Source organism: Globicephala melas, chromosome 3 (genome assembly GCF_963455315.2).
Source record: "Globicephala melas chromosome 3, mGloMel1.2, whole genome shotgun sequence".
Taxonomy (NCBI): Eukaryota; Metazoa; Chordata; class Mammalia; order Artiodactyla; family Delphinidae; genus Globicephala; species Globicephala melas.
Genome location: NC_083316.1, coordinates 112,436,411 through 112,508,238, shown reverse-complemented (window position 1 = coordinate 112,508,238; position 71,828 = coordinate 112,436,411). Strand labels below are relative to the sequence as shown.

At 49.6% G+C, this 71,828-nt stretch overlaps 1 protein-coding gene across 1 annotated transcript; it reads left to right on the top strand.

Moving 5' to 3' along the window:
• The first annotated feature begins 41,801 nt into the window (after positions 1-41,801).
• Positions 41,802-49,110, top strand: CXCL14 (C-X-C motif chemokine ligand 14). Its single transcript, XM_030869559.3, has 4 exons — positions 41,802-42,070; positions 42,245-42,350; positions 46,117-46,230; positions 48,795-49,110. Exons 1-4 carry the CDS (start codon positions 42,007-42,009, stop codon positions 48,808-48,810), a joined length of 300 nt encoding a protein of 99 aa, XP_030725419.1. The 5' UTR covers positions 41,802-42,006; the 3' UTR covers positions 48,811-49,110.
• The last annotated feature ends 22,718 nt before the right edge of the window (positions 49,111-71,828 follow it).

Here is a 71,828-nt window from a genome sequence, read left to right as displayed (position 1 = left end):
ATATGGAAAGCAAACTAAATCCCAGGTAGGGTTCTCCACCAGAGGATATCCCAGCCCCAAACAGGAGCCTTCAGGAATTCTGCACTTGACTAAAACCTCTTAAGGATTACCCCTAGGTTCCTCGGGGGTATGGGTTGACCTTTCCTGTGGTTGTAATACCTCCATGGAAAGGGTTTGAGAGTCTTCACTAAGGCACAGATGGGCAATTGGGGGATGTGCAGTTATTCAGAGGAATTGGAAGCCTTAGACTCCATCTCTAACCTCTGAATGTATTTCACGAGTAACACCCCTATGATCATCTCCCCACACACTACTCATCCTTCCAAACCCAGCCAACTGCCACCTTCTCTAGAAAGCCCTCCCTGATTCCCTGTGCCAAAGGAGGGCTCTCGTCCTCCACAATTCTCTGTGTTTCCCTCATTGGGTGGTGCCTCGTGTCACCCTCACGTGTGTGCATGCCCAAGCATTCTCAGTGTGCAGTGGGCTCGGGGCTGGCAGGGCCCATCTCCTCTTCTCAGGCCCTAGTCCCCACTCCCACCATTGATATAGGGTCATCTTGCTGCAAAGAGGTGCTCACTAAATGTTCAAGGAGGAACATGGGTAAAGGAATAACTTTTCAGGTCCCACCATGACAGGAGTGGCAATAAGAGGGCATTTCATGATGCTCCCATCCCCCAACACAAACACCAAAATATACTATATATAGCCAATATAGTAATAATAGAACTGCCTATACCACAACCAGCTCACTTCTTCAGATGTTGACCCCTCTGCACAATGGAGATGGGAGGAGAAAGGAAGGAAGAGTGATGAGGAAGGAGGGAGTGTCCTTGATCAACCAGGGCCCAGTCCAAAAAACAAAACAAAACACATGAAGTACTTTAATAGAAGGGTTTCAGTATAAGGAACAAGTTACAAAGGAATCACAAAAGCAGAAAGAAGGAAAGATGAAGCAACCTAGAGATTGGCAGTAGCAGGAATCTGCTACCATCCCTAGGCTGGAAGATCAAAGCAAAGAGGTGGCATTGCCAGAGCTCTGGAGCCAAGGTCACTAGTCAAGAACTGGGACCACAGAGAGTGAGACTGTCTGGGAAAAATGGAACCATGGCGGGGATGCAGCCTTTGCCCTAGGTACTGCCCTAAACAGAGAGGGGCAGACACACCCTGGCTTCTTCCTGCTTCTCACCCTCTAGTCTCCCACTGGCGCCTCCCATTGGCTGAACACAGCCAGAAGCCAGAAGGCAAGAGAGCCTGAGAAAGTAGTCTGAGCAGTCAGCTACCCTATGATGCCAACTGGGGCAGAGGGTGTAACAGACCTGAAAGCAACAGTCTAAGCACCAGCGCTCACTTTTGTCTCTCCCACAACAAGTATCTGCCCTCCTCTGCTGTGGTCCTGGGTTCTCCCACCCACCACGCCCACAACATGCCAAGCCAGGCCATGAGTGGGGGCTACTTCTGGAAGTCTTTTCTAAGAGGACCACCAGCCAAGCCAAGGAAGGTGGCTGGCTGGACCTTGGATGATCAGACGTTGATCAAGCAGGGCAGGTCTGGTCTGGCCAGTCTGGGAATGAAGACAACGCAGGTGAAGGGAATCACCCAAGCCAGGAGAACTCAGAACTGTCCAGCTCCCTCACCCTTACCCCCAGGCAGTGCCCACCCCACACACTCCAATGCGTCCATAACATCAACTCTCTCAGGGTCATGTGGTCAACCCCCATCTCTTAGGGCTTGTTAGGATATTTCTAACATACAGATCTGGACACCATCCTCTAATTCACTCTGATGAGAGTGGTTTGGTCCACAAGAAGGAGGAATTAGGAAGCCTGCTCTGCAGAAACACACGCATACATAAACATGGGTACACGGGTGTGCACACACAAATATATACACACACATGCTGGAATTCTCTGGACATTTTCCCAACATTCTCCTTAAAACTGATTCTTTTTTTCCCTTTGATAAGTCAAGGCTTTGGCTTGAGGGCCCAATGTTCTAACATTAAAAAGCCACTGTTCAGCAGAAACACATATCAAAATCTGGAAGCCAGTAGTGCTGAGAACAACCAACTCTGACATTTAAGCAAAGCTCATGCACCCATGAATGTTTATAGGAAGATATGGAAGAAATCCCACTATGCAGAGAAACAGCTGGGTGTTTAAAAGCTTTGTTTATACTTTAGCATCTGCCTCAGGAATTTGACATGTTAAATAAACTCATTGCCACCCACCTTGTCCAAACTTTCATCAGAGAAATGTAAAAGGATTGACGATGGCAGGTAGACTCTGGCTCTTGAAGCCTCAGCCTCATACCCCAAGGAGTCTTGTCCCCAACCCACCCCAGCTTTTTTGAGGTTTTCTGCATCAAGGTTCAGTCTTGGTGTTAGGATCTGCTGTTGATCTTTGGGGAGCCCATGGCTGGGTCCAAACCCACAGGAGATGGGGCAGTTAGAAACTCACAGATGGGTGGTGGCAGCTCAGATCATATCAAGGAAGTCATTCTTGGGGCTGGCTAGATCCATCCTCTCTGTGGCCAAGAGAGTGGTTTACTGTCCTGGACACACACCCAGCCAGAGTTTGCCAACCCTTGCCCCTCACCAGGATGTGAAGGCTGACGCTGTGAGACTCTGAGGTTCCCCTACCAGGCAGTTGTCACAGCCAGCATGGGGGGGACAGGGAGTCTGGTTTGTCTCCCACTTTCCTTCCTCCCCATCAATGATCTTTTCCCCCCATTCTACCTGGGAGCACCCCAAAAGTCCTTAAAATGCCCTAAACCATCAAATCCCATCAAGCCTATGCCAGGCATCTTGGATCAGATGCACATTGAAGGGAACTAAATCTTAAGCCCCAGAGCAGAATTCCCCAGCTGAGACTGCAGGGGTGGGTGGTGCTGTTAGGACCCCATTCTGCCTAGAGGGCCTCATCACATCCCAGAGACTGAGCAGTGATCTAAGGGTGGGAGAGAAGGACGCTGACCACCCAGAGCCTAGGGAACTGCTCTAGAAATAAGTTCACCTCTCAGAGAGGAATCGTAGCCTCCTCGATTCAATCCCAACAGCCCTGCCAGGCTCATCTGCTGTCCCCACTACAAGCCCCTCATTTGGCTCTCAGAGCCCCTCAACCTTCATGACACACAGCTTGGGGTTTCTTGTGCTGGCAGCCTCTGTGCCCTTGCCCATGCCTTTCCTCCTCCTGGAAGGCTCTTCTCTACCTGGAAAACACCTTCCAAGACCAGTCAACCATCACTTCTGATCTCTCCCTCACCTGCCTGAGTCCCTTCCTTGCCAAACTGAGGCGGCCCTTCCTTTCTCTGTTGCCTTATGGCTGCAATAGCCCTTGCCTTGAATAAAAAATAGTGAGGATCTGTGAGCACATGGACCATCTGCCCTGGAGGACAGAGAGCCTCACGGGCACAAGGGTGAGGGCTGTGTCACCAGCCTGGGGCCAGGCACACTTCGATGGCAGAATTCAGTTCACATAAAGAGAAGCTGGGCCACTTCATCACATCAGCGACGCTTCACCTGATACGGGAGAACAATTCTCTTCCACGCATCTGACTTGTTGGCCACAGCTATAAAAAGGGCAGAAATCTCCTCCGTCATCTGATCCAGCCAAGAAAATGCCAAGTCAGCCATAACAGCCAAAATCTCATCCTGTCTTTTCCATGTATCTACAGTCAAACAAGCTTCAAACAAGCTCTGAACAAGCACCAAGTTGGAAACTTTTGATAAAGCCTCCTCTAGGTTTGCACCAATTTAAAGGATCCCCTACCTTGTCACTACTCATTTAAGAAAACCCATAGGAACAGATAAATTAGAAAGGCTTATTCACTTCTCAAAAGGCAGCTTAGGATTCCAGTCCCCCTGGAGTAGCATTTCCGGAGCAGGCATCACCAATTTCTGCCACCATCTATTTACTGTCTGCGCCATTATTAATTTTATACTTTTCTTCATATTAACATTAAAATGGCTCTCCTTCATTTAAACTTAGCTTTGCTCTTTCAGTGCATTGTATTTTTCCTTATATCCACTAAACCAAACAAAAATAATTGACTTGTCTAAAAGTCTGTGTACAACCCAATATGTTTTTGTCTCCCGCTCATAGCTCGCTCGGAGTGGCCCCAGTTTGCTCCACCTGCCTTCCAACATTGTGGACCAAAATGTCAACATTTCTGCTCCACTTGATCTGGGACTGGGCACAGCCGTGACAGTGGCTGGCTTCCAGGCTCTCTGGATGACTCATCGACCTTGCCCAGCAGCTCCTGAGGGCCTGGCTAAGGAGGTTACTGTGAGCAGAGTTTGCAAACACTGGAAGGCAAACGACAGCAGGGTAAAGCCAGGCTTTGTGCTCACTTCAGGGAATAACCACACCTGCCCCAGGCTCCCGCCTACTTGCTTTCCATTCTCTGAGCCACTCATGCAGGCAAGAGAATCAGCACAGGAAGCCTTTTCTCACAAATATCCAAGAGCTGCAGGCCCTGTTAAAGGTGGGGCTGGAGAGCCTTGCCATCTCCTCATGGGATGCCCAGGGACAGAGGCCATAATAACAACAGCAGTAGTACCAGTAATAATGACAACCTACAGCTTCTGAAGTCTTGCTGCCTGGGTGCCAGGCACATTTTATCAGAACCTGGCACCACACACCGCAAGGCTGGGGAGGAATAGAAAGTCCGCAATAATTATAACTGTGATTTACTGAGCGCCTCCCCTGTATCCGGCTGGGATAAATGTTTTGCATACATTCACTTATTTAAGCCTCACATGACCTCTCAAGGTACTTACTACCGATGAGAATTTGTTTACAGAAGGGGAGCCCGAGGCTGACTGCTGAAGTGAAGGGACAAACCCAAGGTCATATGGCTCCTGTTCCAACAGCCGGAAGAGCCCACACCCAGTCTATAGGGCTCCAGCAGCCATGTGGCTTCTGCTGCTCCTTGAAACCCACCTGAGACCAGCTTTCCCTAGCCACACTGCTGTCCTCAGGCAGACACTCTTGTCCATTTCGCAGTGGCCAACAGAGACTGCACTCTCCCTGGCCATGAGCACCAGGCTGATGCTTCAGAGTTCCCCACCCACTGTGCCAGCAAGCTGCCAGGATCCTGCGGTTAGACTGGGTACTGAGATGGGAGTAAGAGGAGAGAAAGCTTGGCCGGGGAATTGTATTGGCAACCTCAGGGCTTCCCAAGAGCACACTCTTTATACAGGAGTCTTTTCCTTTCAAAGCAGCAGAATCAAGGGGGGTTGGCCAAGCACTATACGCCTTTGCCCAAGTGGCATGTTTGGATGCAGCTAATATCTTGCAGCAGGTGCCTCGGGGGCTCAGGCCGTGTATGTGCCTGGTCAGGGGAGTCTGCAGTGTGGGGTTATTCAGAAAGGGATTTGGCCTCTCTGAGAAACCTGGGTGCCCTGCAAGGCCCCACACACTCTGCCCCCCGCCTCCGTCTGCTTGTCCATCCTCATGCCCCACTGCTCCTCTGCACGATCAGATTCTGACGCATCTAGTCTGCTTTGTTGATCTTTCTATTAAATCCAGGACCACAGGATTCTTATTATGACCATCTTAAAATACAACTCATTTTCAAAATCTCTTGGCCAGTCTCACCTGTTTCATTATTTTTCAACTAACATTTTTCTCATTCTAAATACAATACGTGTACATCGTACAAAAATTGGAAAATCTGAAAAGTATAAAGAACATATAAAATTGCTCAAATCCAACCACCCAGACATAAGCATATTAACATGTTAGTATATTTCCTTTCCTTCCTTCCATTTTTTTCTATGTCTCTGATTATTTTTTATTTTTTTATTTTTTTGCAGTACACGGGCCTCTCACTGTTGTGGCCTCTCCCGTTGCGGAGCACAGGCTCCGGACATGCAGGCTCAGCGGCCATGGCTCACGGGCCTAGCTGCTCCGCGGCATATGGGGTCTTCCCAGACCAGGGCACGAACCCGTGTCCCCTGCATTGGCAGGCAGACTCTCAACCACTGCGCCACCAGGGAAGCCCTCTGATTATTTTTAATAAAAAAAATAAGTAATCATGCTATTTATATAGCTTGTAACCTGGTGTTTTCATTTAATACATTGTAAGCATTTTCTCATGTCATTTAATGATAGGAATCTTCAAAACCATGAGTTCTAATGACCAAAGAGTATTCATCATATGGATGGGCCATGATTTAGTTAACTGTTACCATATTGTTGGACATTTTGGCTGTTTCCAATTTTTTCCGTTAAATAATGCTACAACAAATACCTGAATATATAAGTCCGTATATGAACCTCTGATTCTTCCACAGGATAAATTCATAGAAGGTGAATAGCTTGGCCCACAGGGATGGATATTTTCTGGCTTTCGATACAAAGCATTTCAGAAACCCGGTTCAGCGTACCAGTCCCTCACCTGCGTATCAAAGTGCCCATCTTACTGTATCCTCAACATCACTGGATCCTGTCATTTTAAAAACTGCTTTCCCTCTTGAAATATGAAAAATGATATATACTGTTTTAATGTACATTTTTTGAGTGTTAGTTAAGTTTGGCATTTTTCCATATGCTTACTGGCTTTCTCCTTTCTTCTTTGGTGGTTTGGTTATTCATGTCCTTTGCCCTTGTTACTTTTTTTTTTTTTTTTTTTTTTTGCGGTACGCGGGCCTCTCACTGTTGAGGTCTCTCCCGTTGCGGAGCACAGGCTCCGGACACGCAGGCTCAGCGGCCTTGGCTCACGGGCCCAGCCGCTCCATGGCATATGGGATCCTCCCAGACTGGGGGACGAACCCGTGTCCCCTGCATCGGCAGGCGGACTCTCAACCACTGCGCCACCAGGGAAGCCCCCCTTTTTACTATTGTGCATTCATATTTTTCTTATTGAACTGTAAAAAAATCTTACATTGGAAACATAGAAGATAATGTAAATATTCCTTCATATCGTCTTCTGGCTTTAAGATGGCAGTTTTGACGTTTATCCCTTTAATTCATCTGGAATGTATTTCGTTGTATGGTCCATGACAGCGATTCCCATAGTTTAATGTGAATTAGGTACCCTCACCCCACATAGGGTGGAGCTTAGGAACCTTCATTTTAAGCAGTGCTCCAAGGAATTCTGAAGCCTGTGGCCACACTTTGATAAACACTGACTCAGAGTAAGAAGCTAACTTTTTTTGGCAATAGATGAATTGTGCCAGCATATTTATTGAATAATCCTTCCTTACCAAATGCTGTGAAATACTAAATGAGAAACTGCATTCCTACATCCACTTGGGTCTATTCTTAAGCTTTGTTTTATTCTGTTGATTTGTCTTTTTATTCTTGTGTCAGAGCCATCATCTTATGACTATTAAGATCTTGGAACACACATATATATCTAGACATATAACTCCCCCTACAACTCTTATTTTTCAAAATTTCCTTGACCATTCTTGCCAACTTCTTAATTACCAGATAACCTTTGTAAAGTTTCTCCAAAAAATCCATCTAGAATTTTGTTTAATATTCCCATAAACTGAGAACTTAATTTAGAGAAGTTAGTATAAAATAACAGCTAATATTTATTGAGCCATTTCTATGTAGCAGGTTCTGCTTTAAGCACTTTCCTCATATCAACTCACACCAATCTTATGAGGCAATTACTATTATAGATGAGAAAATTGAGGCCCAGAGATATCTGGCAACTTGACCAGGATTACACATTAGCAAGTAGTAAAGCTGGAACTTGGATCTAGGTAACGTAACTATAGCACTCTTTCTCAATCTTCACACAGCACTTTCTCACATACCTTCAAAATACACACACTTCCAATTCATGAACATGGCATACTTTTCCACTGATTTAAATCATCTTTAATAACTTACATTAATGTTTTGTAGCTTTCAATACATAATTAATAAGTGTTCAACATATTTCTTATTCAGTTTATTCCTAGGTATTTTATATGTTTAGACAACTAAAATGAGCTTTTTTGTGTGTGTGTGTGTGGTACCCGGGTCTCTCACTGCCGCGGCCTCTCCCGTTGTGGAGCGCAGCCTCCGGACACGCAGGCTCAGCGGCCATGGCTCACGGACCTAGCTGCTCCGTGGCATGTGGGATCCTCCCGGACCGGGGCACTAACCCGTGTCCCCTGCATCGGCAGGCGGACTCTCAACCACTGCGCCACCAGGGAAGCCCTAAAATGAGCTTTTTGTATTAAGTCTTTTCCAACTGGCTAGTGTTAATACATAGGAAAGCTACAGCATATAAAGTATTTATGTAGCCTGGTCACCTTACTGAACACCCTTATTAATGCTAATAATATTTCTATTGGCGCTTTTAAATTTTCTCATAAGATAATTATACAATTTAAAAATAATTACAGTTTTGATTTCTATTTTTCAATAGCTATACCTTTCGTTTTATGATTTCATGCCTTATTGTGTGGAGTGATATTAAATAGAAGAGGTGAGAGAGAAACATTCTTATCATATTGCTTGTTTTAATGGGCATGTCTCTATTGTTTCTCTGTTTCGTACAATGTTGACTGTTGTCTAGACGGTTTAGACAGATAATCCACATCATGTTATAGAAACATTCTTTGCACCACAGCACTTTAAAATTTTAACTATTTCTGATAAGAATCTTTCTAAAATGTATTGACTTCTGTCTTCTTTAAATGGAAGATTTAGGACATACTTTTCCTTGAGGATTCATAATTACTGACTGCACGTCCATTACTGTAATATTTTAAGACACATGGAATTCTCTTGCCCCCATATTAATTACAGCCACCAACACTATGTTTCTTGAAACCAGATCTCTGCTTTTTTATGTTTCTTTTCTGTGCTATTAGGTTGTCACTTCTTGCTTTTGTCAAAGTATCAGTCTCTACTATTCCTCTTTATCCTGATTTTTTGTAGACATACAAATTAGAAAACTCTACTTTTTAAAGTTATGTATAAAGTGAAAGTAAACTCTGAGAAAGCAATTTCTTTATGAGAAAGAGTGAAAGTATTATTAGATAATAAATCTTGAGCCATTTTGACTGCTAATTAAACTTCTCCTGTATTCAATGGCTGTCAGCTCTGCTCTGGAGAGGAGAGGATTCCAGGTAGCTGAAGCATTATTATATCCGTAGGCAGGAAAGTAAACATAAACATGCTTTAAGAACTTCAACAACAAAACAGGAGTAAAGCAGACAGTTATTAAATAAAGACCTCATTCTACAATCATTCAGTGGTCTTTCTATAAACTCGTTGGAAGTTTTCGTCCTAATATATGATGAAAGTTACTGTAATCAATGTGCCCACTACCTGGGCAAGGGCACAGAAGGGGAATGATAACCTATTGGGGCAAGCGAATCATCTTTGTAATATATACTCCACACATTAAAATATCGATGCAGCATCAGGCTCTACGCTGGGAACTCTAGGGATATATAATCCTATAAGAGAATTTAACCTGCACACAAATAATTATAATAAAAGTCAGCACATGAGCAGGGCTTGGGGCTGCAATTTTCAGGCCCAAAGAAACCCATTTAGTCAGCTTAGGAAGGAATGTCAGAGAGGGGAAGGGGCACCCCTGTCACATGCAGTGAGAAGAAAGGCCATGGACATGTCTGGGCCTGTGTGAGTGGATGCTCAGGTCATCATGCTCCCCTTTCCTGGGCTGTGGAGGCTGGCGCTGGCCCCAGGCCCATCCTCAGTTCCAGCCCTGGCTTGTTTTCTTGGCACCTGGAAGATTCTACGTATCCCTCCTCATACACCAGTCTTACTTTGGTTACCAAATGGCCTACAGATATTTACTTTAAATAACTATCCATACTTTTAAATAACTGAGTTTTTCATTGAAAAGTAGTAGATGCACATGGTAAAAAAAAAAAAAAAATCAAACAGTACAAATAGATATGCAGTTAAAAGCAAGTCTCTTGCTTACCCCAGCCCCCCAGCCTCACTTCTCAGGTACAAGCACCAGCTTCTGGTGTCTCCTAGAGATGTCTGCCTATGTGTGGGCATATGAATATATACACATCCCTTTTAAACAGATGATAAATTAGACACCTTGTTCTGCGCCTTGCTGTTTCCACCTAATAATCTCTCTTGGAGACGAGGTTAATCCTTAACCCGATGGACTCAGACTACCTCCCGTGATCCTTGTAAACAAAGGTGATCTGTAAACCACGTGCCAGGCATGGCGAGGGGACTTATCGTATGTCCCTCTGCCTGGAACGTGATTCTGCAACTGCATAGCTGTCTCCTACGCTCAGGTCTCAGTGCAAATGTTACCCTAAAGATGAGTCTTCTTGGATCCCTTATTTAAGAAATACCTGCTTCTCCTACCCAGGTATATTCTCTCTCTCAGAACCATGCATGTTTTCTTTACAACACTTACAGCATATCTAACCACTTTATTTGCCTATTTATTGCTTCACCATCGGTCTCTTTCCATGAAACAGCAGCTCCGTGAGGGCAGAGGCTACCATTGTTTCAGTCACTGTTGTGTTCCTGGCACCTACCATGCACTGCCACATGACAGGTGCTCAGCACATACTTGGTGAGTAAATAAAGTAATGTTATGACTTTTCAAAGCTCCTTTGCTTCCCATGTGAGGGACAGATGATGTGCTATGAGATCATCGGGGTAAGGATTAACCCCAATTTACTGACAGAAAAACAGGTTTGGGGAAGAAGCACAACTTGTCCAAGGTTTCACTGGGTCAGTGGTGGAGCTAGAACTTGAGTCAGACATTGTGACTCAAGACCCAGGCCCCGGGGGCTTCCCTGGTGGCTGAGAATCTGCCTGCCAACCAGGGGACACAGGGGGTTGAGCCCTGGTCTGGGAAGATCCCACATACCGTGGAGCAACTAGGCCCGTGAGCCACAACTACTGAGTCTGCGCGTTTGGAGCCTGTGCTCCGCAACGGGAGAGGCTGCGACAGTGAGAGGCCGCCGCACCGTGATGAACAGTGGCCCCTGCTCACCGCAACTAGAGAAAGCCCTCGCACAGAAACAAAGAGCCAACGCGGTCAAAAATTAATTAATTTTTTAAAAAGACCCAGGCCCCTTCCACCTCCAGGAAACGCCAAGTTGCATTGACTGAATCTCAGCTTCTAAAACGCCAGGACTTGACTTCAAATAGGATCCCAACTCTATAAATATCCACAGATAAGGGGCCCAAAACCACTCATACTCCTTCCTCTAATTAGGATCTAAGGATGTGTCCCAGGGAGCAGCAAGTCCCTTGAGGGACACGAACTGTCCTATGCACACACGCTAGATGTCAGGGACCTTGACATCAGGGAGAATTCAGGAATTTCCTCTCACACCTGCTTGTCCAGCCTGGGGAGAAGAAGACACCTTCCACGTCCCACCCAGTCTGCCCACATCCACCAATCAGTCTGTTGGCCACCGTGGAGCAACCCCACCATGTTACTGCACTCCTGGCCTTTATGGACCTGCTTCAGCACATGCCCTGTAACTGCAAGGCCAAGGCTGCAGTGGGGAGAAGAGGGGTGTGGGCCCAATGGAAATCTGCTCTTCCTCACATCTTTCTGGGGACCACCTCATTAGCTGGCCCACTTGGAGACATTCCACGGCAACTGCAGAGGCCTCCCTCATGGTGAGAAAAGGCCTTGATCCTTGACAGCAGCTGCTCACCTCTGACTTGAGCTACGCAGATTCAAGCCTTGATCTTCACAGCTGGTCCTGATCAGCCTCTGACCACCACCATGAGATGAACCTAAGACATAATGGCAGAACTCACTGCCACTCAGGCAGAGGGTAGTGTTCTGCTTGGCTCACATCTTTTATAGATAAGGGGGCCATATGATTTATCTTCCAAACCAAACAGTCTTGAGCATAAAAATGGACACTCTTAATACTTATACCAGGATTTCAGGCATGAATCGGGACTGTCCAGGCAAACCAGGAGCATGTCACCTGAAGGCAACAAGCTTGGATGGGACTTGAACTCAAGTTTCCTGAGCACATCCAGTAAATAAACCAACTCAGGCTTCCTTGGTGGCACAGTGGTTAAGAGTCTGCCTGCCAATGCAGGGGACACGGGTTCGAGCCCCTGTCTGGGAAGATCCCACATGCCGCGAAGCAACTAAGCCCGTGTGCCACAAATACTGATCCCGTGTGCCACAATTATTGAACCTTGCGTGCCACAACAAGAGAAGTCACTGCAATGAGAAGCCCACGCACTGCAACGAAGAGTAGCCCCTGCTTGCCGCAACTAGAGAAAGCCCAGGAGCAGCAAGGAAGACTTAATGCAGCCAAAAATAAATAAATTTTAAATAAATAAAATAACCCAACTCCACCTCCTTCCTCCACTGTGGGCCAATGCATAACTACCAAAGTAGAAACGGGCCCCTTCGGAAGTCACAGATGAACTTCTACTAGGAACTAACAAATCAATATTCAGTTAGAAATACTGAGCTAAAGAATTTCTCACTCTGTACCTAATACAATATCCAGTGCGTGTAACTTATTTCATATAGAAGCAGAAAAATATACACTCGACAGATGCATGCATACTCCTCTTCCAAAGCTATCACCAATAGAATGTGTACTGTACTCTTCTCTGATCATAGCATGTCTCATTCTGTAGTGTGGCTTTTGGGGGTCTCTCCTCCTAGAGGTGAGAATCGGTGCTGTCTTCATCACTATTATACTTCACCTCTTCAGAGTGCCTGGCATGAGCAAGTGTTCAAATTCCATGAATGGATGGATGATGGACAGATGGGTGCCTGGATGGCTGAATGCTTGGTTGGAAGGGTACATACATGGATAGGAGCATGCATGAACACATGCATAGTTGCATGGAAATGAGCTGATCTCCTTTGATGGAGGATTAGACATATTTACAAATCTATTTAGAACTTAATAAGTGGGTCATGATTAAGCTTGGCCTTTTACACCTAATTTTTCCCCATTGATAATTCAAGTGTTACAGTACAAAAAAAAAAAAAAAATCGGAGAAAGAAAGGAGCTGGAGAACATGTTAACCCAAGCCAGTGAATATGGTGAATGCAGGAACCTAAGCTTCTGAGAAGCAGTCCCTTTGAAGGCAGCCCCAGGCATGAGAAGGAGAAGGAGACAAGCCAACTTGGTGGACACCTAGAAGTCCTGGGGTCCAGGCCAAGTCCAGGAGTCGTCAAGCCAGGACACACGGTGCAGAGAGGAGTTGAGGGGAACGCAGAGGGAACAGAAGAGAATTGCGGGTTTTGCCAGCAAGGAATTCTAATTCACTTCTTTCACGAGCCACAGTGGTAATTTCATCCATTTTATAGTGCCTCTGAACTATAAAAGCAAACCAAGTACATGTTAAAGGCAACTTTTCCAGGCCTGGAAAACCTCTCCTTTATGGTTAGGGAGGTTTGTTCAGAGGCTACAAAAAAAAGGCACCTTGGGTAGTGACGCTATTTTTCCAAAGACATCCCTTGCTGATCTTTTGTTGAGCACACACCCCAGCAAATTTCTCTTGCCCTGGGAGACAGCATGACCTGTGTACCAGGGAAGGCAATGGAATCCTGGGTGTTTAAGAGTCAAAAGAGCTGGGTTCTAGTTCAGAGCTTGTCACTCATAGGATAGGGACCCCCAGCCAAGCCACTCAACTTCTCTGAGTCTTGGATTCTTACCTCCTAAACAAACCCGACAGTGTTGCTGGCCCACAGGTAGTGCTGAGGATGACTAGAGCCTGCCTTGGAGCCCAGATGGCCACTGGGTGACCTTGAAGTACTCTTACTCCGCAGATATACAGTGGTGTCATGTGTCTATTTACAGGATTAAAAATCAGATATGGTTTGTCTGCAGATAAACGCTTCTCAGATATTTTAAATGAAAAGTTGAAAAACAGTCAGATCCTACCAAATTATTACAATTTCTGAGGGCTCACATTAATTTTGAGTTTAACCCAAATTAACATATTCCACTGCTTTGTGAAGGCAGACCTACAGCTCAGACAACAGCCCTCAGTCCTGAAAACGTGGACATTTTCTGTGGAAGAAAAATGTAAGACTGATAGAGTATGAACCATGGCAAACAACCAGGTCTCTGCCAAGACACAGGCCCAGGCCTGACTTAATTGCATGTGAACACAATTCCAGGTGAAAGATCTTTGAGCCAGTCCACCCCGGCTAAAGGGTCAGATTTTCTTCTTTCCCCTGGGGCTGAAATTGTTCTCACAGCCCTCTGCAGTGGATTGCTTAGGAGAGAACCTAGCCCACTGTGGGTACTCAACACACATTTCTTGAGCTGGATCTTAAACCTGAAAATAATATGTATTTTATGAAACACTGGCTTCAACCAGCAAACTTCTCTTTGATAATACCCCCCCCCCCAAGCCAGGTGTCTATCTCCCCAAATGTGCATTTTTTCTGGCAACACAGATATTTCTCTGCTCATTTCTGGTGCTGTGGTAAAATCAGCATCTTTGCCAAGGAGCAGTCAAGACAGCAGAATAGTCGCACCCAGTCCGAGACTTTCCATTGGCTTCAAACTCAGCACAATTTTCAAGTTTAAGTTCACTACCAATTTCAAAGATGTGTTTCAGGATGGTCAAACTCCAAGCAAGAAAGTCAGGCAATGACAGTAAAGATATTAAGTGCTCATGTTTCTGGAAAGCAAGTACCAAGGTAATCTCAACCAAGAGTATCCACTGTTTACATGGACACCTGCAGCCTTTTTGCAGGGGATGGGGGCCATCCGGGAGGATGAGACCCTAGAAAAGGTACCTCCTAGCCACAGACAAGGATGTCAACCAGGCAGTTCCCAAACCTTCCCACCTTTTTATCAGAAGATAAAAAGCCTTTGGATGTTTCCAAACAAGAACTCCCAACCTTTCAGAGACTCACACTACTCTTACTACTTAGAACTGATCTTATAATGGGAGGGGGGCTGTGAGGAGAGAGCCTGGCACGGGGGCGCAGCCTTTGATTTGTAGTTTTAATAGGATTTGTTAAAATTACGAAGTAATCGATGTTCATTGCACAAAATAGAGAAAAGAGAGAATGCTATAAATGAAAATAAAAACCATCCACATTTCCATAACATAGAGATAATTATTACTAACATTTACATAAAAGCATAAATATATAAATCAAATTAGTGGCATAATGTATATAATTTTGCATCCCACAGTTCTCACCTAAAATTACTCAAGAGCATTTTCCAATGGCATTGGATGTTTGTATGTCATGAACACCCACATAGCACTTACTGTGTACCAGAAACTGTTCTAAGTGCTTCACAAGCATTAACTCCTCACAGCAGGCCTTAAGGTAAGAATTATTATTATCGCATCTGCAGCTGGGGGCACTGAGGGATCACAGAGCAAGCAAGTGGCAGAGCTGGAGTTCACACCCAGCTGTCTCACTCCAAAGGCCAAGCCCTTGACCATCATGCTGGCTGCCTCTGCAGTCTCTTGAAACCTGACTTTTGGACTCCATAATATTCTGGTTTGGTCTCCCATGACTGCGGCAGTGCCACCTCAAAGTCCCTTCCCTTCAGAAGTTTGAGTTATTCTTTTACCGATTGTAGGTAAAGGCAAGGATCCTGAATATCAGGTGCCTCAATGGTTGACTTCAAGGTTGGGGTGGGACCCACTGGGACAGGCTATTTATAGAGAACGGGGGAAACACTGCCAAAGAAATACCCCTTGTAAGAGCATTAGCTGTGTGACCCCTGGCCTCCGGCGCCTCGGTGCCCCAGGGAATGGCTGCTTCTCTACCTACTTGCTCCGGCAAGTCACTTGATTTGCCTGAGCCTCATTTCTCATCGCTGAAACAGGGGCACTCATACCTGCCTGACAGGATGTCTGTGAGGCATAAGGAGACAGAGAGATAAACCTGAAGTACCCGGCCCTGGGCCAAGTACAAGGCTGTTTTGTTTTTATTTTTAATTTATCTGTTGATTCAGGTCAATATCCACTCATGCCTTGTTCACTGGGATGGGAAGGACAGACTCTACAGTCAGACAGGCTAGGATGGACTTTCGTCCCTGCCACTTCCTATAGCTGTGGGACTTTGGTCAAGTTTCTTACCTACTCTGGGGCTTCCCTGGTGGCGCAGTGGTTGAGAGTCTGCCTGCCAATGCAGGGGACACGGGTTCGAGCCCTGGTCTGGAAAGACCCCACATGCCGCGGAGCAACTAGGCCCGTGAGCCACAACTACTGAGCCTGCGTGTCTGGAGCCTGTGCTCCACAGCAAGAGAGGTCGCCACAGTGAGAGGCCCGCACACCGCGATGAAGAGTGGCCCCCGCTCGCCGTAACTAGAGAAAGCCCTTGCATGGAAACGAAGACCCAACACAGCCAAAAATCAATAAATAAAATAAATTTTAAAAAAAAGTTTCTTACCTACTCTGAACCTCTGTTTCCTCTTCTGTGTGATAGGCATAATAATGAAAGCCACCACACAGGGTTACTGTGAGGATTCAATGAGATAATGCACATCAAAGAACTTAGCCTCTAGCAAGGACTCCATAAGTCACAGCCGTGTATCATTTCTTGTCTCATTTTCCACAGTCTCTGCTTTCCTCCCTACTCATTTCATTTGCCTCTCCATTGAGGTGGAGGCAGGAAGGGACCAGAGGAATGGCCAACCAGGCCTCAGTCTGTGACATAAGAACCCTCAAGGAACGGGTCACCCTCCACTTCCTTCTCCCACTTCACAGCTGAGACAACCTGAGAGGGTGTGCCTGGTCACCGTCACAAGGCACTGTGCTGGAAGAGGGGCTGTGGGGGCCTCTTCCAGCACCCAGAGAACTATTAGGATCTTATTTCTAAAGAAACCACCTTCTCCTTTCATCAAGCACTTCTGGGCTGCTCTGTCCTGCCAGAGACTGGAACGAGGCTGGAACACGTGTTTCTGAAGCCCCCTTTCCTTGGGTCCTAAGTGAAGTATGCAGGAAACTGGCTGTTACCTCCCAAGCTTACCAGCTTCAAGGGATAAGTCTCCCTGGGGATCTGAGCTGGCGTGCCCCCCAGAGAACCCCCCCCCAACCAGCAGCCCCAGCTCCAGGGAGGGGCAATCTGGATTGACGGGCCAGGGCAGGGCCGGGCCTGCTGGGAGGTGGGCCTGACACTTCAGTATTTCCACTCAGCCCTGGGGCTGCGAGGTAAGAATGGGATACTCCTCAAAGCCAGCCTGGTAATTGCAAGAGGCATTAATTAAGCTTAATCAGGCTAATCATCTGCCTGAAGTCATTCACCTTCAACCTCCAAAAAACATCTTTGGAAAAAAAATCCCATAGCAGCTGTGGGGCTGGAGGGTGAGGTGGAGGATGAGGGAGCTGGAGTCTAGAATTCTTAAGAGGAGTCTTAGGGTGCAGAGCTAACCAATAAAATCTATGCCCAAAACAGGCCAAAAGGGGGACTTCTCAGCTGTTAGTCCCAAGTCAGGATCCGGGCCCGGGCTGCAGGCTGAGGGGCTTGTCTGAGCCTATTTGACTTGGTCAGTGGAGATCTGACCAAGGGAACTGCTGTGCCTATGCTCCTTCCCACGGGTGTACTTCCGCCAGCTGTTTTGCCCCCATAGCAGTGGCCTCCTGTGGGCCACGGCTGAACAGACAGACAGTGGTGTTTGATTTCGTGTAACTGACCACCTAACCATCAGACAGAAAGATTTATCAGACTGGGTGGAATGGATCTTTACTCAGGAAACTGCATGCAGGGGGTTGACGGCTACAAAGCTGAGCTGAGAACGAGCAATCCTTTGCAACAGGAAAAAAAACAAACCACCTACTAGCAGCTAAATAGAATCCCAAACCCCATAACTCAAAAGCTCTAGGGAGTAGAGGTACAAGAGGCCAAACCACTGTGCATAACCCCCTTCCTGTGACTGGGGAGTGGGGAATGAATCTGGAAGCTGGCTCCACCCGCAGATCTTCATAAGTCCACCCACCTTCAGTAAAAATCTCATTGAATCAAATCTCATCCAGAATTCATGATAAATTGGATATGGAACGCCTGAATACTTCCTTTGTAATGGTTTAGGGACAGCACCCTAGTGAATGCAATCGTGGGGCAATGTTTAGGCTCGAGTCTTCTCAGGCCCTTTAGCAGCACACACTAGTGTATGAAGAGCTAGACATCAATAATCCTCTTTTGTCCATCAGACCTGACTCTGGCCATTAGAGCCTCACTCTGCTGGTTGTGGGCCCTGGCTCTGTATACACCCTTTACAGAAAGTCAGAAGCAGAAAGTTTATGGATCGATGCCGGCCAGGCTCTGGAAGCACTAATCCTCTGTGCTCCTACTAAGTGGCAGGCCCTGGGCAGGGTGATTGACACGGAAGTCACTCATCACAATAAACCCACGGGGCGGACATTGTTGACCCAGATTTACAAAAAGAAGAAACCAAGGTCCAGACACATGACGTTACCTCCTGGGGTCACTGAGCAAGTGAACACGCTGCTGGATTCAAACTCAGGTCAAAGCCTGCACACATGGCATCCCTGGGCACTCAGTAGCAGGTCTTCCTTTGGCCCAGCTGGGCCCTTGCACTGGCAGCTGGGGGCGCTGGACAGACTGAAGGGGCCACTGAGCAGCCTGCTGTCCCTACGGCCCAGCAGAGAGGGCGAGGGCCCAGTGGAGCTGGGAGCCCACCAGGCAGAGCTGCGAGGAAGCTGAAAGCATGGGGAGGGAGGTTTGTCTCTTCAAAGACTGTATAACCTGTGGGCTCCCATCAAGAAGAGGAGAGGGAAGAACCACACTTTCTTCTAAGAGTTAGACAAGGTAAAGACAAAACCTTCCAGCACACATGGCCTGCGCAAGGGTAGAAGAACATTTCCCTGGAAGCTTCCCAGGCATGTTCAGGAAGGCAGAGAATGAGGAAAAGCCAGATTCCCCAGGCAGGGCAGCAGGAAGTACCACGGGAGAGAGCAGCCCTCAGCAGTGAAGACCCCACCCGTGTGCATAAAACACTACGCACAGTTTCTACGTGGCGCCCACCATAGCCCCGCAAGGACACTGGGCAGCCAGAGGCCGTGATTACAGACGAAGACCTTGGTGCCCAAAGCCATTAAGTGACCCACCCGCCCCCCATGGATGGGTGACTCCAGCCAGCGGTCAGAACCTCCTCAGATCATTCCCACCCCCAGCAGTCAGCCCTTTGCTCTTGGTGCCTTCTTCTGTGGTTGGTTTTTTGACTTCCCACCTATGTGACCAACTCTGCGAAGCCAGGGAAGGGATAATTTGTTCATTCACTCATTCAGTCGGTCAGTCAGTCAGTCAACAAACACTTGAGTGTCTACTATGTACCAGACACTGCGCTTGGTGCTGGGGCTACTATAGTGAAAAAATAGACAGTCCCTGCAGGGGAAGGCACTCCAGGCAGGGGGAACAGGAGGGCAGAAGTGGGGGCTACAAAGGGGTAGGAGCGAGTGCGAGGTTAGTGGCGGAGAGAGCATGGGGGCACGACCCTGTGCAGGCACCAGCCAGTGAAGGGGAGGAGAAGAGGTGTTGCCTTCCAGCCCAGCCACTCCATCTGGGGGAGTCCAGCTGGGTCCTGGAGTACACCTCCTCAGGGTACCTCAGCACCATTGTCCCTGAGCTGGGGATCCTCAAATCAACAAACCGACATCCTCAGGACTTGGGCATGGGGCAGCAGAGAAGGCAAGGACGAGGACCCTGCCCGCATGGAGAAGGAGAGCCGCCTTACTCATCTACTCCCTACACTGCTCCACGTGGAGCGTCCCAGCCATCGCCACATCAGCACCAGAGCGTCAAGGCCCTGGAAAGGCCTCATCTACCTTATTACTTTAACCTACTTTTAACCAAAAACCACACCCAAAGACACAGTTCCCGGCATGAGAAGTTGTATAAAGAGCCCAGCAGAGGTATCCTTGACAACTCCAACACAGCACAAGTGCTGAGTGATATACTGAGCCCTGAGGCAGCTGGCCAACGGAGAAAGGAAAATGGAGAAATACAAATGGATTTTGTTTTCCTTAGATATGTCCTGGCACGGACAGACAGGAATAGACTCCTCTTCCCAAGGTCATTGCCATGTACTGACTTCCCCCAAGTTTCTGAAGCTCCACGAGTTTCCCTAAGAGGCAGTCCCATTCTGGACAGGCCTGTGAGTGCTAGAGGCCGGGGTTGAGGCTGTGCCCTCTGATTCCCAGCACAGACACAGGCCACAGGTGGTGCCAAGGAAGATAAAATTAACAAGGGCATGAATGCTGGAAGGAAGGAGTGACAAGCAACTTATTGGGCTGGTCTGTGGTCAGGAATGAGGGCTGGGCAGGGGCAACACACAGCCGGAGAGGCGAAAGCACCCTTAATACCAGCAGTGCAGGCTGTGTCCTCCCAGCCTCAGTTTCCCCAGCAGCCCATCTGCCTCAAGCGATTCTAGACCCTGATGAGTGACAAGGGGCAGAGGTACCTGCAGAGCCCAACCCAGCACGATAGCACCCTGCCTGTGCGTGGTGAGGAAGAGGAAGAAAAGAGAGCAATAGGTGCTCTGAATACAGCAAACCCCAAAGGCTCCCCACCAGAACCTGGTCGGAAGGGGGCACCCCGGGAGCCATCAGGTCTAGGAATCCAACTCAGACAGCCTGGGAGGGATGTGCACAGCTATGTAATCAGACAGCGGCCCCCCAAATGAGAAGTATGCATGATCGTTCAGGTGTGAGCCCTTCTGGCTGTCCCTGTGCAAGAGGGGCCCTTGCCAAGCATGTAGTCCCTCTGGCACCATGGTTCAAGGAGTGAAATTAATAGCGGTTATAGTAACTCCACCATGTATTCTCCCTCTCTCTGCCCTGGACCTCACCTGGAGCCAGCTTTCCCCCGTGGGCACCACCTCCCCACGGCCCTCTTGCATGGAGGTACTTCTTTCTGCATTGGTAGGTGGCTCTGAGCTGTCTTCGCTCCCAGGGCTGCTTCCCGATCAGACTCCTCTGTCAGCACCCCAAGCTCCTGTCCATCTGAGGCTTCTGTGGTCTAGTCCTCCTTTCCTAGGAAAGGTCATCTACCTATTTCCTCCACACCTCCTCTTTCACTGGAGATGTGGGCAGGGGACATCCATGGTGACCTCAGCCTCCGTGGATGCCATCGACTCCTTGACCTCCTCGTTGCTGGTGGCCTTCAGCCACATGCCTCCCAGCCAGCCGCACCCTGCACGCTGTCAAACCCCAGACTCACTCTGTCTTCCAGATCACCAACTCAGATACCCCACCCTTTGTCCCCCAGCCCTCGGCGTCCTTCATCCGCCTGGGGGAGCCCTGACCCTGGAGCCACTCCTGACCTGGACCCTGCCACAGAGCCCTCCGGTGAACCCCAAGTCTCACTGTGAGCTGCCTGGGGTGCTCCTGCAGTCCCATAAGTCAACACTCTCACTCACCACAGCTCTCCTCCACCCTCTGCTCTCAAGCTTCCCCCACATCCTGCCGCCTTCCTGCCAGCTGCAGACCTACCCTGACCTCATGGAGAAAATACCCAAGTTTTCACTCAACAATTATTAATTTAATATTCAGAACATGTGCAAGGCAATATCCTCAGCACTGGTTGATATAGCAGTGAACACAACAGACAGAAACCCTATCCTCTTGGAGCTTACAGCCTAGTGGGGGAAATCAAACAACAGAAAGATAAAATAAGTAGTACAGGAGGACAAGGGCTAAGGAGAAGTGCTAGGACTGAGGACAGAAATGCATAGACAGGCGCTCCCTTCATACCTGCCACCTGGGTATGCACCTGCATGGTGCCCCGTGGCCTCCTCATGGCCTCCTGCCCCCAAACTCAGCACCTCTCTCCAGCCCGAGGGCAGTCTCACCCCTGGGCTCTGGGTCCCTGCTCTCCCCACTTCCGAGGGGCGGGGAGTATCTCTCTCATCAGCCTTTATCTCTTGGCAACATTTCCAACTCTCCATCTGTCCTGTCTCCTCCCCTTAAACATGCTGAGGTCCTGCTCACTCACAGAGAAACAAGAGGACACAACTCTCCTCAAAGCCCATTTCTCCACCTTCCCTCAGCCTGGTGCCCGCTCTCCTCCCATCAAAGCTAGGGTACTTCAAAGAGTTGCTTAGAATCCCTTGCTGTCCACCTCCACTTTGCTGCAGGCTGGCTCTGTCCCCACCACTGCCCTGACATTGTCTTGCTAAGGTCACTGACAGCTTCTTGTGGCCACTTCTGACCTCTCAGCAGCGTTTGCCCTGGAACGTCCAGCTCCGTTGCAGGACCACCATCATGAGAAAGGTGTACCCAGTGATAAAGAGTCCATGCTCTTGAGTCCGGCCGTCTGGAGCCGGCAGTCCTGCCTCTGCCACTTGCTAGCTGCTGCTTTAACATCCTCCTCTGCGGAATGGGGCTAGCACTCTTGCAGGCCTCACCAGGTTGCCATTAGGCTGAAAGTTTGTGTGGGGCACCCAGTGCTTCCTGGTATATAATGAAAATGGCCATCGCTGTAATCTCAAGACCACCAAACTCTGGGCCCCCCCAGGACGAAGCTGAGGTTTGCGTGTCAAAGGAGCAGCTCTTTCATCAGTAACAGGGAAACTGGAACATTGTTTACAAGACAGCCATCGGGAAAATGTCAAAACAGGAGATAGAACTGTTCTGGAGAGATTGTAAGGGGTAGGGCTCCAAGCAGGCCGCTGGCCAGGAAGAAGACTAGAGAGTGGGAGAGTCCCCCACTGAGATGGACCAGCTCTGCAGAGCCCCCCTAAGTCACCATCTACACGTGCCTTTCCTACTTACCCACCTGTGGAGACCCCGTGGCACTTTCCAGTCCTTGCTTGTAGCACTGAACCTGCCCCTTTTTTCTCTTACTGTCACTTAGACTTGTCTTCTCTTCCTCCCTGGCTATACATCCCCAGGGTACAGGTCTCAAGTTTACCTAAAGATACACCATCTGCAGCCCCGCCAGAGCCTGGTGCTCAGGGAAAGCAGGTGCCTGAGGACATTGCTGAACTGACCAGGGGACAGGTGGAGAAGAAACCCACATGAAGTAACAGTCAGGGAAGAGGTTTCGTAACTGACAGAGAGGCTGAGCCAGCAACAGACCAAGGGAGATGGGGACGGTGGATGCAAATGAGAAAGTTCGGGTCTTGCACCCAATACCCTCTTTGGGGAGCCATCATACTTGATGTTAAAGGGGCAGAGGAACCCTGCAAAGGGATAGGAGCAGGGAACATGCCCGGGAGGTCATGGTGGACTGCACCGGGAGGCAGCCTCAAGGGAGTGCTGCGGGATGATCCAGAGATTCCAGAGGCAGAGGTAGGAAAGGCATCCCGGCCAGGGGCAACATGGAGTAGAGAGGCTTGGGCATGTGAGTGCATGGGGTGTTGAGAGAACCACAGGGCCTGGAAGGTTGAATGGAGTATGGCAAGGCAGATGAGGCCAGGAGGCCATGAGACTAGAGGCATCAGGCAAAAGGGCCCTGGGGCCAGGCCCTGAACATGGTTCCACCTGGAGACCAGGAAGCCACTCAGGAGTTCGAAGCAGGGGAGTGAGTGGCAAGATTTGTGTTTAAGAAAGATGTGCAGGCTGTCAGGTGCACAACGGCTTAAGGGACAAGCTTGGAATCTGTGAGACCAGGGAGAAGGCAGTCACACTATCCAGCTCAGAGATTCTGATGAAGACTTGACCTAGGACTGTGGCAATAGGGTGAAGGGATGGGTATGACATTGCAGGCACTGTACAAGGCTTGGTGGTTGATTGAGGCAAGCACATTGGTAGTGAGGGAGAAGAGGAAGTCAGAGGGACCCAAGTTCCCGGCACGGGCAATATGGTGGAGGGAGACTGATGACACCATTACATGAAATGGTTCCTCAGGGAGAACCACTGGGCAGCGGAGGCCCCCAAAGAGAAAGGTAAACCTTAACAGTGTCTCACGGGGGCTGATCAAATTAGTGAGTCCTGAAGCCAGGCTGCCTGAAAAGGCCAGGATGATGATGATGATGATGATAGTATCATCAAATATTTTGAGCAATTGCAACCATACTAATGGGCACTTTGTATTGGATTCTGTGGATTGGTTCTCTCAACCTCTGTTCCACTCTCCTTCTAGTTGGGGAGGTTGGAAAGCTAAAAGGTCTCCCACATTCTTGCAGTTAGGGTTGAGGAATTCAACGAGGTTCTGCCACTTGGATGCACTCACACCAGATCTGGAAAGCAGAAGGGAGGTGGAGGCTAGCCTCCCATCACTTTTGGCTGTTTCTATCAGTAAGCAAGGTCCTGGAAAATTGGGGTTTCTTTGCGGCTGATTCCAGCGTTCATTCTGCAGCTTCCTGGTTGTTGAGAGGCTATTGTGGTGGCAGTGGCAGCAGTAGTGGCTTCCTGATTTTGGCTTCCTGGTACCTGGATCCCAGCTGTAAGAATGAGTCCTGTGCTCTTAACTCCAGTGTCAGAGGCAGGATAGAAGCAGGTAGCCCTACCCTGGAGGGTCAGTTCTGAATTGTCCCAGGAATCCTTCCAGAGGCCCATCATGACTTGCTCCTCTGGCCCTCCCAACAGTGTTGTAGGACCTCATTCCCTGTATCAAATCTATTCTTGCTCAAAGTCAGTAACTTGGTTTCTGTATCCAGTATTGAATCGAGACATATATATATATATATATATATATATATATATATATATATATATATATATATATATATATATATATATATATGCCTGGCAGTCCTCTATGGGCATTAAACACATTAGCTCATTTAATCCACAAAATAACCTTCCAAGGTTAAGTACGACCTTGGGCAAGTCACTTACCCTCTGTGAACTCGCTTCCCCTACTGCAAACTGGCGTTATAATAGCCCTGCTCCATTGTGCTAAGCACACTTGGGGCTTTTACATGCATTATCCCCTCACAACAAATCTACTATTAGCTCTTTTTTTCAAAAGAGGACTAAGTCATAGAGATGTTAAGTCATTCACGGAAGGTCACACAGCTAGTAAGTGGCAGAGCTGGATCTCAGCCCACTGCCAAATGCACCCCCAACCACTATACCACACTGCACTGATGGGAAGCAGATTGTGACACTGTCTCCTGGAGGATGCCACGTGGGCATGTCTTTTCAGAGCTTCCAATGGGCAGGGGGAGGAGCAGACAGAGGAGAGGGGAGGGGATGTCTGCTGGGATGGGCACCCTTTCCAAAGACTGGTGCAAAAGACATGGGGAGGACACTCAGGTGGGTCAATCTAGTTAAAAGTCAAAAATCTAGTCATCTTGCTTAGCAGATGACACAGATGAGAAAATTTCCCCTTTCTTTCTTAAAGAATGGGGAGGATGGTACCTGGAGATTATGGGCAAAGGGGGCTGATGACCAGTCACTCCTTGGCAACTCCACAGCTGAGCCTGTCAGGTCATTTCCTTCCCCACAGAGACCACTTGGATGGTGAAGTGAGAGGAAGAGATTCAAGATATTTAACTTTGAGGGCTACAGAGGCTAACCCTTTGGGCTCAAATTAAGGCCCTCCCTCTGGTGGGGACAGGGGGACACAGCTTTGCTGGTGAGCCCTTGTTAATCTTTTTCCTCCCTCCAGAGATTTCTCCTAGGCTGCTTAGCCTATGAGTGAAGTTATGCTTCTTGTGTATAAGTTCAACAGCTATAATTTGCAGGGAGTTAACTACCTTCATACTTTGGTCTGGTGGAGTTCCATCTCTATGGTTACCAGCTGAATATAAACAGTTATCGCCTGTCTCTTCTACATAAAATATTCTTGAAAAATACCGCTAGGGCTCTAATCATGGAAATCAAATATATAGAATGTTCAGAGAATCTTTTAAAAATTTTTATATGAAATATCTCTCCACACAAAAATCTACAAAATTGGGTAACCACTTGGCTATAAATAATAATTCAAGGATTGCTTCAGCTTACTTTTTCAGCCCTAGCCTCCAGTGAGTGCATCAGATCTCCTTAAGTGAGGCAGGTGTGGCGAGGATAAGGGCCTGGCTGAGTGACAGGTGGAAGGTGCCCAGAAAATGGTATCTAGCATCTGATGATGTTCACTCTGGGGGTTCCAGAGTGGGGGAGACTGGTCCCCCCCTCAGAGGGGCCCTTCAGGTAAGTGACCATTTAATCCTTGTGCTTACTGATTGTGCCTGCCGGGGGCCTTATGCTGATGCCTGTGTGAATAGATGCAACCATGCTGAATGAATGAATGATGATGAAAGCTAACATGTATGGAAAGTGTCGCGTGTGCCAGTCACTGTATCATGCATTGTACTAGTATTTCCTCATGTAGTCCTCACAATATCACTATGAGGTAGATATAATTATTGCTACACCAAACTTTCAGATGAGGAAACAGGCGCAGAGAGGTCACACAGCTAAAAGAGGGAGAGCCAGGGTTTATGCCCAAGCCCATCTGAATCCAAAGCCCCTCCTCTCTCCACCCCCTCCTCGCCTGTCTCCACACAACAGGCCCACTATCACGTATATCACGACTGCCCGGCAAAACTCTAAAGCTTGAACCCAATGCTGTCTGGCTCCAAAGCCCAGACTTCCCCACTGCATCACGTGGCCTCTTGCTGCAGTCTGTACTATCACAGGGTTTGGGGGGTCTGGGATGTGTCGGGTTTCCACCAGTCCTCTTGTTCTATCCAAGTCTTGCCAGCTGAAGCCACTTTCTCCCAAGGGAAACTTAAATAAATAGCAATTCTGCAACTAAACAGATATCCATCCCAGCAAACACCAAAGTGTAAGAAAAGCTGGCTTTTTAAAATTCAAGTCCTCAGAAACCAAATATGAAGTCACTGTGGCAACCCCTCCAATTCCTCACCCACTGAAGTCACAGTGTTTGAGAGATTCTAGTCTGAGCCTGGTCCTCACTGGGGCCATTCTGCCAGGGCAGTGTTCATTCACTCAGTAATTATTTATTAAGCCCTTATTGTGTATCAGACACCATACCAGGGAAACAAGATAGATGCTGTCCCTGCAGTCACAAAGCTCATAGTTTGGTCCAGCCAAAGCCCAGGGAGGGTTGGTACCAGAAGCTATAAAGCCAGGACTCTGGCATTTCTCCCAGGCTCCAATTCCAAAGTGAACACTGGTTTCCACATTAACTATTCCTCTCATCTTCAGAACATTTGTTCATCATTTAGTTTGTTAGTTATTATAACTGAAGCTATAATCAGACTTCAAAGATACATTGATCACATCTCCAAGATCCAAAATCAAGGTACAAGGTCTGACCAATATTTAAAACAGAGACAGAATATTTGGAGTGAGGACTACCCCTCAGAGCCCTGGATGTCATGTTCCCAAGAAACAGGCCACTGCAATGGCTTTAGCTCATCAGTCAGACCCTCAAGATGCCGTCCTCCATCTTCCTCTTGGGGGGAAGCCCTTGGAACTTTGTCTGTGGCGCCAGAAATTGCAGCTGCTGCTTAATCAACTGCAAATGCAGCTTAATCAAATGAAATTGCTTCCCCAGATTCATCAAAGCCCCTTTTTCATTTTCCGTTCTGGATGGGATCTGCCAGAGGTTAGAAATAATACACACGTGGTGAGTGCTGACCTGAGGTTAGGACACGTGGGCTGTGACTGAGGTTGACACTCGGTCAGAGCACAGAGAGCCGGCTGACGGCGAGCCTCTCCAGGAACAAAGCAGTCAGCCCGCTGGTAGACCAGCATCTCGCTGAGGGCCTGCTGTGTGCTTTAGCCAGTGGATTCCAAGACCAGGAAGCCCAGGTTTCTGCCCCAGGAATAGAGGATGCTGAGGACTACATCAGCCGTGACCAGAAAAGGAGGGAACTTGTCCATCAGAAAAAGGAGGGAAGAGGGGCCAGCAGAGCTGGATGGAGTAGCTCTTCTTATAGTGCAACCTTGAGAGCCTAGACAGTGCTCTGAGCCCTTGGACCTGAGTCCCTGACACCTCACCAGGAGGCCTGCTGGGTTCTGGTGGGGAGTTTCCCCCAGGCTGCTGCTAGAGCTCTGGGACCCTGGGTGATGGACCAGGTGATCATCAACATTCTTGTCAGTAAAAGAATATTTATACCAGGCTTCTCTCCCTCCCACTCCCCAACACCCCCTGTGCTCTCTCTGGTTCTACCTTTGGTGGTCTCAAAGTTTCCAGAAGCCCCAAATACGTCTGTTCTCCACTCTCCAGTATCTGCATGGGAATTGGCCCCTCCCAATCGGCCCTCATCTACCTTCCCAATTCCCAAGTTCCCGTTTCCCAGGGCCATGTCTAGACCATTTCAGGCACATGTGCATGTTCTCTCTCTCTCTCTCTCTCTCTCTCACACACACACACACACACACACACACATACACACACACACACACACTCACTCTCTCTCTCTCTCTCTCTCACTCCATCATTTCTGGTTTGCCTTCCACTTCCTCTCAGTACCCTGCAGTTCTCATACCCTGTAGCTTTTCTTTCCCCCAAGACTTGCCCCTCCCCTGTCCTGGTCCCTCTGGCACTGCCCACTAAGCCCTTCACACACCCTCTCCTAGGATGGCCTACATTTAGCAGTAGACATCCGTGTCACACGCCTTCTAGACCTACAGTGCCACAGCACTAATTTGATGAGTGCTTACTACATGCCAAAGGCGTGAACATCTAACAGTGGACCTTTCCAGCACAGGACAAAGATGACCAGGAGAGAAAGAGCACTCCTGGAGCCACAGACAGCATCTGTTCCTAGCAGCCTAGGCTTAGTACTGAGACCACAGGGGTGAAGGGCCGGGACTCAGTCTCCCACTCTAACACAATCAGGGCTGGGTGGTTTCCAAGGGTCCCTCATGCTGTCACTCTCAGGTCCCAGGAGTTCTCCACTGGCCCTGAAGAGTTGGGCAGCAGGGTCAGCCAAGGGTCGTTCTTAGTTTAGGTTCTCCCCTCCCAGAGCCTGAGACCAGGACTTGCGTATGAGTGGTTGGTTCATTTGGAAGGAATTCCAGGACGCAGACGTGAGGGAGCAGGGAGGGTGAGACTGGAGGAGAAGAGGTCATTGCAGTGTGTGTTATCAAGGTCACAGATACAGGCAATGGGGGCTCCATTTTGCCAGGGTCTCTGAAAACATGGAGAGTATCCCCAGAACCATCCCCCTGAAAGGCAGAGCTGAGCATTTATCTACCGGCTCCCACCCCCCAATGGCTGGGATTTGCCCCTAGAGGCATAAACTGGCCACCCACCCACCCTTCCAGCCTTCCAGGATGTACTGGTACAAGGGCAATGGGAGCTCCCGTAGGCTTGGAGAAGGTTCTGGGGGAGAAATCAGGAGGATGCAAGGAACACTTGAGGTCGAGTGAGGCAGGGAACTGCCCAACACAGCTACCACTGAAATCAGAGGGGGCCAAGGGAGACAGCTGTGACAGACAAGTGTGGGCCTTAGTCCCCCTCCACCTTACAGAAGGACCATCCCATGAACATCTGGGCAATGCACCAGGTCCTGTGGTAGGCATCAGGCAAACAACCAAGAACAAGCTTCCCCACTCCTGTGGCCTGAGCAAGCCCCTTCTCCGCTCTGGGCCTCAGTTTCTCTGTCTCCCAAAGTGGGATCTGGATGCCTGCCCTGCAGGGTGGCACAAAAATGGCTGCAAGGGTGTTGTGCGACTCTCTAATGCTTTGCATTTGCGTCACCACCGGGGGAGGCCATGCCTTCGCCCAGAGCAGTGCAGTCTAATGGTGGAATCGTAGCCACCTTGCAGGTAAGGGAGAGCTTTGGAGCCTTGTCACCTGGACACCCTGGAAGCTCCTCCCTTAGCGTCAGATGATGCTGGGGGCATGGGGCGGGGTGGGGGGTGGGTGGCCGGGTGTGGGCAGTATAATGCTTGTGGCAGCACGTGGGTCCTGGAGTCAAGGAGATGTGAGTCAGCCCAGCTCTGCCCAGATGCTCAGTAACTTTAGGAAGATCACTGATTCTGTCGATGGGGAGTGTGCTGCACATGGGGCTGGGTCGAAAACTGGAAGAGACAGTGAGTGTGAGGCACCACTACACAAGGCCTGGCACATAGTAAGCCTGCAGCAAACGCCCTTGTGGGCTACCCCAGCTGAGGGCCATGGAGTGTCTGAATCTGAGGTCCAACAAAACCAGGCTGTTGTCTTTCCTACAAAGCTTCCCACCCTCCTTCACAGGATGGGGGGCAGCACAGCCCCCAGCCCGGGTGTTGAGGTGAGGGTGCGGGTGCGCCAGCAGCAGCCCTGGAAATGCTCGAGCTTTACAGTCCCCCAGCAGGCTCTGTGCTCTCCTCCACTAGCTCAGGCCCTCAGCCCTCTCAGAAGCTCAGAGCTTAAGGGCACCAAGTGACTTCATTTAAAAAAAAATCTGGGCTTCCCTGGTGGCGCAGTGGTTGAGAGTCCGCCTGCCCATGCAGGGGACATGGGTTCGTGCCCCGGTCCAGGAAGATTCCCTCATGCCGCGGAGCGGCTGGGCCCGTGAGCCATGGCCACTGAGCCTCCACGTCCGGAGCCTGTACTCCGCAATGGGAGAGGTCACAACAGTGAGAGGCCCACGTACCGCAAAAAAAAAAAAAAAAAAAAAAAATCTACAAATAAAGGGCTCCTTTGCAAGCGGTGCATTCTTGGGGGCTCCAAGCAGTTTTACAGACGCAGACGTGGAGCAAAGGCGTTCAGGGACCACGGAGCAGTTCCCAGGCCCCAGCAGGCTGGCCAGGGCCCAGGGCCAAGGGCAGAGGTGGGGTGGCCCTCCTCTGCTCTTCATCCTCTCCACGGCAGACCCCCGGCTGCCCATGGGTGGGCGAGGAGGAAGGGTGAGAGGTCCCGCCTGATGAGAGTCAGGTCCATATAGCTCTTCTGAGTTAGAAGCCTTACATCCCCAGGACAACTTTCCCTGAAAGTGGTTTAACTTGCCATGGGTGTGGGAGGGATATGTGTGAGCCCTGGGTAAGAACACCCCAAATCCCTACTGTCCAGAAACCCCCAGAAATGCAGTCCCTCTCTCTGCCTCTCACAGAGCCAATCAGGGGATTTACAGAGTCAGGAGAACTAACAGGCTGGACTGAAAATTCATCTAGAAAGTTTTCCTTTTTGCAACACACAAGACACCCAAAATTCAAACTACATAAGAATGTGTCAACCACCAAATACACTGAAAACGCGCAGCCTTGGCAAGACCCAAACACCCATAAATGTCACTAGTAGTGACCAGAAACCAAGTTCTGGTAGACTGTTGTTTCAGTGCCTTGGCCCTTCAGCATACTGACTTTTGGAGAGTTGACCTGGGGCCCTGCGGGACTGGGCCTGATGCCTGCTGTATGAAGGGGTATTCCCAGAGCCCCACCGTGAATCCCAGTCCTGCTATGTGGCGTTTTTCAGCTCAACCCAGCCACCTGCTGGGAACCTGGGCAAGTGGTGACACAGGGTCACTTTTCCTGGCACTATGGGGATATGTGCTTAAGTGAAATGAAGGAGAAAGGCTTCAAGGGCTCTCCAAACCATTGCAGATAAAAACTGGAGAAACTTTTTGAGAACCGCAAACTAAAACCACCAAGCTGGGAATTGTTCATATTTCAGAAAGCCTATTTTACCCCAGGGTCCTTTTAAGCCTCCCTAGGCCATTTAAAGAGGGGATTAAATAGGGCAGGAGTGGTTATGACATAATGTGTACCACAGAAAGACAAGTATACACGATTGTACAGTGTGACTGTAATTATGTGACAGTCTGCATGGGCTCAGACTGGACTAGCTCTTGGTAAAGTAGAAGGCTCCAGGGTACCCTTTCTTCTCTTCAGTGCTGTTGTGCTGTTTTCAGAATAGTATAGCTGTTTCGTTTAGGAAGTTTGCTTTTTTTTATTTTTATTTTTTTTTATTTTTATTTTTTCAGAGATGGTAGTTGAAGTGATCTCAAACAGATCCAGGTACCAAATCCAATTTTCCAGCCAACTTAATTATAAGTTCGTGACACCAGCGTTCAAGGCTCTCCATTGCCCACAACCCCTCTTCTTATGCTCTATCATCTGATAGCTACTCCCTGACTCATCACACCCTTTCTGGCCTCCAGGCCTTTACTGCTGTTGTTCTGTCCCTGTGGCCCACCCTTCTGTCACCCCTTCTCTGCCTGTATAAATCCCTCTTACCCTTCAAGGTCCATTTCAAGCCTACCTACTCTACGACAGCCCTCCTGCCCCCTCTCTGAATGGGACTGCCCCATCGCCCCCTCTGAAATCAGAACTCATATCAGGAGCCCATTTCAAGGATTCCTCCCAGCCCGCTGGCCTTTGCCTCCCTCCACCTCAGGCATCTTGCGGAGCCACCAGACTCCTTGCAGCCCCTGCAGCCCCGCACAGTGCCTGGCACAGAGTGGGCGCTCAGCAAGTATTTACCTTGATGTTGTCAAAGGACTTGGCACATCAGAATAAAATATATCCCCCCTCCTCCATCTCAGGCCAAGGAGGACCACTTGGGCAAACACACTTGTACCCCATCCAAAGGGATTTCCTCGTTAGTTACTCTTTTCCTCTACATGATAAACAAAGTTAGTCTTTTTGTAATATTTCAAACCCATTGTTAAAGAACTGCTCCAAGTGTTGTGTCTTCAACGGCACAAATTCTGGAAAAGTTTATAAAATGCTTGTGTTGGTCCAGCTGAAGAAGCAGCAACAAGCACCGTTAGCTTCAGCCTCTGCCTTTTCCCTTTGATGCCAGACCCCCGAGCCACACAAACCGGGGCAAACCCGCCCTGCTTCCCAGGCCTGAGCCTCTGCCGGCTCTCAGTGGGCGGCATCTCCCTGTGCACAGGGCCCTTTCCTCTGCGTCTCCAGCCCCAAGAGCTCCCGCTGCCTCGATCCCTCCTGCTGCCTCTCTCCCCAGCATCCACATCTGGTTTCCCTTCTGTGCAAGTTTCACAATGGACAGATTTTGCACTTGGAGGATTTATGGTTCCTGCCTCCCGTCCATGCTTCTTGATATGATTCCATTATGTGCTTAAAATCTGGGGCGTGCTCTTGGCTCCAGGGAGCTGTTTATGACAATTCTTTTACAGCCTTAAATCGCTCACTGTTAGGAACCTGTATGTGTTCAGAAGCAATGACTAGTTGCTAAGACAGAAAACTGCAACGTATCTCAGACAGTTGCTTGAAGAGTGTTCTTCACACAAGATTAATTAAGGCTAATGTTCACCTGGCAGGTACATCCTCTGAGCAATGCCTTCGACCTTGTCCTCCGGCATCTGCCCGAGACACTGATTTAGAAGCAAATTAGGAATAACCCCACCCTCATCCCAGACCCAATCACATCCTTCCTTCTGCTGTGCTCCTTCCTCTGGGAGCTAGAGACCCACTGACAGAGGCTTGGTAGAAATGAAAACACCAACATCACAAACATCTCCCTCTGGAACACAAACAGGACTGAGAACCATCTTTTATTCTCCCTCTATGCATTACTTTTTTCAGGAAAAGGCAAAGAATTCCAGGAATAAGTATACAACGTGCTTATCCCCTGTTCTTTGGTCAAGGACGTCCCTTGACCAAGATTTCTCTTGCCTCCTACCTCCAGCTCTGTCATCCCTTCTTTACCCAATAGATCTTCCTAAGAGGCAAAACCTAATCATATAGCCCTCCTGCTTGACGTTCTCCAGTGGATCCTTATGACCCAGGTGATGAAGCCCAGACTCCTCAGCACCCCCGCAAGGCCCTGCACAATTTGGCCATGATCTATGCATTCAGTCTTCCAACCCTCCCCCACCGCAGTCCCTGCCCTGCACTCTCCATGCCCTGTTGACTAGCGCGCCCTTGACCTTCACTGAGCTGTTGCTTAAACTGTTGCCTCCACCTGTAAAGTCCTCCTTGATCATCGCCTGCCTGTACAAAATCTTCCTCCTTCTCCGCGAGAGCCTAAAGGCCCACTCTGCCCTCCAAGAGAGTTCACAATTGTGCCTATCCGTCCCCTTCCCACCCCTACCATGCAGACCCCAGGGCACTCCATGTCTGTGTGTCTGAAACCACCACTTGAAGGTGAGTGGCCCAAAACCATGCTGCCACCCTCTGGTGCTAGATATAGGGTGACCAGTTAAAATACAGGAATCTCAGTTAGATGTGAATTTCCAATAAACAATGAACACTTTTTTAGTATAAATGTGCCCCCAAATACTGCATGGGTATCCTGTATTTGTGTTTGCTAAAACTGGCAACCCCAGCTGGATGGGAACTCTGGGATACCCTCCACGGAGAAGAGCTCAGGACCAGAGGCCAGCAGCACAGGGAGAGGAAAGCAGTGGTGAGACCTGGGCAAAAGATGAGGGAGTATTTCCCCATTCCCTCCCGCTAGGAGACAGCATATGGCTGTTCTGAGCAGGTCTCTAGAGCTAGACTGCTTGGAGTCAAAGATCAGTTCTGCTACTTGCCAGTTATCTTGGGCAAGTTTCTTACCTTCTCTGTGCCTCGGTTTCCCATCTGTAAAGTGGGTATAACCTACATGATGTGGTTATTATGAGGATTAAATAAATTAGTATTTGTGTAGCATTTAGAACAGTCCTTGACCAGAGTAAATGTTATATAAGCATTTTATACATATGAAGCAAAAGGAATTAGCCAAGCAAACCCACAGATTGGGGGTGGGCGGGTGAGTCTAGGAGATTTAATAATAATAATAATAAAATAAAACAAGAACAGACAATTACGGAGCACTTACTGTGCAGCAAAACACTACGCTCCGTGCTTGTCCTATGTTAGTTCATTTAACTCTCACCACAGTCCATTTGTAATATTATTATTACTATCCTCTTTTTAAAGATGAGGAAGCAGAGGCACAGTGGTAGTCTAGGATTCTAAGCCAGAAAGTCTGACTCCAGAGCTCACTAGACTGCAGTTAACTGTGATACACATTAATTTATTCATCATTCATTCATGCATTGAGCACCTACTGTGTGCCAGGCCCTGAGCTGGTGCTGGGGTACTGGAGTAAGCAAGAAAGGCACAGAACAGCCACTCTCCCCTTTGGAGCTCATAGACTGATAGGGAAAACCTTGAAGGAGACTTGTAGATGTGAGGAGTTGTACTAAAGAGAAAATGGGGCTATGGAGCGTGCTGGCAGCCATGGGCTCTCCCAGACTGGGACAGTGGAGGGGCGGGGAGGGTCAGATGTGCCCAGTCAGGGAAGGTGTCCCTGTGAAACGACCTCTTTGCAGATTCGTGAGGTAAAACAGCAACCAGTCTGGCTCAGGGGCAAAGGCAGGAGTCTTTGCGCAGAGCAGGCAGCCAGCAAAGGCCTTGAGTTGGGAAGCAGCTTAGAGCTTTCCAGGAACTGAAGAATAGAGGGCGAGGGTGTGGCTGGAGGCCGGCAGGGGCTCAGGGGCAGCGCAGGCTTGGGGGCAGCGCCGGGACCCGCGTCAGGAGACAAGGCTTGGCAGGACCTCCACAGAAGCTAAGACCCCGCTGCCAACAGGAAGCAGTGATCAGGCAAGGCAGAACAAGGCAGCGGGAGGCCTGCTGGGACAGGTCAGTGAGCCATGCCAAGCGAAGCAGGGACAGCGCTGCAGACGGCGCCTGGGCCCTCAGCGTGGTGCTTATCTGCACCGCCGAGGACTCCACGTACCTATTCTGCGGTGCCAGCTACTGGGCAGACATGCGCGTCGCCCAGCATGGGGGACTGCCAAATGGAGTTAAGGCTGCCCCAGGCCTCACTGTTTTGAGTGAATGCTCCTGTATGCATTCATAAAGGAATGCACTCCTTTATGATATGAACATTCAAATAAATTGGAAAACAAGGAGAGAAGCTTTTAAACGATGCCCAAAGTCCTACCACCCAAAGAGAAAGACGTTTGTATCTCTTTCTTTGCCATCCTTTATACAGCGGTGGCTGTTTCACATACTTGCAGTCACAGTGTTTACATGACCTTATGTTGTCTCTACTTACTGCATAAGCATTTACTCCATGGAATTCCACAGATTCTGTAATCATGAGTCTTCATACCAGTATAATATTTCATTTGAAGCTTTCATTGTTTACTTAACCGATTCTGCCAGTGTTGGGCATTCGGGTTAACTATTTTTAACAAGGAATATCTTTGCATGTGGCATTGCTCCTTTACCAACTTTTAAAATGGATTTTCTGAAGTGGATTAAAAGGATGAAATACTTTACTTCGAACCTTCTGGCTACATACTATAAATATGGTTCCCCCAAATCTTGTCCCACCAGTAAAGGTTAAGTGGCCTTTCCTCAATTTGCAGCTTTGGATGTTACTATTTAAAATAAATATTTCATTATTGAGCAGGACCAAAACACAGTTGCCATGATACTACAGCATTAATGTGCTTTTCCTTGATTGTTAATGAGGAGGTACATTTTTTATGAGTTGGTTAATAACTGCTTTTCTTTCTTTTTTCCCCCTGAATTGTCCTTTGATGTCCTTTGCTCACTTATACATTAGGGCCTTCTTTGAAAATATCTTTGCTGGCATTCTTAACATAGTAAAGATGCTTGTCTTCAGTGAGGTAGTACTGAATGAATAAATGCTCATTGTTGGTTCGTCATATTTGCTGCAAGCATTTTCTCGTGTGTTTCGGGGAATCCGCAGCACCCTCAGTTAACCCTCTGCTGCCACAGGGCTGCCTGGAGCCCAATTCGACACCGCCTGGCTATGCCCTGCACCATTTCCTCTGGGCTTATGTTGCGCAGGTTCCCTAAACATTCCAAGCGTAAAGAACTTGGGGGACCTTAGCCCTACATCCCCTCCACCTCAGAGCAAGGCCCTGGGAAGGGGATCAGTATGCAGGACTGTGCTAAAGAAGAACCAGCAAAGATGATGCAGCTGACTGCCCCAGGTTCCATAGGTTGGACTCTCAGAGAGGCATGCAGACCTCCAGCAGAGGGGGCGGCTAGAGAGGAAGGGGCACCCACCAGGCTTGCATTCAGCTAGCAGCTCTACTACCCAATAGGAGCAGGTATTTTGAGGTTCCCACATGGAATGAGTGGTGACAGGACCAAACAGGTCTCTGGAGCCCAGGATCTCCCTATGTTCTAAGAAGTTGGGGGCAGGACCAGGCTGACATTCATGCTCTGGAAGGCTTGTGTGAAGCCACCCCATTTCTGGACCTCAGCTTCCTCATCTGTACAATAATGGCTAGATGGGGTGTCAGTCCCTTCCAGTTCTGGAGTCTAGGATGGCCCTGTACTGTCAGGGAAGCATAAAGGGACTCCTCGCTCTGAGAAGTTCAGTCCTGGGAAGAACTGGGGTGGGGCGGAGAGGAATCCAAATGTCTCCCAGCTCCCAGGGCAGGAAACCAGCCTTGACCAGTCAAGATGCAAATTCTCAGTAGACCTAGGAGGTGGTGTCCAGATACCTGAGGGGTTTCCTTGAAGCCACACTCCTGCTCATTCACCTCCTCTTCCTCTCAGCGATCTCTTTTCTAAAGCCAATGCCCTGGGGAAGAGCTGACTTTCCTGGGAACGTGGCCTTGCCAATGGCCACCCTTACCCACCCCCTACACACACACATACACATACACACACACACCCATGACCTTGTAGTCTACACAGCCTGAATTCAGCAGTGCTCTCTCACACCCCTGGGCTTTTTCCTGAAACATGCTTTCTTAAATTTACTTAAAAGATATGGAATGAGCCCCTACTATGTGCCACACACTGCTGCAGGCGCAAAGGACAAGCAAGACAGACCCAGTACCTACTTCACAGAACGAGGAGATCAGAGGATGACCCACAATACACTCCAGAACAAACATGAAAATAGCACAATGTGAAGCTGTTGTACATACAGTGTAAAAATTAAAATCGGTCAACAGCGCAGAGAGTGACTGCTGGGGTAGCAGGGATGCTAGTGCGATGGGGTCTAAAGAGGGAATATTCAAGCTGAAGTTTCAGTAAGGAGAAGAGGGTCACACACCAACATCTGGCTAGGGAAGCAGTTTGGGCAGAGGGGCCAACAAGCAAAAAGATGCTGAGATGGGGACAGGTTGGGCATGTCTGAGGGATAAGACAAGGCAGTGTGGTGGAGCACAGCCATGGGGAGAGTGGTAGATGCTGGTCACGAGGCCCCATAGAGCCCTGCTGGGGACTTGAGTGGAACTCTTGTGTGAGATCAGAAGCCAGAAGGGCTTTGAGCAGGGGCTCCCCCAGAAGATCATTGTGTGAGGAGCAGGGACTGTAAAGGGGCAGGAATGCCCTCCCTCCCATTGTCAACTGGTGAAACTCCTTCTCATCCTTCAGATGCCAACCCAATGGGCACTTCCTTGGTCAGATCCCCTGGTGAGTCTCATAACACCAGCTTCCCTTCATCGCTCCTAGCTCTGGGGTAATCTCATGGGTGTCTCTGGTCATTTGATTAATGTCTATCTTCTCCACTAGACTCTGTGCTCCTTTGGGACAGGCACACGTCTGCCTCTGCTCATTGTAAATCCCTAGCACCCTGCACAGAACCTGGCATGCAGTGGGTGCTTAATCAATGTGAACGTGACAAATATGCGAATCCCCAGGGTCTCAGCCCTCAAGGAATGGCTTCCTACTACTTCCTCCCTCCACTGTGCCCCCCACACCTTGCGTCTACCTCTTCCATAGAACCCAGCATGACTGTAAACAGCTTCTGGCACCGTCACACATACACACACGCATACATACTGGATCGTGCTCCAGAGGGCAGGACGCATGTGTAGTCCTTCACTATACCCCTGGGATCCACTTGAATCACGTGGTGCCTTTGTACGTGCAAAGAACTACCTCGCCCATGTGAACCTCCACCTACTCAGACTCCCCACTTGAGCTCAGTAGAAAGTCTGTGCCTGAAGTCAGGGTCAAGCCCCGCCTTCCCTCTCCCAGTTGAGCAGCTTCACCCACAGACCCACCAGCAGCAGGGGCCCCCATCCTCTCCTAGACCCACAGCCCCACAATTGCTCACACAAATGGGGATAAGCTCTGTTTGCAAAGATACAATGGCTGTATTTTGCAAACCAAAGATGAGCATACACAGACTAAGGCTTACAAATGGGGACAAAACACTGGAATGTCTGAGCTCTGGTCTGGCCCAGGAAGTTGGGAAACATTGGTCCCTATTTTTAGGGTCAACTACTTTTTCCTATTACAGCACAGCACCCATGATCCTTAGTGCTGTTAGATCCCACTTAATTAATCAGCATATTCGTGAAACAAATGTGATAAAAATAACATTGTTAAATATATAGATATATATTTCACATGCTCTGCAAAAGCTTGGTATTAAAGAAATTCCTGGGACTTCCCTGGTGGCGCAGTGGTTGAGAGTGCCCACATGCCGCAGAGCTACTGAGTCCGCGCACCACAACCACTGAAGCCTGAGTGGCCTAGAGCAACAAGAGAAGCCACTGCAGTGAGAAGCCTGCGCACCGCAACGAAGAGTAGCCCCCGCTACCCAACACAGCCAAAAAAAAGAAAAAAGAGAGAGAGAGAAAGAAAGAAATTCCTTTTGCAGAATAACAAAGTACTATATTTTTTGGAGGGCAATTTGTTAAAAGCCTTAAAATGCACATGCCCCACAGCCCAGTGATTCTATTTCTGAGACATAATTCAAGTTTTAAAGGGCTACTGCAAAACTAAGCTACAAGAATATTTGTCACACAGCACTGCTTGTAAAAATATATCATTCAAAATAATCCAAATGTCCAGCAGGGAGTAATTACTTAAAGTAATTATGGTGCATCTGTACAATGGAATACACTGCAACCAAAATACTACTACTAATAGTACTTATTGAGCACTTACTCTGTGCAACAGACCACCTTAAAAGCTTTATATGCACCATCTTATTTAACTCTCACGATGCTGTAGGTACAATTACCATTCCCATCTCACAGATGAGAAAATCAATACCTAAAAGGATTAGGTTACAAGCCAAGGTCACACAGCTAGGATTCACACCCAAGGCAGTCTGACTCTTGACACCAAGTTCTTAGCCATTACACTGTATGGCCTCAAACAATATCATTAAAAGAGATATTATAGAAGCACAACCAGTCACATGGAACAGTGCTGTTGATATAGCGATAGGTAAAAGAAGCCAGTTATTAAACAGGACATGCATGCTGATCCCATTTGTGCACTTGCATGTAAGCAAAGACAGAAGGGTTTGCAAAGATAACACTGTAGCATCTTGGTGTAGATTGCTGAGTGGGTGGAATTGTGTGTGTATTTTTTATATTTTCTTCTGCTGTGTTTTCTGTAACAAACATGCTAATTTTGTATTAAGAAAAAATAATTTTAAACTTTAAAAAATTAATGTAAATGCCAAAATCACTCCCTTGCACTTATCCTCTGCATAAACCCAAGTGTCCGTCTGTTGGCCTTGCTTTAAGTATAGTTACAGCTGCTTGCACAGGACTCAGGACATGGCCTGAAGCCAATTCACGGGCTCTGCTGGCTCTTCATGGCTCAGCTTCCCCTCAAGGCAGCCAAGGCTCTCCAAGTAGGAAGAGACAGCAGAGATTCTTCCCACTCTAATCCTCAGCAGCCTGCCCATCCCATCACCCCAGGATCCTCTCTGGCACTTGAGCTCCCAGGGGGCTGCTGGGCTGACAGCACAGAGCTGTGTGAGCTGGCAGAACCTGGCAGCTTCTGCCCTGGCTCCAGGTCTGGTCTGGAAGCCAAGCCCAGGGACCCTCGGAGTCTGACACACTCCATCTCCTGTTGCTGGGTCTTTCAAGGAAGTGCTTCACCAAAAAGTGGAGGGCACACATGCCTGAAGGAAGTCAAATGGCCCAGGGACAGGAGTCCCAGGTCTGCAGCCACACGACCAGGGCCCTTCCTGGCCCAGTCACCTGTGTCCTGGCTATGTGATCTTGGGAAAGTTATTTCTTCTCTCTGAGCCTGTTCCAGTGCCCATCAAGTAAAGAAATTAAAATACCAACTTGGAAAGGGACTTGTAAAAAACTATATATATATATATATATATATATAAACATATATATATAAACATATATATATAATAGATATATATAATAATGATGCCAATAAGTAATATTTCCAGGGCACCAACAGCTAGTCAGGCACTCAAACACTTTCTAGGTATGATCTTGTGGAATTCTCACAGCAGCACTGTGACTACTCACACTTCATGGATGACGAAACCAAGGTGTAGAGCGGCTAAGTCACTTGCACTGGTAAATAGTGGAGCAGGAATTTCTGTCACCATGCCTGGGCCCACACCGCCACACCACACATCCTGGCACAATGTCTAGAACATGGACTTCATCCAGATGGTTACCACTGTCACGTCTCCCTGCCCAGCCACTGCCTAACTCTGGAGAATGATGTGACAGTGAAGAGAGCCACCCACCTGGTTCTCCCCACCCCCCACAGGCCCACAGACTTTTGGAAGCCTTCCTTCCAGATTAGCCAAAGCTCCACACACACACACTCTTTGAGCCAGCTCCAGGGACCACAGGCCATGGCTTTGCTGCTGCACATCCTGCGGCGACCACCCTCCAAACCTGGCCTTGTGCTCTGGCCACCAGTGCTGCTGGCCCAACAGGGACAGCTCACGCTCTTAGGAGTCAGGCCTGCTGGCACTCACACCTGGCACCTGCCCCAAAACCCTTTCAAGTCTCCTCTAGAATCTGGGCCTCGGGCCTGGGTCTCCCAGCGGCTCACAACAGCAGTCCAGAGGGAAGCACGAGAATCATAAAAGCAGTGCCCTTAAGCAGCCTCGCCACCGTCAAGTGGCGCCCGAGCACTGGCTCTGGCTCTGTGTGCGTGCTGGAGCCTGGGTGTGCAAGTGTATGAAGGAGAACGTGTGTGAGAGCGAGAGGGTCGCGGATGTGAGTCTGAATGTGCAAGTGCGCGCGTGGCTCTGAGTGTGCGCTGCTGCGATCGCGGTCCGGGGCGGGCGGCGGGCGGGGAAGGTCTCCGCCCCCCCCCCCCCAACCGCGTTGAGAAATCTCAGTGAGTCACCGAGTGGTTCTGCATATTAATGAGCTCGGAGCGGATTTAAAAGAGGCCTGGGCGGGCGGAGGGAGACTGTGGAGACAGCCCGGAGCCGAGCGCAGAGCGCTGCGGGGTGCCACAGCCGCGAGGCTCCCACCGACGGGCGCAGCAGGAGCGAGTGGAGCCGGGAGGCGCGCTCCGGGTAGAAAGAGCCAAGCCCGGCGCCCGGACGCGCGGGCGCCCTCCCCGAGCCCCTGCTCCCGCGCCGCGCCCCTCGGCCAGCATGAGGGTCCTGACGGCAGCGCTGCTCCTGCTGCTCCTGGCGCTGTGCGCCGCGCGCGTGGACGGTGAGTGCCTGGGAGGTCCCTTGGCGCCAGCCCGGCCCGTCCTGGGGAACCCCCAACGCCAACTGCTAAGCTCCCCGGGATCCCTGGGGTTCTGGGTGGGCACCGAGGGTGGTCAATGAGTTGCGAAGGAGACCCCTCGCGCAACTGAGCAGCCCCCCGCGCGCTCTCTCGCAGGGTCCAAATGCAAGTGCTCCCGGAAGGGACCCAAGATCCGCTACAGCGACGTGAAGAAGCTGGAAATGAAGCCAAAGTACCCGCACTGCGAGGAGAAAATGGTTATGTGAGTTCTCGCTCTTCGCCGCGAGCGTGTGCGCTCAGCTCTTAACCGGGTGCTGCGGCGCAGCTTGGGGCTGGGTCGGGCTAACAAGCCTTTCTCTCAGCCTTTGTCAAGCCCTTGGCGGAGCCTTTGTAATTGCCTAGCGAGTCCTTAGGACGCTGGCACGGCAGTCTGGAAGAGAGTTTGAAAAAAGGGTCACGGTACTGTGCTCCGGAAACAGCCCCTCCGAGGAGTTCACCCTTGCTAGGATTCAAATGGGTAGCCTAGGGGTTGCACTGCCCCCCCTTTCTAGGGTGATCAAGGGTTAAATGGCTTCCGTGTGCCAACTTAGAACACCCAGATTGAAATCACTCAGAATACACCCAGAACTATTAAACTGGAACCCAAACTGTGAGGCGTGCTGCCTTACTGTTACTGGAGAAAGAATTAAAGCAAACATTGTCTGACGTCCTCAGAACCTCCTTTCAGGGCCTTTTTCTGATCAGGGGACCGTGGCCGTCTGGTTTTTGGCTTCTAGCGATTGCATTTTGAGAACGATCCTCACTCTTCCAACACCAGCTGGACTCCTGTGGGTTCCTGAGCGGTCTTGTGGAAAGGGCTCTGTTGGAGTTAACGTGCCATGAGGGTGAAGCCCTGCTTGGTGGGGATGCGGGGAATATTTTAAAAAGTGGGGCAGAGCGAGAGAACACTGCGTTTCCTTTGCTCCCCTGCCTTCCCAATTAACCACTTGAGGCCAGCACCACTGTTTCCCCATCAATACGCTCTTGGCCAGGAAGGGAGCCCTTGGCAAAGCAGCTACCAAATATCTGCCACGGACCATTGGCCCCTCTTCCCCTCCCCCAGAAACAGGACACACTTTATTCTCAGTCTGGGCAAGTGCCTTCCATTCACTGGCCCCGCTGGCCCAAAGGCCTCCACACAGTGTCTGCAAAGGCAGCTCCCACCGCCCCCTCCCCCTCCACTGCCACCTGGGGTCTGCGCAGTCAGGCTGAAGTTAGGGAAATTCAGAAAATCACTGGGCCTGAGCTAAACCCCTCTGCCTTCCTTCCTGGGCACCTAAATTAGCCTCCTGTCCCTGCCCCTTTGCCCTGCCCCTTGCCTTGCAGACCCAGGTCCAGAAAAACTGCTAGAAAATCCTTTTGGGTGGGAGCTAGAGGTCACACAGCTGAGGGAGGAGCTACAAGCCCCTCAGGGTTCTCAGCTCTCTTGGGGTGAAAATGACAGGGACGTTAACTTTGCACTCCTCTCAGTGCTGAAAAATGCTCCACACACCAAGCTGAGCTGTTGAGTCCTTGCAGGAAAGGAGGAGCAGGGTATGAGGTGCAGTGACATCTCAAAAGGACAGAACCCTCAGTAAACAGGCTTGCCCTTTTTTGTGGCTATACTTTTCAGAATAGAGAGAAAACTGACAGCCAGGCAAGTGCATGAGAAGGCTTTATGTAGCCTTGTGAAAACTTGGAGGGGTCTCATGAGATCCGCACACAGTCACCCTCTTCTAAACCTCCACCCCATACCCAGGACCCTACCTCCCTCCCTGAAGGGCTGGAGGTCTTCTCCCCTCTCAAGCTCCTAAGACTCTCCAGCTCACATGAGGGACCAGTGCTTTTTTCCCAAAGCCGGTTTTTAGCCCCAAAGCTGAACTAAAGGAAGTTTTCCAGTTCACCCTGAGTCACCTAGAAATCTCTGATGAGGCTTGGGACGCAGCTTGCTTTGCAAGTGGGAGTCCTTGCACTCAGAAGGATCCAGTAGAGCCAAGATTCTAGAAGGGGCAATTTGTTTCATATACCCCGAGTTATTGCTGAAACCCTCGGTATCCCAGAACCACTGAGGACAGGCACACAGGACCCAGAATTTCTGCACAATTGCTGGGGGCAGAAATCCTCACGCCTTCACCCCACAACCAATTTTCAAAGTCCCCGTGTTATGACTGAGCATTTGAGCACCGTGGTGGGAGGGCTGAGCGTCCTCCCCTGCTGTCCCAACCTTCAGGATTTGGGATCCTCAGCCTGTACGCTGACCTTACGGAGGAGGGGATTTTTATCTGGCTTGGCTACAGCCTTTTATTCCAAGTGCAAAGGCAGCACTGTAGGCAGAGAGCAAAGCATGGGCTAAATTCCTGCAGAGCGACTAGGTACTATGGGGGAGGGGACCTGGACTCTACTCTGAAGCCCGGCCCCATGCTTGAGACCTAGCAGAAGGGACCCAGGGAGCCACAGCTCTCATAGAGAGGGCCAGCGAAGGCAGAGCCCAGTCACCTGGCATTACCACAAGACCTGTCCCTGCCCTGGGAGGCTCAGGCCATGGTGAAGGCCCTGAAAACTCAGAGCACAGGGGAGCGAAGAGAACAGGTTGCCCAGAAATATTCTGCCCCCATTCAGGTAGCAAGATTCGATTTCCTCTCCCCATCAAGTGGGAGACTCAGAGTTCATGGCGACCCTGCTCCTTTCCAGACCTTGGCCCAGGCATCCTGACACTTCACTGTCAGGAGCCTACGGGGTGCTGGCTGACCTCTGTCCCTCCCTTCCCACTCTTCCCATCCCAACCTCCAACCACCCCTTTTTGCCCCGTCAGCCCACAGCCCAGCAGCCAGTCCACCACCATACCTCGCTCCTGCGTGTCACCTCCCAAGGAGTGACATCTTCACCTCTCACCTTCCAGTTTTCCATGTTCGCTAGGTTGACCCTCATTTTTGAACACCATCATTCCCCCCCCCACCCAGAAACTTCCTCTGAACTCCTGCCACCCTGGCCCAGCCCTGGCTGAGAGGGGCATAGCAGTGCTGGGCAGCAGCCTCTCCCTTCCTCCTCCCTCCCAGGCTGGACCTCACACACTAAGGCTTCTTCTTGGCCATCCCATCTTCCACGACAATTGCTAATAACAGTAACTATTCATTGTGCTAGGCACTTTGCATAGATTATATCTTTAATCATCCCAGTAACCCTAAGAGGTAGGTCCTATTATTATACCCATTTTATGGATGCGCAAACTAGGTTCAGAGAGGCTACCCAAGGTCCCACAGACAGACCTGGGATTCAAACCCAGGCCCTACGCTCTGTATAAAGCCACCTGCTTCTCTACCACATGGCTAGACCTCCAATGGTGTTGGAACACTGGCTGATAGAGACTTGAAGGGCAGTCTTATTTTCCTGCCCAAGGGTGAGATAACTGGGACTCATGCTCAGGAATCAAAATGGGCTTCAAGGCCAACAAGACTTAGCTTCAGGGTCAACAAATGCCCAGCCCCAGAACAATCTGCAGAGGGTCAGGGGAACTAGGGTTTGAAAGATCAGACAGAGACCACGGCACATCCAAGCCCTGCCATGGAGCTCCTCACATCCAAGGATGAGGTCTTGGCATGCATACTTCGCTGGCATTAGCTCTCTCCACCTCTCAATCCCAGGTTCAGAGGAGCTGGAAGAGTCCCCTGACCTTCGTTCCCCAAGGGAGCCATCAGTGCTGTGGGCAACACCCTGCATGGGGGTGGGCTCGGGGGTGGGGGACTGTCCCAGACTTTGAGGGCTCCAGGGGGAAATGTGAGAGCCCATCACTCTGCACAGGGTTAGACCCAAACGTGGAGTCAGATTAAGGGGACAACCAGAACCTTCCAAAGAGCCAGGGAGCGAGCATATGGGTAGGCTTCCTTGAAAGGAGGGAGGAGGCCACAGTCTCTCAGTGCTCTGATTGGGACAGACCAGGGCCACCCACAGGCCACACTGAGGGGCTGTCATTCAGGCTTCTCAACCCTCCATCCCATCCTGCTCCATTTCAGCATCACCACCAAGAGTGTGTCCAGGTACCGGGGTCAGGAGCACTGCCTGCACCCCAAGCTGCAGAGCACCAAGCGGTTCATCAAGTGGTACAACGCCTGGAATGAGAAGCGCAGGTATGCCCCACTGCCCCTCACCTTCCTTCCCACCACCCTACCAGATCCAGAGTCTAGACCCCTTCTAGGTCATCTAGCCCCATCTAAGGCATGAACACCCACTACAGTTGCCACAATAAGCAGATACCCAGACATGGCTTACATACTCCCAGGGATGAGGAACTCACCACTTAACTTACTGCTACACTTATTGCTCTCTTGGACAATTGTAAGCATCGAAAATTGATCCTTTTGCGAACTAAAGTTTGTCTCATTCTAACTTTTATGAAGTTAGGGTAGTCCTAATTCCTCTCCTTATTTAAGTAACTTAAGTTTTCTGACCCCCAATTTCCCTCTGTCAAATGGCTGGGTGAATGCCCAGCATGGCTCTCTCTCTCCGTGATTTGTGTGGTTTGGTGAAACACAGCTGCTTAAGTGACTGAGTTTATTAACTATAAAACTGTGGGTACAACCATAAGATGATGAGGACAACTCCTTGCCAACAACATAGTCTCCCCTCAGGGTGCCCCATGCCCCCTGCTGCCCAGAAGCCTGATAAACTCCTTCCTGTACAGGTGCAGGGAGGGACTTTGGGTTTGACCCTCTAAAATCAGAACCGCTCTTACCGTCAGGGGTTAGCAGTGGCCAGATGACCAGAGTCCTGAACTAGACCCCTAACCCCAACCTGGTCTGGGCTGTTCTCCCATTATCAGAAAATGGCTTCCCATCTCTGATCTCCTGGGGTCCCATGTCTGGCCTCAGAGGGGGAGGCAAGCTCCTGGCTCCCCTATGCTACATAAAGGTGAGCCTGTCCTAGAGCAGACCCACTCCTCACACACTCAGAGCCTGTCTACACCTGAATCTGCAGAGCATGACCAGGGAAGCGTGCACATACACGTACACACACACACACAGGTGAGCTCCTCAGGAGCTGGTGCCTGCACCTCATCCCGCAGAGGGGGGAACAGAGGCTAAGTTGGGGGGAGTGACTTGTCTGGGAGCACAAGTCAGGAAGCTAGGTCTCCTGGCGTCACCTTCCCCTCCCTCCAGCGGGTACCCACGCCACCCTCCCATCGCCCCTCCTCCCCGCCACCCCCAGCACTTCCCTAAGCTCAGCCCATGACCAGCTCTCCCACAGCTGACACTTGGGCCCAACCCCAGTACCTGAGCCTTTTGTGCTGCCTCCAAAACTGCCTCATCCACAATTGCTTGAAATAGAAAGTGATGAGAGCAAGAGATTATTTTCCATAAATCTACTGGAAATGAAGCCCTCTTTCTGGTCAGGCCAGGCAGCTCACATGACAAACACGGGACACCTCCTGTCCAGTCACCCTCTGGGCCCTGCATCATCAAAAGTGGAATGAGGCTGACTGCAGGGCCAGTTCACAGAGGCGCGGGCAAGTCTTCATCAGGTTGCTGGGAGATCCAGCCTTTGTCCCAACCCCTCCACCTGGGGCCACAGCTTTGATGAAAAGGAGGCAAGCCTGGGTCCATGCAGCCCCGCTCTTTTTGTTGCTGCAAAATCCATAGATGAGAGCGGTAAGGGCACCTCTGCTACCAGGCCTCTCATCACTTCCTTACAAAATGAGTTCATCCCTCCTTCTTGGAATGCTAAGGTGTCCTGGGAGAGGATGTGGGCATTCCCTTGTCCTCCTCGCCTCCCCTCCCTCTGTACAGGTTGAAAATGTCTTTGTGGAGATAAAGGAACCATCTTGAAGTCCTCTTTGCAGAGACAGGGAGAGGGAGAGAATGCTGAACCTAGAGGAGAGACAACAGAAGGCAGCGGCCGGCCCAGGCTGTGGGGCGAGACTAGAGGGCTTCCAGGAGCTCAGAGCCAGAGCTTCCGGCTGCCACCAGAAGCAGCAGCAGCAGGCATTTGACTTCGGTGCATAATTACTCAGAAATCAGGAACGAGGCGGAAGGAGCAGGGCACGACCTGGATGTGACGTGTGGTCCCACGGCAGCCATGCGGCAGAAAGGAGGGGATTTAAGTATCTAAACAGAGATGGTTGCAGAGGTGAGGGGGAAGTCAGCTTGTGAGCGCTCACAGTAGTTCCATTCTGGTAACTACTAGAGGAAGTGACCTTGAGCCACGGGCCTCTGTGGCAGCCCCAGCCCCACTAACCGCCCTTCAGTCTTCAGGCAGCGGCTTGTGGAACTGGCATTTTTTTCTGGAGCACATGTATTCTTGGGCTAAATACAAAGAAAGACACAAGCCTAAATGGAGGGAAGGGATGCCTCTGCCCCTGCCCCCATCCATGCCACCATTGACATTGAGTGTTCGTTGGGCAGACTTTCAGTCTCTTGTTTCTGAGTTTCCTCATATACCAAGAAGGTTTGCTTCCTAGAGCTTTGAGGATAAAAAGAAACTGCAGAGGTGGAGGCTGTGTAGAAAGGACAGAGCCAGGTTCAGGTGAGCATTTATGCCCATGTGCTGGCCTCCTCTGAAGTGTCCCCTGCTTCTCCTGGGCTCCTGTGGTCCTGGGAGAGGCACTCCCCAGGCCAGGTGCAGAGAAGCTCAGACACCGGCCTGTGCATTTCCTGCCTCGTCCTGAGCCACTGAAATGGGTGTTTTCTCTTCCCAGGGTCTACGAAGAATAGGGTGAAAAACCCCTGACGGGAAAGCTTCACACCGGTTGGAACACAAGCAAAGGGCTTTGCAGATTAAAAAAACAAACCCTTTCTTTCTCACAGGCATAAGACACAAATTAAATATTGTTACAAAGCACTTTTTACCGGGGGTCAGTTTTTACATTTTATAGCTGTGTGCAAAAAGGCTTCCAGATGTGAGACCCTTCTCTCTTGTGTTCCAGATTTCGTCACAAGCTGCTTTTTACCGAAGAGGGGAGAAACTCATGCCTTTCCTTTATTAAAAAAAAAAAAAAAAAAAAATGCTTTTTTGTATCTGTCCAGACATCACTATACATCTGAGCTTTATAAGCACCTAGGAGGAACAGGGAACTTGTTTGAGACATTTCATAGCAGCGTTGCTCCCTTCCTAGCGCGGGAAGCTTCCGCTCAGAGGTCCTGGTGCCTCGGCACAGCTGCCACAAGCTCTCCTGGGCTCATGGTCGGTCACAGCCTCAGGGGGACTCAGCAGCGGTCCCAATGGCCCCAGTTGTCGGGCAAGCAGGAGCAGATCTCTCTGCATCTGTTCTTTGAGGAACTCAAGTTTGGCTGCCACAGAAATGTGCTTCATCCCCGGGGTTAATTTTTACACATTCCAGGAAACATTTCCAAGATCCTGGGATGGCGAGGCAAATAAATGGTCCTTAAGGAAGGTCCTTAAGGAATGGTCCTTGGGTCTTCTCTCCAACCTGAGCGTTTGTGAAAGTTTCACTGCTTCAAAACCACGTGGAGTTACTGATGCTGTAGCGAAAATCTTAGGAGAAAACTTAAAAATATACAAATACACGTACAATATACAGCTACAGATACACATGCTGTTGACGAGGGAAAACCTTCAAAGCATGTTTCTTTTCCTCATGACAATGGAACATGCAGTACTAAAGCAATCTGTGATTCCCCACGTAATTCTTCAGTGTTAAACAGTGCAGTCCTCCTTCGGTGCAGCCCTCTTTAAGATGACCACACGCCTTTCCCTTTGTAAATATACTCTTAGGAAGGCCCCCTCTACACATGTCCCTTCAGTATGTGCCGTGTTGCATATCGTGTCGTATGCTATGTAAATGTCAGAAACCGTTAGCATTGCATGCAGGTTTGATATTCTTTCTAAGACAAAAAGAAAAGTAATAAAACATATTTGAAATGTACCAAAATTTTAGAGTACTGACTTCTTTTTCTACTTAATTAAGCCAGGATGACAACCAAATGTTTACCACATCCTGAATAAACAGGGACAGATGCACTGGGGAGGAAAACTTGTGTTTCCCGATACCTGTCAACACCGTCACCTCTATAGAATGTCCTGAAGACAGAAAGCCAGGCTTCGAGGTGGACGCTTCTTCCCTGCCTGGCTCCCACACCTGGGGCAGGTTCATCAGAACAGCCAGGTCGGCGCCTATAGGACCACAGGGTCATGCTGCCATCCTCATTTAGGGAAGGCAGTAGATGCGGGACCCGTCAAGACCCCTGGGGTCCAGGGCCCCAGGATTCTAGTGGGGCTCAGGCAAGGGCAGGAAGTGCCCACCTACAGGGCTCCGCAGCCAGGCTGTGTGGGAGCCACAGCCAAGGCGACACTGAAGGTCCACTTCTCCTGCAGGATGGAGATGATGAGCGCACACACCTCATGGCGCTTCTGGGGACTGAAGGAGGCAATCCATGTAAAGCGCTCAGGACACCAGGGCATGGCGAGCACTCGGTAGATGTGAGCTCCTTCAACATCCACAAGACCAAGCCACTTTGCACTCTGCACAAACTGCCCACAGCCCCACACCTCAGGTACCCCAGTCAGCCGCGCCCTGAAACAGGCCCCTCTGTGCCCGCCTGGATCCCACACGCTCCACAGGACTGCCCAAGGGGACATGCCTCCACCCTATCTGCACCTCTTGTCTGCTTCGCCAGGAACCAGCAGCCAGGCACCCATGTCCCTTCACCTCCGAGGATGGCTTCCTGGCTCTGCCAGCGCTTACAGGGACACACAGCAAGTACCCTGCCCTAGCACCTCCTCAGCAAGATGCTACTGCATCCTTTCCATCATCTCCTGGCGCTTCCAAGTCCCACCAAGTGTATATGCCTGAGGAAACTGAGGACCAGAGAAGTTAGGAAAGCTGCCCAGGGTCACTCTTCACACAGCTCCAATGGCTGAGCCTGGCAGCCTCTTTGCTGAGAGGAGCAGGACAGGGTGGGCCGAGGCCACGCTGAGCCAGGGAGACTGTGAATGCAGTCCCACTTTCCCTTCATCATGGAGGAAGAAGGGAGACTGGACAGGAAAGCCTGGACACCAGCAGACAGAAAGGAGAGCCCCAGCGTGAGGGCACATTCCAGGGCAGGGAAGAGCAGAGGCCGGGCCCCTCTCCGCCGGGAACCCTGACCCCTGCTTGGCCCCAGATCAGCATACCTTGCTGGGGCCTCACCAGGGCGAGCCACCGTAAGGAACTCGGCTGAAGGATCCCCCTGCCCTCCCCCCAGCCCCCTCACCCTCCCCACACCTGGCCGTGACAACGCAAAGGCCTCCCCATCTGCCGACACCACGGCAGGGGGCGGAGGATTCTCTATGCTGCTCGCTGAGTTGCAGGCTTCACCCTCCACTCACTCTGGACACGCTACGCGCCCTCGCTCAGGGCTCTCCTCTATCCCAGCTGTGGCTCTAGCAGCAGCACCTCCTCCTCCAGCCCTGCTGGCCTGTGAGTCCCCTCCCTCTCTGACCTCCCAAGACACAGATTGGATTCTTAGTAACAATGTCCCCCTACAGTGTGCCAGGCACTGACCCGGGCACTTGCCGTGCTGCTCACTCTGCACCCTCCCGGCAGGGCTGTGTTGTAAATGCCCAGACAAAGGACCCAATTTGCACGAGAGACGCAGACGGTAAGTAGAAGGAGAGCTGGACTTCGAGCCCCGGTGTGTCGGAAAGCAGGAGTGGAGGTCTTGTGTGTAAACGTCTCATCCCCAATAGAGGCTGTGTGCCCTGGGAGAACAAAGGCTGGCTATGCTTCCTGGACGACCTGGACCCTGTCCTCCAATAGACAAGCACTAGCCGGACCACTAAGAGTGGGTTCTCAGCCCCAACACTTCACCAGGAGAGGGCCCTGCAGTGCCAGGAACTATGCTTGGCTCCAGGGAAGATGCCCCTTTTCCCGCTTACAGAACTGCTTCCCGTTGTGTTTCTCCTCTGGGCTTCCCAGCAGCCCTATGAGTGTCCACCCACCACATTCCAGAAAGGAGAGTAACTCTAGTGTAGCAAACAAGGCCAGGCCGCTTTTCCAAGTAGCTCTTCCAGGCCTCCCTGGGAAGGGGTGAACATGCTCCTTTGTGCACGGGCGGACCAGGCCCCATGTGGGCCCCATCTTCAGAGCCACCACTTCCTCACAGACAGGCATGCTTTGGGATCCAAAAGCCAGGAGGTCCCTGACCCCCGACTCTTCCCACAGGCAGGTCCCGAGCAGGTACGCAGTGTTGCCCCAGACTCAACACAGGGACGGACACATCCTCAGAGAGTTCCAGCCCAGCTCTGCTGCTCATCTTCACCCGGCCAAATCTCCACCATGAAGCTTTTCCTGGTCACCTTGGACCTGCAGCCAGGACCACCTACATAACTGGGGTCAGGACCAGCTACACAATCGCAAGGTGTGGTGCAAATTAAAGATGCAAGGCCCTCTGTTCAAATTTTAAGAACTTCAAGATGGCAACAGCGGAGCATGAAGCCCCAGCACAGGGCTCTGTGCAACTCTCACATCACAAGCCCACGGCACCGGCCCTATAGCTCAGGTATCAACTCTAACACCCATCTGGATGGCCCAGTTGAGCCCTGAGTTATTACATGACTTGTACTATAATTTAACACCTTTATTTTAACTTGAACAGCTAATAAGATATGTTCTAAGAAGCCAGGCACTATGCCTTACACTTCTTTGCAAAAACCTCCTGGAACCTATGATAGTGCTTAGGACGTACTCAAACACCATGAATTAATCTTCGTCGTAAGGAGCTCCCAGAGAACGTACTTTCTGCACTCATTCACTGAGCCACCACTACATGCAAAGCCCTGTGCTGGCCACCACAGGGAATGAAGGCTGGTGAGGCGCCGTCCCTCATCTTCAAGGGCAGAGCTCGTCATTCGTGACCCAGCCACTGTTCCATCATGAAGCATTTGCTATATGTGGCACACTGCTGGATGCTGGGGACGACCCCTCCGGAAACTCCCAGTCCAAAGGGAGATGAAGACACTGTCTGAAATTGCCTGTCGGTCTAACACTAAGCCAGAGGGCCACACAGCAGGCTCTGGGGACACCCCAAAGAGGCACCTCACCCAGTCTCGGAAGGGGCGACCCCTGACCAAGACCTATCAGTCTGGAGAGAGCTCATGGCAAATTGTAAGTTGTTCTTAGGCAATGACAGGAAGTCCTGATTCCATCCTGTCCCTGACGTGGCCCGTGGCTCCCTGTGTCCATATGCGATGAGACAGGCCAGCAGAAACAGAGAGCGCCAGGGCCGGAAGTGGAGAATGTGAGGGAATTCAGAGGGGCCTCAGAAATACCAGCCATGCCCCAGCTGAATATCCAGGGAAACCAGGCACAGCTCCAACCTCCGCTCCCAGCTCATCCATCTCCCTTCCTCTCCTTCTTCGCCTCCCGCCCAGCCTGCCAGGGAACCATGGCTGGGGCCTCCACAGCCTCACTGGCAAGGAAGCCCACCACAGCTTTTCTGCTCACCCTCCCCCCGAGGAAGACACCATACTGCTTTTAGAGCCCTCCCTTGTCCTCCCCTTTTGAAAAGTTGAATAGATAATCTTGGAGGTCGTTAAGGAAGCAATAAAACCTAAAGCAATTTTCTTTTCTCTGGAGGTAACATCTCCCAGCTTCCTCCACGCCAGGCCATGCTGAGCCACACCACCAGAGGGCAGCAAAGAGCCAACGGACCTCAGCCAAGGGCCCTCCGAGTTCCCCGAAGCTGTGTGAGAACAGTGACAACAGGGACTGGTATAGTCCTTACTTACTGTGAGCCAGACCCTGTGCTGAGACCCTTAAATGCCTCATCCCATGGAATCCTGGTAACAACCACAGCAGGGGCCGGGGGTGGGAAGTGGTGGGGTGGCTGGGGGGGGGGGGGTGACCTGTCCTTTAGCTCCACTTTACAGATGAGGAAACCGAGGCTTAGCAACGTGAATACACATTGCCCACATTCACAAAGCTAGCAGGTAGTAGACACAGAATTTGAACCCTCACGTCTGGAGGGTTCTGAGCAGGGCTTCTGCCCCCAAAGGATGCACTGTCTTAGAGGTCCTGCCGACCCCGGCCCACAGGAGACTGCTGTGCCCTCACCCAGGCCTCACCTACTGTTTATTGAGTAGATATTGATCATCTAGTGAACTTGGGCCCCATGGCCCACCAGCGTGGCCAGGTTTGTTTTGGGTATGCCTCATTTTGTCTTTCAGAAACTGAAGACTACAGCCACACATGCTCCCCTAGGCCTTCTCCCACTCATCCAACAAAGCAAAGCCGTCCCCACAACTGTGGAATCACTGCTCTGCCCCACATCTGATACACACGAATTCGGCTTAAGTAGAAGCAGCCAGAGATTCTTCCAGCCACCGCCAAATACGCTGAACAAGCAAAATGACTATAATATCAAATTCAATTCAACGTTTTGGTTAGAAACAAGTTGAAACCATCAGGAGGTTGGTTTAAAAAAATGAATTCAAAGCTGGATTTAAAATAATTAGCCTGTTTCACAATGAAGAGAGTTGATATTCTGGGAAGAGTAGTAGGATGTCTAATTAGATGCAGATGAGACGCTCATCTAATATTCAAGGCTATTTCCCCAGGAACAAAACGGAAGGTGAAGCAACAGGCTCTTTCTTCCAACCCACTGCTTCTTTGAAAGCAGCCCTCACACAGGTATCATCTCTACATTATAAAGGCTTTTGTCCCCCTGAAATAATGGCCTGCAAAGACAGACTGGAGTTAAGTACTTGCATCAGTAAAGCCACGAAGTATTATAAACCAAGAAACTTATGACAGAAAGAACATCTTTCAATTCCTTTACAGCTGCTAAGATACCAGCCCTGCTGATTCCCCATACTTTGAGGGGCAATAAAGTTTAATAAAAATAATAACCACCACCACAACCAATATTTATTGAGTGCTTTCTCAACAAACTCTGTGGTGAGTCCCATTTTACAGATGAAGAACCTCAGGCTTACTGAAGCTGAGTAACTTGTCCAAGGTCACAGAGTGGCCAAGTGGTCTCGGGCAGGGTTAAGTCTTGGTTTGGACACTCCTAGGTAGGGTGACCATATGTCCTGGTTTCCTGGGATAATCCAGGTCTAGGACAGTTGTCCCAGGGTAACTATGAAGAGGGTTCCCTTCCATGCTCTTAAAAGAGTTCTAGTGTGGTTAATAAATTATATGATCACCCCACTTACAGGCCTAGCAGGAGAGTGCTAGGGTGCAGGACTGTGTGGCGTCTAAGAAATGATTAGTCAACTTCTCCCCTTGGACAATCTGAGTGTGGGCCTTTCGGAAGTAATGGTGACCCTTGAAGTCCACAGAGCACTGTATAGAATCTTCCTGGGCCATCTCCTGGTTTCCCTGTTCCACCCTGGCCTCCCTCCCCTGCTAGACAAAGCTTGGAGCTTACGCCCATGGACTGTTTACTGGGGGGCACATGGCACTTTGGAGTCCCATCTGTTGAATAAAGCCCCAAATAAAAATCCTTGTCCCCCTCTCTGTGTGTCTATCCACATGGTATTCCCCAGACAATTAAAGTATCAGATTCTGGTTTCAGGAGAACAAAAGTCAACCAAGCAGCTGTACTTCCCAGAGGACTGAGGAATACCTTTCCTTGGCAATTTGGTTGGCATGTGCTATAAGTTGGGGGTGGGGGGGATTAGCTACATCAGAGGAGTAGTAATGGGATATGGACCTTTGACATCTTATTCTCCTGGGAGCCTGGGGAGGGCCGAAGCACATCAGGAAGATTGGGGAAAGCCATGGAGACCCAAAGGTGCAACTCCCTCCCCCTATGTCAGTCCCAAACACATGACCCCTTCGAATGCCGGCTTTGGGCAAGTCTGGAATGCTTTCCCACCACAAGGCTGCTGACTTGCTCCCTTCCCTGAACCTGGGAGGAGCTAGGGTGGGAGAGAGGGCAGAGTCCCAAGACGCAGGACATGCTAAAGCCTCAGCCTCACTGAGCCACCTGGAGCCTGGGCAGCTCTGGGGGGGCACCTGAGCTCTTGAGGCTCACTGACTGTTGTCTTCTCCATGTTCAGCCCTTGGGCTGGCTTCCTGCTCTGAGGTTTCAGGATATGTCCAGCTGCCACTCTATGTGAGCTGACTCACCTCAGCTACTAAGGGATTTTCTGCACTTCCCCCAAGTGTATTCAAAGAGCTCTTCCTGGGACAGATACACAGAAGAGGCCCAGGCCCCAGCCCAGTGTCCATCCCCGATATCTACAGAGCTGAGAATGCAGGCTGTGAGCCATACAGGCTCTTTCAAACCCTGGCTCCTCTCCTTAAAAGCTGAGTGACCATACTTCATTTCTCCCAACCCCTTAATTTATCTTAGTCCCAACTTTATAGGGCTACTGTGAGCATTAAATGAGATAAATGTCTCAACACAGAAAGTAAGCAGTTGATACATGGAATCAATAGCTGCTTACTATTATCATCCCGCCTTTAAAATATCCAAGGGAACACTGTAGTTTTGTACCCTGTGTGGACCTACTTGGAGTAACATCACATCTATGAGGCATAAAAGGGCCAAACTTGGGGCACATATCTATCCAGGGAAGTTGGAACCTTCTGTGAGCCTGGGCAAATTCCCATGCCTCAGTTTCGTCACTTGTATAATAGATGTAATAACAGTGTGTAATCTCAAAGAATTTTTAAAAAATACTAGATGAGATAATTCAAGTAGAATATGTAAAACTTCGTGTGGCACATACAAAGCACATAATAAATGACAGCCAATAATAATAACAACAATTTCATGTTACAAGAACATATTTAACAATCCAAAGACTCTCAAATCCCAGAGGGAAAACACCTTAGAATCTATTCTAACCTTGTATCCAAACTTCTTTGAAGTTGTGAATTTTTTAAGTGCTTTTGGACACTGGGTCCCCTTAAAAAGCTGATGAATGCTCTGTCTACTTTTCCCTGAAAGAAATGCATGGACTACCTTGCAAACAATTTCAGGAAATTCTTATATTCCTCTGAAGTAATCCTTATGGTTCCTTGGACCTGTGTGAGTAATTCCTGCCTTAGATCATCGCAGATAGGGCCTCCAGAGGCTGCTTGAACATTTTAGTAACAGGAGCCTCACAACTCGTAAAGCAGCTCACTCTATGCTTGGAAGAGTCCAAGTGCTAAAAAGTTTTAAAATTCATCCTTAAATCAGGACCCTAAAAGAGGCTTCTGTCTCTGGAGCAACACAGAGGAAGCACAAGACCTTTTTCAGATGCCAACACTTGATGTTTTTGGAAAGCAGGGCCCACGCTGTGACACATCTGACCCTCTCCGGGCTAAAGCTGTCCGTCCACTCAGTCATTCCAGGTGATGGCTTTTGGGTCCTTTGCCATCCAGGGCACCCACCCTCCCCAAACCACTTCCTGCATGGCTGTGGCTCATTTCCTTTGTCAGGACGTCGTATTTGTGCTACTGTTCTTAGCCACGTCATCACATCCGTTAGGCAGGCATTTAAATGATCCCCGAGGCCTCATCATACAAGAGCAGAGTGTCAAGCCACACAGAACCGCATTCCATCCTCGGGTTTGGGCAGCTGATCTTTCGAACCCGAGCCCACCACTTTACATCTGTCCCAATTAATTATTTAGTCTCACCGATTTCTTCCCTAGCACTCCAAACCTTCGGGGAGAGTCTGGCTCACATTTTATCACCCAGTGTGTTAATTCTGCCTCTCAACTTTGAAACATTTGCACGTCCCATTCAAGATAAGAAAATCAAAGAGATCAGCGCATCTCCCTGTGTGAAGCTCAGGGCAAGGTGCCTTACACGTGTTCTCACTCACTCTTCACACCAACTCTATGAAATAGGCATTGATGTCTATACAATCATCCCCACTTTACAAACAAGAAAAGTCTGGTGGAAACTCCATCACCTGCCTAACATTATCCACTTACCAAACAGCCAAGCCAGGATTTCAACCTAGGCCTCTCGGAGCCGCACTATCTCACTACACCCTCCGCATTTCCACGCTGAACGGCCGTCTCTCCAATAGGCTGTGGGATCTGTGACAATAGTGAATAGGTTTTGTCTCTGAATCCCCAGCCCCCAGCAAGTACCTGGCACTGAGTAGGTGTTTTATGACTAATAGGGGAGGGAAAACAAGGGATAGGGTCACTGTGGTTCCTGGGGGCTAGCGTGACAGAGAATGCTTCTTGGAGCCGAGCCCTCATTATATCCTATATATCCATTATATAGGATATAATGTCCACACATGACCAGAAAGTTCTGGGTCCCTAGCCCCCAGGACCATGCTGGCCCTAAGATCGGGACATTCACTCACCCAAGTCATGGGAAAGCAGACTGGGAGGAACGGCCCTGCGTCTCCCCACGCCCCTGCGTCTCCCCACGCCCCTGTCCACCCCTGAGCCCAGCAGTGGGCCCTCCCAGTGTGCCCCCACTCTCCCACCGCACAGCTGGCCTCCTCAATGCAGGGGGCTACGTGTTGGGACGGAGAAGGTTCAGGAAGCCTCTAGCTGGAGATTTCTCACGTGCTCTTGAGAGGATAGCCAAATTCCTAACTAACTCAGTCTTTTTCATAAAACAGATTCTCAAGCGAACTCACAGAACTTTTGTACTGAGGAGTCTGGTTAAAGACAAGAAGCTTAATAGAAAATAACCAAACACCACCACTGGAGCCAACCCCCCATCTGGGTGTTGAATCAGTTCCGTCCACACCGCACCACTTTTCCCCCCCACCTCATGGCATACAACCCCTACTAGGCCCATTCCTTTTCCTACGGGCGGCAACGCCTCAATTCTTCTGAAAACCATCAAGCAGGAGTTCCACTGTGGAACCCATATCTCTGTGGGTTAAGCGACAGGAAGACAGACCCAGGGAAGGACCGTCTGGGCCCAACGGCCACGTGAAGGCGAAAGATCGAAAGCGCCATCTTGTGGTTACTTCACACCTTGCATGCTGCTTAACGTAACCACTTGCTCAGTAACAGCGTCCCGCTCTTTTCCTTCGGAAGCCCCTGCCCCAACCTGTAAAGCCTGAGGGCCTGCACGTCATGATACCCACCCCCACCTGACCCCAGGAGTAGGGAATGGGTGTAAATGACGCAGAATGGCCAATCAGAGCCCAGCATTCTCCTCCCCAGCACACTGATTGGCTGAGATATGAACACAAGACCCAAGAAAGCCAATCGGGGCCTTAACAAGATTTACTAGGTGGAAGGTGAAGAAACAGGCTTCTCTTCTCTTTGATCACAAGTCATAAGGATGTGGTCTCACGGCATCAGAGGTCATCTTTGGGATCCTCTGAAGAAAACCTGCCTGAGAATACAGCCAACACACAGAAGGAATCAAAGCAGAGAAACAGAGGAACAGGTCTACGACCACAGGGGTTAGCCCCTGCGTCCAGCTTTGCCTGAAATTGTACCCGCCCTCCCTTCCCAGTTACGGGAGCCAACTTATTCTGGTTTTGCTTAATCTAGTTAGAGTCAAGTCTCTGTCACTTGTATCAAGAGACATAACACGTTAATAAGGGCAAAAAAGGAAAAAAAAAAAAACAAGGTCCAGTTGCATAAAATAAATAACGCTTACATTAATTTTGTACGTGATAAGTCTTAAAATTACAAATAACTATGAATAGCTCTATTGAATTAAAAACTGAAATAATTACATACTATAATAAATTTTAAAGCCATGGATTTTTCAACCTAGCTAAAATGAAAAGCTAACATGGAAGAAAGATGCCCACCAAAAGATCAAAAAGACATGACTGCTGAGTATAATATACATTTTCTGAGCGTTTTGTATTGTTAAATATCTCTTTGCAGCCTGTATGGTAAAATGAAAATATCCTCTGGAACTGCTGAATAAACTCTTTAAGCCAATAATCCCATTTCTAAGAGAAGAATTCTGGTCAAGGAAATTAATATTTGTATGGAGATGTTCACTGCAGCTTTATTTACTACAGGTGAAAGTAAAGAAGTAAAAGTGAAAGCATACTCAAAAGGTTAAGATACAATTGAGTATGTTATGGTACATTGATTTCACTAAATATACATAGCTTGACAAGCTATTCATATGCCAACTCTAGAAATATTTATTCAAACATTCATTGAAGGCCAACAATAATTTATTCGGTTCTTATTATGGGCTATGTATTATACATACTTCATGTAATTTTAATCCTAAAACAATTTAAATGTTAGGTACTTTTTTTTCTTTTTTTCTTTCCGTACGCGGGCCTCTCACTGTTGTGACCTCTCCCGTTGCAGAGCACAGGCTCCGGACGCGCAGGCTCAGTGGCCATGGCTCACGGGCCCAGCCGCTCCGCGGCATGTGGCATCTTCCCGGACCAGGGCACGAACCTGTGTCCCCTGCATCAGCAGGCGGACTCTCAACCACTGCGCCACCAGGGAACCCCTAGATACTTTTTTGCAAACCCTTTTAAAGGTGAGTTATCGAAAGCTTGGAGGAATGTGTAACTTTTTAGTAAAAGTGACAGATGAAGGATTTGAACCCTGGAGTCCAAGTCCAAAGTCCACACACATACCTACTATGTTACACTCCATGAACAGATGAGGCATTGAGAAGTTCACCTGAGTTACATGTATGGGCAGCACATAGCCTGTGTCGGAGCTGCTTTGTACAGTTAACTGTCCTTTCCAGCTCATGTTCCAGGTGGTGGCAAAGGAAAGAGCCTTTATTCAGCACCTACCAGGGATCAGGCACTGTGTTAGGTACTGTTTCCATTGTCTACATTAGCCCTTACAGTGATCCCCAGGGGCAGATGTTACAGTCCTTTATTTCTATGAAAGCTGGGCTCTGAGAGATTAAGAGGTGTGCTTCTAGTCAGGGACATGGCCCCTTATCCACACAGGTAACAGGAAGATGAACAGGAGAAATCATGGAAACCTGCTCAGTCAAATCAGAGGATACAGAGCTGGGAATGGTCTGGGGGGCTTTGAAAGTCGGGCAGAGGGTATCTGTGCCATAAAGCCTGGAATGGGGATAACAGTATTGCATAAATGACTACCATGATTGCACCCTTACTCCATGCCAACACTATCTATGATTATCTCACCTTATCCTAATGGCAGGTCTTCAATCCAGGAAGTATTATCCCATTTTACATATTAGGACCTCTAGCAAGTGAAAGTGGCTACAAAACTAAATAACAATCCATTCTCTCCACTCCACGGCACATGGTCTCTCTGGAGCCCAGCACTCTCCACACCTGGACGGCTACATCTGTGGCACATTTCTAAACCCTGGAGATGGAGAAGGGCTGGGGTGTACCCCACATGGCTCTGGGATGTGGGGCCCAAGGCTCCAAATGGCAGCAGCACAGCCGGTGGGAGATAGTAGCCCAGCTCCCCACTAATTGTCCCCCTTTGTGGTATTCAGTTAAGGACTCAGAAGAAACCAATCTTTGTGTCTTTTCATGGTTAAAATTCTACATGGAACAGGAACCTCAAAGCAGCCACCAAGCCAGTCTTTGTTGGGTTTCTAGGCAGTAAGGACGCTGCATCTCAACACTTAGCGCTCAGAGAGAAAGCAGCTCGGTCATTCAAAGGGAAACTCAACAAGAGCCTTTTTCTCCTAAGTTCTTGCAATTTTGGACTCACTTTTAATCCCCGGAAGAAACGTTGGATCCCTTTTCTCCTCCACATCGCAACACTGTTCCTGCAAGTTCAGAAACGGTCGGTGGAAGATTTTCATGAGTTGGGCGGTCCCCGTTTTCTACCCTATTCTGGTAGAATCAGCTTGGTTTTCAGAAACTTGAAACCTTCATTTTTGAAAAAGCTCAATACACTCAGGGGAAAAAGTGATAGATATAGATACATAGATTGTTAAATTCAGGTTTCTAAATACAAAGAAATACATGCATTGTAGTTTTACAAACAAGCCTTAACTGCATTCCTTGACAATAAGGTGCCAGGCATGTTTCTGAAGAAGTCACTCAGTGGAAGCTTTGGCTTAATGTATTGTACTTGTCCTAGAATGGCATATTTATCCTGAAAGAAAAGCCAAAAGCAGGTTTAGGTGCCTGGGTTCTCCAAATACCCGCTCCCAGGTAGGAAAGGAGCTGTTTCCAACTCCATGGAGAATAAACAGTTTCTAAGGGCAAAGACCTCATGCCTTTTCTGGGTCCCGAATTCCTCTCTGGGCCAATCATCATCTTCAAAACAATCACTTCCAGAGCAGCTAAAATGTGCGGGTCCCGCCTGAGGATTCCAGCAAATCCTCAGTCTTCCTGGAGAAGAGGAAAGCTTATGCCCACTCTGCAGATGTGAACCTGGATCTTGGAGACGTCAAAGAACCGTGCAGCCAGCAAGTGGCAAAGTCGGAGCTGAGCCAACACCGTCAGACTACAGGCTGAGTTCTTTCTGCCCCAGCGTCCTGACCCCTGCCCCTCTCCAAACCCTGCTCAGTAGAGGAAAAGATCTGCAGGCGCATAGGTTAGACTGTGGGGCTGACATGGGAGATTTTGCTCCTTCTCTTCAAGAGGCTTTCTTTCCATTGAGCCACCCAAACCAGCTGTTCCCATACAAATGTCCTATGACCTCTCTCCCCAAAGTGGGCCTCCAGACTCTCTTCTTTATCACTCCCATCAGCCAACCAACTGCACACAAAAGCCCTGCTCAAGGATCCTGGGATCCAAAGATGGCAGTGGTTCAGCCATTTGGGAGAAGAGTCAACAGAATAGTTTCATCAAAAATGCCCATTTCGGGGGGCTTCCCTGGTGGCACAGTGGTTGAGAATCTGCCTGCTAATGCAGGGGACACAGGTTCGAGCCCTGGTCTGGGAGGACCCCACATGCCGTGGAGCAACTAGGCCCATGAGCCACAACTACTGAGCCTGCGTGTCTGGAGCCTGTGCTCCGCAACAAGAGAGGCCGCGATAGTGAGAGGCCCGCACACCGTGATGAAGAGTGGCCCCCGCTTGCCACAACTAGAGAAAGCCCTCGCACAGAAACGAAGACCCAACACAGCAAAAATAAATTAATTAATTAATAAACTCCTACCCCCAACATCTTCTTTAAAAAAAAAAAAAAGTCCATTTCGGGACTTCCCTGGTGGTCCGGTGGTAAAGAATCCACCTTCCAATGCAGGGGACGCAGGTTCGATCCCTCGTTGGGGAACTAAGATCCCACATGCCACGGGGCAGCTAAGCCTGCGTACCACAACTACTGAGCCCACTCGCCCTGGAGCCCGCGTGCCACAACTAGAGAGAAGCCCGCGCACCACAACGAAAGATCCTGCGTGCCTCAACGAAGATCCCATGTGCCACAACTAAGACCCAATGCAGCCAATTAATTAATTAATAATAAATTTTAATAAATTTTTAAAAAGGCTAGACATCAAAGCCTTGAAAAAATAATGCCCATTTCTATTTGAAAAAGAATTGCTACATGTATATGTATAACTGAATCACTTTGCTGTACACCTGAAACTAACACGACATTGTTAATCAACTATACTCCAATATAAAATAAATTTTTTTTAAAAAAAGCCCATTTCTGGCACCCTACAAAATATCTGATCAGCGCTCCTTAAATGAATGGCACACTCAAATGGGGCAATTACAGATGTAATCCACCAGGACCCTATGGGGCCTTCCTGGGACAGATCCCTCCCCCATATCCTCTGCTTTAGTTCCTCTCTGAAGTACCTAGATAATAGTATCCGAGGCACATTTCCAGAGTTGTTTTACAGATGCTAAACCCCCCACCAAATGGAAGAAATTAACTACTTGATGACCATGAGCACACATCCCACAGACCTACTGGCACCTGAGGATTGATAATGTTAAATTAACCACCCTGTTATCTCACCATCAACCAATCAGAGAATTGTGCACGAGCTGATCACAGACCCTGGGACCCCTCTCCCTCACCTGGCCTTTAAAAATGCTTCCCTGAAACCCACTGGGGAGTTTGGGTGTTTTGAACACGAGCTGCACTTGCTTATTGCCCTGCAATAAACACTGCACTTTCCTTCACCACAACCCGGTGTCAGTAGATTGGCTTTACTTCGTCCAGGTGAGCAGACCCAAGTTTGGTTTGATAACAACGATAATTTAACAAAGGAGAGTCAGTGGTGTGCTGGGGCCAGCTCTACCAGCCCATGAGAACCAATGGATTGCTACATGTTCAGAATTTTTGTGAGCTGATTATTAAATTGTTGGTAACTTGATAGTGGGAGAATTTACACCACAGAAATCAGGAAATGCTACAAATCAGGGTTTGGTTTGGTTTGATTTTCCCAAAGAGCCACTTTTATTAAACATTTACCGGCATACCCCAGAGAGAATTTGTAAAAAAAAAAAAAAAAAAGGGGGGGGACAAAGTTTAGGAAAGTCAAATAGGATAATGCAGTCCCCTGGGTTTAGCAACAGTGCAGAGCTGTTAGCAACTGAGCCCTGAAGGAGTGAGAGAGGAATGGTTACCAAATCCAGACAGTGTAGCTGGAGGGGAGGGCTATCCACAGAGCCTTGGAGAGAGGCCAGCCAGCGGGATAGGAGACGGGAAAGAAATACCCCAATCTCACCCTATTCTCACTTTACCATTTCTGGCTGGTTCCTGCCATTGACTGAGCCCACCTGAAAGCAGAGGGTGACGGGGGCCCCAATGAAGTCCATAATGATCAGCCTCTGGGGGGCACCATGCAGAAGAATGAGAGGTAGAGCAGATCTGGGGGCACCCTGTATCCAGAACAATACACCCCCAATTGTTTTAAAAAAGAATATATTCTAAGCACAAGTACATATGTATATTTCCAGAAGAGCCCCCAAGGAACTGGTAACAATGGTTACCTCCAGGGAAGGACGCTGAGCAACTGGGGTCAACCAACAGAGACTTTCTTTTCATTAGACTCCCTTTCATATTGTTTGATTTTAATTCCTGTGCATATATTATCTTTTTTAAAAGGAGCAAGTTCTTTTAAACGGCAACGCTTTACACAGTTGGTTTTCTAGAGCTCTCTATTTCATGGGACAGGAACTGGCTGCCACAGTGCATGATTTCAGGGAGCACCAACTGCTAAGGAGAGATTCCTCCCTGAATGATGAAATGCAGCGACCTGCTGGGGACGATGCTCAAGTCCCCATGATACAGGGAAGGATCTGCATCAGGGGAAGACATGGACTTGGGAGGTGGACTCTGCCTCAGATTGACTCTGGGAACCCTGCCACCCCGCTGAGCTTCACGGCCCTGGACTGAGATGGAATAAACCACCACTAACTTACTGGGGCAGAATGGGGCTGGTTTGTGTGCCAAGGAGGGGATTTCCTTCAAGGCAGAGACACTGCAATCCCTGTCAAGGGACTGGGGAGGTGCCCTCTAAGCGCTTTTCTTTCCAAGTCCTTTGCACCCACCTCTGGACCCCCTGGGCCTTCCCGTCTGGAAAAGCCTTCCAGGAGGGAGCAGATGCCTTTGGGAGGCGGGCGAAGAGCTCCACCTTGTGGCTGCTCCAACAGCTCCCTGGAGGTGGCAAAGGATTCCCCAAGTGAACGCAGGGCTCCAAACGCAGACTCCACTCACAAATTCACCCAGCACCTTCGACACCTTCGCCTCCTCCATGCTCACTCCCTTTCATCACCTGTGCCTACAGAGGAAGAGGCACCTTGCGAAGATTAGCCCAGGTCCCGCCCAGGACCATGGCTGCACGTGAACTCCTAAAAGCCCCTCGGCTGGTCAGGAGGGAACCTCTCGGAGGCCCTCAGACAAAGCCACATCCACCGGCTGAGGTCCTCAACAGGACAAAATACCGAAACAGACGCTATAGCATCTCTGTTCTACATTTAATAAGCCAATGCTTTGAACCTCTGCCAAGATACTTAATGAAGTTTTGTCACAGGACCCATAAGATTTGGGGCAGACTTTTTAAAACATTAATTCATACTGTAATAACGCTGTGATCTAGAAACAAAGGCAAGTTCAAAGTTGTATGCTACACGTCTTCTCTTCAGCCAGTTGTTTGTAATTGTAAACTCATTGGAGACAATGTTCAAATTTAAATGGCAGCCCCTCCCTGAAGGGGAGGCAGGGCCAACCGACTCCCCAGCTCCTCTCTTTGGAGCACTGATTAAGAGGCTTGCACAGAGAACTGGGACACACACAGCTCTAATTCACTCACACAAGACGTCTGAGAAAGCACATGCGGGAGGCCGAGGGGAGAGGCCAGCCTAGAGGACCCAGATTCCACACCTGCCACGGAGGGACCAGGGATGCTTCTGGTAAAGCTGGAGCTGGAAAGGGCCTGATCCATCAGCCTCCTGGTGACCCCAGCCAGGAACTGAGGCCCAGAAAGGGGACAGGTCTCAGCCTAGACCCAGAATGGTCCCCAGCTCCCTTGAATGTTCTTTTGTGGAGCTATGCTGTCTCTGGTTAAGCCTCAGAGAAAGATCATCTTTATTGTGACAGAAAGGTGGAGGGAGGCCATGGCCACCTGACTATACTGGACCCCATTCCCTGGGAAATGATGTGAGCTTTCCCGTGTTCAGCATCATGGTCACAGGGGCTGAGTTCTGGAAGGCCTCCAGTAGTTCACCTTGTCCAGCCTTCTTATTTCACAAACAGGTCAACTGAGGTCACAAAGGGAACACAGCCTAGTTATGAGGCCTCAGCGGGGGCTGGGGGACAGCAGCCTAGGAGCACCCTATGTAACAACAGGAAGTTGAGTCCCCAGTGACCGAGGCCCCACAGGGTCGTATATGTCAGATCTGCTCTGGTGGACAGAGCTAGGCCTGGGACACGGGCAGGGGCTGAGGGGGCAGAGTGCAGGCAGGAAGATCAGGGCCATGTCTGACGCCACCCATACCCCTGCACCGTAAAACCCCGAAGCAACAACCAGGGTGCAGAGAAAACGGTTCCTTACACTAATTTTAATGGAGACTACGAGGAAGAAACAGAAGGCACATCTTTCTTTTTTTAAAATGAACACAGAGCCCTTGAAAAATAACACATGCTTATGCTGAACATTAAAAACAAACAGCCATTTCTCCTTGATTCTCTGTGTTAGGGGTGCATTTGCTCACCACTCATGCTCTGAGTCTCCACGTAAGTACTCCCTTCGCCCTGAAGCCTTCATCCTAGTTCTGCCAGGCAGATCTGAGTGATTCCCTCAAGTGGGGGACACCCACTAGCCCCCTGCTCTCTGCTACCGTGGCGCTGGTCACATTCCCATCTCCTCACCAGATGGTGAGCCCCCCCAAGGGCAGAACCTGGGGCCAAGGCTTCTCTGGGACACTCCCAGGGCTCAGCCCAGCACCCAAACCTAGTAGGAATTCAGTCAATAATAGAGACCAACCAAATGAACAGCCACCTGGACTCATCACTAATTATAATAAAGCACAGAAAACTCATGCATGCAACTTTGTGAATCTCGTGGGAATCAGAAAACACGGATGAACAAAGTCTAACAACAATCCTTCGAGGGACAAGTTGTCTCACACATACAAGGTTTACAGGTTTCCAATTCATCGGATAAAAGGTCTCCTCTCTCAGATTCTACAACTCTGGGCTGCACGTGGCCCACAAGGGCTTACCAGCTCCGGACCCAAGGAAGCAAAGACCCAGGGGAGGAGAAGTGGTGTTAAGCCGCAATGCGATCAGAATTCCATTTTATTTTTTGTTTGTTTATAATTTTCCTTTTTAAAACCATTAACCTGAGGACTTCCCTGGTGGTGCAGTGGTTAAGAATCCGCCGGCCAGTGCAGGGGATATGGGTTCAAGCCCTGGCCCGGGAAGATCCCACATGCCGTGGAGCAACTAAGCCTGTGTACCACAACTACTGACCCTGCACTCTAGAGCCCGCAAGCCACAACTACTGAGCCCACGTGCCACAACTACTGAAGCCCTCGCGCCTAGAGCCCGTGCCCCACAACAAGAGAAGCCACTGCAATGAGAAGCCTGTGCACCACTACGAAGAGTAGCCCCGCTCACCACAACTAGAGACAGCCCGCGCACAGCAACGAAGACCCAGCACAGCCAAAAAAATAAATAAATAAAATAAATAAATTTATTTTTAAAAAAAGTTAACCCGAATATGGGATTTATACACTTAATTTAAAAATTAAAAAAAATAAGAAGATATAAGATGATTGGTCTCCCTCCCATTCCTATCTCCCACCCACTCACTCAGGCAACCGCTGTGTTAACAGTTTCCTGTGCATGTTCCAGGGTTTCCTTTGGCTCAGACAAACAAGATAAATATTTTATATCCCCTCTTCCTTTTACATAAACCATGGCATACCGTGCACACTGTTCTACACCTTAATCTTTGCTGTTGTTTTGTTTTGCTCTCTTTATACACCTTGGGGACTTTTCCATATCACTGTAATAAAGAGCTTGCTCATTATTTTCTTACAGCTGTGTAGCATTCTGTGATATGCATGCAACATATTTACCAACCCTCTACTGATGGACACATGGGTCGTTTCCACCTTTTAAATTTCAAACAATACTGCAGTGAAGAACTTACAACATTTCACAGTTATGCACAAATACTTGCTTGCTCAGGTTTCGCCTCTTTGCTGGAGCCTCTCCCAGCTTCTCGAGCCTTCCTAGATCTCTCACTTTTTCCACATCCCCATTTTTATTTTCTGAGATCCCCTGGTGTGCCCATGAGGAAGACAGTGGGGAGCCCAACCTCCCGACTCAGCCCTCTCTATTCTGGAGGCAAAGCTGTGCCTCCGAGTTCTCCATTCCCTCCAGCCCTCAGCCCACTCCTCTTGCCACATCCTCACCCACCAGCCCAGTGCAAGCCTGCACATCCTGGGGGTGACCGAGAAACGCTTCACCAGGGATGGACCCAAGTGTTCTCGAGTTGTCGTACAACCACCACCCTTTTTCACCAACAGGTAGCGCTGTTTTCCACCTTTAGACAGCTAAGGTGCTCTAAAGGAAGCCCTGCTCATCAAAGAATAATAAACTCCTTAGGATGCGGTATAGCTTTAATAATGACTTTTCAGTATATGATTGTCCACACTTCTCTCTACATGATCTTCCCAACAGCCTACACTGTAGGCCATGACTACAATTATCTCTGGTTCCTCCCTTCTCTGTCCTTTCCATGTAGCAGGTGTGTGCAGTTTGTACTACATATTGGGAGACAGAATCACCTAATGGTTATGAACCTGGGGTCCTGAATCAGACTTATGTTCAAAACCCAGTTACACCGCTGACTTGCTCCACGACCTTTGGCAACTGACTTCACCTGTCTGACCTCTGCATGACTAGGAGTATGACAGTGCACACCTCATCCAGCTGGTGTGAGGAGTAAATCAGGTGTAACATGAGCACAGTGTTCGGCACCTGGTGAGCGATCAGTAGACGCCTGTTCTTACTCATGTTATGCTGATATGCATTGTTTGTCCAAGGTTTGCACCTCACTCCTGAAGGCTTTCTTAACATACCCTGGTCTTCCATCAGTTCTTCACACAATACAAGCTTGTTCCTGCCCCCGAGTCAGCACTTGCTCAGGCCTCTGCCTGGAATGCTCTCCCTCTAGCTCTCTCCATGGCTGGCTCCTTCTCATCCTTCAAGTCTCAGCTTCCACGTCATCTCCTCAGAGATCTCTGCCACCTCAGCTGGAGTAGGTTTCTCCTGTTCTTCCTCACAATGGCACCCTGTTTATTTAGCACTCGTTACCCCCTGCTGTCACCTTAAATGTTTCTTCATTTTTGTGACTGTGGTCTGTTTTCCTGTTGGAAAGTTCCAGAATAGCAGCTCTGTTGGGTTTTCCAGCACTACCCACAGCGACCCCTGCACCTGCGAGGCTCTCCGGAAACGACTGGCGGGTGATTGGCTGAGCGGGTGAGCGCATACAGGCAGAGTTGCATGCAAATGCGGGCCGCTGGCTGCTCTGCATGCTTCTGTTCCGACTCCCGGACAGACTACCAGTTCTTTGAGGGCAGGAATGGGGTCTTCTTCTACACCCAACCCTCAGCTAGACCCACTGCCAGTGCTCAGTGGGCAGAGTCAGGACTTAGGGGATGGCGGGGAGCAACTGAGAGGGCTGCTGAGGGTCTGAGAGGAGGGCAGGGGCCCTCACATTCCCACCCTAAACATGCCACGTGGGTCATTTCCTGGGAACAATGGAGGTGCACTTCTGGCCTCTGTTACTGCAAATGGCTTTCCCTGGAACCAGTCCCAGGTCTCTTTCTGCTGATGGTCACCCACCCAGGTGTGCCTTGTCCCCAGCAACCGCTCAGCCCCCACTCTGCTTTGAGGAGTCCCTCCTCTTTCCCGCCCCCATGAGTGTTCCAGGGATGTCTGTTTTCTGTCTGGGACTGGAAAGGCTGCCCGTGTCCACTGCTTAGAGAAGCACGTTTGCACAGATCTGTCTCATAAGGGGAAGAGACATCTCCAACTCCAGCAGGTGCAGAGGTCTCCTCTGGCACAAAAGGCGTGATTCAGAGAGTGCTGTGGGTTTGGGCATGACACAAAACCATCCTATGGGGGTCAGGCCCAAGTCAGAAATGTGATCTGTCCAGCCAAGTCAGGAAATGTCCCCTTGCCTAGAGAGAGACGCACCTTAGACACATTCCTCTCAGAAGCACACAGCCTTGCGCCATGCAGAGCTAAACCTCTCACACCTGATTCATTCTCTCTTCGGCCCAGACTTCCCTGGAGCTGGGAAGTTGACCACATATGCAAGAGCAGGGCACTCACTTCACACTTTAAAATACATTCGAATCAATGTCCCCCACCTCCACACCTGCAACAGCCACCCCCCCCAACTACAGAGTAGGGCTGTGGTTTCCATTCCATGTCCCCAGACCCTAGGTGGAGCTGCCACAGAGTGGGCGTTCACAGAAAGGAAGAAAGGGGCAGAAGGAGGATGATGAGTGGTCAACATCATGGGCACTGAAGCCAGATAGCCCTGGGTTCCATCTCTGACTCTACTGCCTGCCGACCTCATGACCTCGGGCATGTGTCTTAACCTCCTTAAGCCTCAGTCTCTTCCTATTTAAAAGGCAGGAAAAATAAAGGCAAATAAAAACATCCATCTCACAGACTTGTGAGTCATAAAATCATGCATATTGAGAGTGCAGCTCAGTGTCAGGCTCACAAAAGTTGTTCACAAATATTATTTATATCCATATGGATGATGATGACGAGGACGATGGATTCAGAAGTAAAGAGGAACTGGTACCAAACACCTTGACCCTGGCCACTTCCTGCGTGCATGTAAATAGCATCTGGCACATATTTGTTAAAGCAGGAAAGGAGACTGGGATGCTTTAGAGAGACTCCCATCTTTCTAAACAAAGCTTTCTGCATAGCCCTCAAATGAGCAGAAAATCCAGTCCCGCTGGGTTCCCAGCGCCCCCCACCTCCAGCCCGCCCCGGACTCCAGGACAGCCACCTCCGGTGGTAACAGGTGTTGCAGTGAGCAGCTTGGGGCTTGGGCTTTGAGAGCTGGTGTTGTTACTGCGGTAACGCCCCCCTCTTCTCTCTCTCAGTGCCCAGAGAGGAGGCTGGAGGCGTCTGAGGGCGCAGAAAGAGTGCCCTGTGACCAGGGCTTTGGCAGAGCGTGCCTACAACTTAACCTGTGGCCATGGGAGGGACAGGTGGCGAAAGCGTGACCAGGATTTCAATCTGCCCTGACCACCACCCCCAGCCAGCAAGGGTAATTAGGGACCTCTCCCCCTCGGATTAAGGTGCCTCCATTTCCCACCCCACCCCATTTTATCTCCTAAGGTTACACTGCCACAGAATGAGTGAACAGGTACCCACCCGGCAAGCCCTCTGTCAGCTCAGCGGCTGAGCCCCCAGCAGAGCCTGGGACT

Coding starts and splice junctions, on each gene's coding strand:
- CXCL14 (XM_030869559.3), top strand. CDS start 42,007: ATGAGGGTCCTGACGGCAGCGCTGCTCCTGCTGCTCCTGGCGCTGTGC. Junction 42,071..42,244: donor GTGCGCCGCGCGCGTGGACG/GTGAGTGCCTGG, acceptor GCTCTCTCGCAG/GGTCCAAATGCAAGTGCTCC. Junction 42,351..46,116: donor TGCGAGGAGAAAATGGTTAT/GTGAGTTCTCGC, acceptor GCTCCATTTCAG/CATCACCACCAAGAGTGTGT.